A 72,089-nucleotide genomic window follows, 5' to 3' on the forward strand; every position below is an offset into this window, starting at 1 on the left:
AATGCAGCATAAGATAAGAGAAGTCTTATGGCTTCCATTCGAACAATAGGGGCAAAGGATTCATCAAAGTCTATTCCTTCTTCTTGGTCATATCCTTGTGCCACTAGCCTTGCCTTGTTTCTTGCAATGCTACCATCTTCTCCCAACTTGTTTCGAAATATCCACTTGGTTCCGGTCACTTTATTTCCACTTGGCCTTGGGACTAAAGTCCACACTTGGTTCTTTTCAAACTCAAGAAGCTCATCCTCCAAAGCTTTAACCCAAGAAGGGTCACTAAGGGCTTCCTTGACATTTTGAGGCTCTATTTGTGAAAGAAGGGCAATGTTAGATCCTTCTTTTGCCTTTCTAGTGGAAGACCGAGTTTGCACTCCATGAGAGACATCCCCAATGACAAATTCCTCAGGATAATTCTTTAAGAATCTCTATTCACGAGGTTTGGTAGATTTGGAGGCAGAATCAAGGGATTCTGGGTGCTGCTGGCTTCAGGATTTCCTTCAGATTCATGAGACAAAATGGAATTGTCTCTTGAATTTTCAGCAGTTGCAGTTTCTGGTTCAGTTTGACCAGAATTTCCTTTTTCATTATTTTGAGTGGCTTCATCTTCCTTTTGAGCTTGATTTCCTGCATCACAATCTTCCAAAATGCTTTGCACCAAATTAGTATCACAAAATGTAACATGTATAAATTTCTCAATAATCCTAGCATCTTGATGATAAACCCTATAGGCTTTACTAGTTGTGGAATATCCTACAAACAAACACTCATATGCCTTTGGATCAAACTTACCCAAATTTTCTTTGTTATTTAGAACAAAATATTTGCATCCAAAGATGTGTAAGTAATCTAAGTTTGGTGGGTAGCCTTTCCAAAGTTCATAAGGGTTTTCTTCAAAAATTTCCTTATGATTGTTCTATTCAAAATGTGGCAAGCCGTGTTAACCGCTTCAGCCCAAAGGAATTTAGGAACATTACTCTCACAAAGCATAGCTCTTGTCATCTCTTGTATGCTTCTATTTCTTCTTTCCACAACACCATTTTGTTGTGGTGTTCTTGGACAAGAGAAGTTGTGAGATATTCCAAATTCCTCACAAAAGGATTCAAATAAATTATTTTCAAATTCAGTTCTATGATCACTTCTTATAGAAGAGATTTTCAAATCCTTTTCGTTTTGAATTTTCTTGCAAAAAGGTTCAAAGGCCGAAAAGGCTTCATTTTTATGTGCAAGAAATAAAACCCAACCAAATCTAGTATAGTCATCCACAATTACTAAACCATAGTGTTTACCACCTAGCCTTTGAGTTCTTGTTGGACCAAATAAATCAATGTGTAGCAACTCAAGTGGTCTTTTAGTAGAGATGTCTTCCTTTGGTTTAAAAGAACTTTTTGTTTGTTTTCCCATTTGGCAAGCATCACAAGTGATGTCTTTGTCAAACTTTATCAAAGGAAGACCTCTTACTAATTCTTTCTTTACAAGTTTGTTTATTTGAAACATACTTGCATGGCCCAATCTCTTGTGCCATAACCACTTTTCAGATTCTTTAGAGTGAAGACAAGCTACATTTTGATCCTTTAGTTCATCAAGAGTAAGTCCATACATATTATTAAAATGCTTGGCAACAAACATCACTTCATTTGTCTTTTCATTAACAACACAGCATTCAAGTCTTTTGAAAATTACCAAATATCCTAAGTCACACAGCTGACTTATACTCAAAAGATTGTGCTTCAAACCACATACCAAAAGTACATCATCAATGAAAGTAGATTGTTCATTACCTACTTTTCCAACAGCAATGATTTTACCTTTACCATCATCTCCAAAGGTTACAAAACCTCCATCATACTTATTTAGTTTGATGAAGTAAGTTGACCTTCCAGTCATGTGCCTTGAACATCTACTATCCATGTACCACATGTCCCTTTTGTTCTTGGATGCTAGGCAAATCTGCATGAAGAGTTTCAAGTAGCCTTAGGTATCCAAATTAATTTGGATCCTTTGAAGTTAATCCATCTTGGTTGCCCAAGTGCATTGAAATCACAAACAACATTGTAAACTTTGTTTCCTACAACCCTCTTTTCAATGAAACATTGTGCATATGAGTGGTCAAATTTCTTGCAATTGACACAATGATTTTCTAATGTGTGTTGCTGAGATTGAGGTGAGTTATATTGCTTGAAATGATTAAAGTGTTGAAATTTTCTGGTTTTTGGAGGAGATGCATTTCTTTTGACAAACTGATTTTTATCAAAGTTATTCCTCTTTGCAAAAGCATTTTCACCAGAATTTTTTTGAACATTTTTACCTTTCGAAAATGAGGTTTTGTTGTAAAATGGTGGTTTCTTGAAAACAGCCTCATTTTTCGAAATGTAACCCAAACCTGGCCGGTTTGAACTTAGATCAGTTCTTGGTGAAGGCTCAGTTTCACTTGTGTATACTTCATCAAATTTTTCTTCAAAAGTTGAAACATATCCAATACCCGATTTGTTTGGTATGGATTTGGTATTTGATAAAGAAGACACAAATTTTATAGAGGATGTGTTGGAAATTGCATCTTCCTTGGCTATGTAGCCTAAACCAGATTTTTCAAACAATGGTCTTTGACTTGCAAGTAATTTGTCTAAGTTACTAGAACCTTGAGCAAATTTTGCTAAGTCACCATCAGTCTTTTAATAATATCATTTAATCTTTTATTTTTAGCAATTAACTCATGAGAAGGATCCACAATGTGCTTTCCTTTTAATTTTTCAAGTTCAGATTTTAGAAATCTATTTTCTTCAATGATGTCCAAAGCACATTCAGTTTCCTTCACTTTTTCTTTTAAAAAATCATTTTCAGCTCTTAACACATCTCTTTCAGATCTGCATTCATTGTACTTGTCAAGCAGTTTTGAGGTGTTTAAAGTGAGATCATCAATAATAGCATGTAGACCATCCATAGACAAATTAAAGTAATTTACGTCATCAAAATTTTTGTTTCCAGCCATGAAACAGTCTTTGTCTTCACCTTCAGACTCTTCTTCCTCATTGGAGTCGTTCTCGAGATCCTCCCAAGCTGCCATGAGCATTCTCTTCTTTTCCTTCTTTCCTTTGTCCTCCTTTTTGAGCTTTGGACAGTTTAGCTTGAAATGTCCAGCCTCATTTCAATGATGACACGTCACCTTGCTCAAGTCCATCTTGTGATCCTTTGAGCTTGAACCCTTGTATTTGCCATTGTTCCTCATCATCCTTTTAAATCTCCTAGCAAAAAACAAAAGTTCATCATCTGAAATACCATCATTAGACTCACTCTCTTTTGGTTCTATTTGTGACTTGAGGGCTATTCCCTTTTTCTTTGAGTCTGTGTTTGTGTGTGTGGCTTCATAGGCAAGAAGTTTTCCTCTCAACTCATCATAGGTTATGGGACTTATGTTGTTACTCTCGGTCAGGACAGTGGCAGTGTTTTCCCATTCTTTTGAAAACTTATTAAAAAACTTATTAAAAATTCTACCATATCTTACCTATGGGTTGACAATTTCTTAACTCTAACCCTACCCGCACCCAAAAATTATAAATCCTATTCTATCCGAATGGGTTGGTCCGGATTGAATAGCCGCGAGTAAGGTATAGATTACCAACCCTAAGAGGTACAGACAAATTCTAATGAGACAGTAGTGCAAAAAAAAAAAAAGAAAAATTATATGTGATGCATATGATATTTGTGATGCATATATTTTCATACTTAAAATAGTGTCAAATTTTGTTTTTTTGATAAATTTAAATTCTTTTTTTACTCATATAACTCTCAAAAATAATATATGTTATTATAGTGTCATGTAATATTTAAATCTGTTTAGTTTATTAATGTTGTTTATCCTTTTCTATAGTAGGCCTTTGTACCCGGTTGAATCATACATATGGATGTTCAAATCCTAAAAATGTTATAAGTAATGACAAAAAATATATAAAAACAAAAATTAACTCTAAACTAATTTTAAATTATTAGTAAATTAAGTAACAGATAAAAAATATCTTACTTTACACATATTAAAGTAATAATTGATAACTATTTTCAGTTTAATTTCAACAAATTTAAATATTTTTAAGCTGTATATATTATTTAAATAAGTATTTAATTATTTATTATTTTATATTTATTTACAAAATTGTACTTGCTACATAAATTTTTTATTTAAAATATGTAAATAATTTATTTTTGAAAATTTTGTAGGTGTCCCTCTAAGTATTATTTCGTTTATTAAAAATAAGCATTTATTAAGATTTTTATTTTTTATAGACAATGAAATTTATTTTTTTATTACTTAAAAAAAGTTTGTTGAGCCCTATTTGTCACTCACATTTTTTATCTTCGCTCGAAATAAAAAAATTACAATGTGTCTTCCCTCCCCCTAAATTTATCACTAACTTTTGTTGTTAGTAAATAGGCACAAGCATGAAATTTTAAAACGCAGGGCATGAAAGAAACTCTTGCTATTCCCATAATAGGGGTCAACATAGAGAATAACTACATGGCTTTTCTGAAGACTACACAAAGGTTGGAGATGACCATCAGTCCAATTTTTTTACCATGTCAAACCTATTAATTTTGGCAGGAAAGGATGCATTTTCTTGAAAAGGTGCAGCTGTTGCAATTCAATAATGATGCTGCTATTGTCAGTCTAGGTATAGTGCAGTATAGATGAAGAAAGTCTACAAAACTTGTATCCTCCCATTCAGAATGCCAAAAGGTTTTCTAACAGGGATCAGCGACCAAATCTTTTAGCTTGATTTGGTTAATCCTATGCTCTGTAGTGTTTAATCATTTCTTCTTGAAAACACTCCAAATCAAGTTTTAGCAACGGTAGGATTGAAAAATAAAGTAAGTGCGCAGAAAATAAGTTATCATTGTTTTATTTATTTTTATTTTCGACAATATATCCTACATTAATTTTTTTATATATTTTTTATTCTGTTATTCTATTTGTTTATTTGGATGAAACTAGCTAAACTAAGCAACACACTTTATATTTTGTTTTTATTTTTGTTTTATATACACATAATATTCATCAAATTATTTTACAAAAAAGATGTTTTTTAAAATAATTTTTTTAAAATTTTTTTTACAAAAATAAAAATAATTTTATTTTTTGAAATCTCATGTAAAAATATTATTTTACTCTTTCAAATAATATTTGAATAAAAAGAGATAAGAGTACTTTTTTTAATTTATTATCATGTTTGTTAATATTTTTTTTAGAAAATTTTTTTTTGAAAATAATGTTAATTGTAGTTTTTTAAAAATGATGTTTTTTTTATTTTAGTCTTACTTCTATTTTTATTATTAGAAAATTCTTAAATACAGTAAAAAAATCATTTTCATTTAAAAAAATAATTTTTATCAATTTCATAGCACCCAAATAATCACGTTATCTTTAATGGCTTATTAGTTCTTACTTCTCTAGATTTTATTGTACTTTATGTATATGTTTCCATGCATGACATATGTTTTCCTGTCTAACATACATTGTGATACAATAAGAAGAAATAACAAGTAAATCGAAATGACAATTTTATATGTCTGTACTCCTAAAATGTTATGTATTTATTTCGGTGATCATTTTTGATTATGCATGTAAGATTTACATTAATGTAATCTAAGTCAGTCAAGTTCTTTTTGATGGGTAAATTAGTAAAATTAGTTACTATCATTTAATTAAAATATATATTTTATTGAGATATATCTAAACCTAGTATAACATTTCTGTAAACATTAGATATGTCACATTAATATATATCATCAGATTTTATTAAATGAAATTTAGAAGTTGATATAAAAAAAAAATTGAGGTATTTTAATAAGTATAGAAATTTTTAGTACATAAATACCCCCTTTTTGATATATAATACTTTAGATGATAGTTTAATTTTTTATTTTTAATTAAAAATATAAGATATATTAATAGTTTTATATAGAAGAATTTTATTCGTCAAGATTAATAATTATGCAATAAAATTGATATAATATTAAAAAATTATATTAAAACGATGTTCTAAACACCGTCTAATATAAAATAAAAAATTCTTTAAATTAAAAAATTTTATTCATTCTATGTTAATTGAATAATAATTAAGTTATTATAGAAAATATTAATATCCATTTATTTTATGATAGTTGCTAAACCCACCATTTTAAACAACTCTAATCTTAAGTCGGTTCTATTTCTCACCGTTATGTTAAATTAAAAAAGCTTGATGTCGATTGAATAACCCAACAATTGTGGGCCATGACCTTTGAGCAATAGAAGGCATGGAGTAAGCAACTGTGGTTTCCTTGAAGGAACCATCCTTGCCTTATAAATAGGGCATTTCAGGCATGGTCTTATGCACCAGTCTACATCTTTCTCCCTCCTTTACTTTCAGTCTTAATATTTGTTGTGTTCTGAAGTTGTGACCATGGAAGAATATCGGTCACTTTCTGCGGATGACTCACAGGAGCCTCAGACGGATGATGCGTAAGTGCCACAACAATGCCTTAAGTTTTTTGTTAATGCCTTTTTGTTATAAGTTGTAGTGCATTTTTCGGATCACACGTCCAACCACACTAGTCTTTGTTATGTTTTTTGGCTTAAGCATACTACATTACTGTTTGTACTGTAGGGTTGTTCCAGCACTGAGCCCCACGTCTGTCCTGGAGGGTTGTTCCAGCACTTAAAGCAAACTGCATTGGTCGACAGGAGTCCCGAAAGTCGGTATCTCCCGAACTGTGGCTAGGAGTTCACCTGTCATAAGATCCACAGAGATGGTACATGTTCCGTTAAAAAGTTGTTGTCTCTTTCTTTATTTTTCAGATTCTCCCCAATCAATATTTTATACTATTTAGTTTGCTGTAAATGATGTAAGGTTTTGATGAACTAGATAATGCATTCTATCATGCAACTTCCGAGCCTAACCCACATGGATTGCAACACCCAGGTTGGTGAGTTGTTTTCAGGTTCACCTTGTAGGACTAGACCAACAAAACTACCCAAGATGGAGCCTGTAGACAATGATAGTGTTCCTCATTCAGCTGAAATTTCACCCTAAATACCAATTCTTTCGACGAGAGGGTGTGTGAACAATCAAGTCCCCCTCATAACCCAAATTGGTCCACCCACAAGTGTCCTGCCGCTTCCACTATTAAACAGCTACGATTCCCCTGTTTTTCTAATTCCACAGGCAAGTACATAAGAGTATTTTATAGTAATAAATAACCCGACTCAAGAAAGAAAGAGTTGATGCATTTCTTTTGTTGCTATTATGTGCAGACCTACGACATGGAGTTCAGGCCGACCCCGGAGATGGACCTTATGTATGATGAAGTCTGATTTGCTGCTTATATATTTCGAAAGACTAATGAGACTAATGACTACGGGTACTTTCTTTTGCACCAGTTTGCCAATATGGTTTGATTTAGTTTTTTTACTTTTTTTTATGCCATTATTTAACAAATGTACTCACTTGTGCCATTCATGCACAGGGAAATTTTGTTCAAATTCACTCAACTTGAGGTTTCTAGAGGGCAGTTATTTTCTCTATGTCCACGTTATGTGCCCCATTCTGATGTGAGTTAATTCATTTCGGTATTAGAAATAATATTGACACGGGAAGGCACGGAGAATACATTGACGTATGGGTGTTTATTTTAAAAAAATTTGCAGATTGTTAATATTACTGTAATGATGGCTTCCATGAAAGCCTCAAGAGTATTACCACCTCGTAAATGGTTTGTTCCTTCTACCATGGCAAATGATATTCTCCTTCTAAAATCTTTGGAGGTCATCATCAAACGGTACCTTGAGCGATGGATGCCTGAAACAACCCAACTAGAACATGTAATATTTATCATCGAAATCTTATTATAATTGAGTATTTGTGAAATTAATTTACAAATAAAGTTTTAGTTCATAATTATCTTTCAAATGATGAGTTGTAGGTGTTTGTGCCAATTTGCGAAGCAAGTCATTCATGGTATCTGATGGTCATAGATGTATCAAATGCAAGGGTGTACTCTCTTGACGTGACCAAGGCACCAGATACAATAGAACGGCGAGAACGCAACATGCGAACCATAGTGAGTTTTAAAAATTTGTTTTATATTCATAAACTACTCATGTAACACCTAATTTCCTGGTGAGATAAGATGGTAATTTCAGCTATTTATTAATTAAATTTTATTTTACCTTTCAGATGATTGCGCTATCACAAATTTTTAGGCTAGACCGCAATGCTGGAAGCTTCCAGCTTGTGTCCCCTGACCCTACTACACGGGGACCTATTCAATATCCACAAGGAGTTCCTTCTCTGGATGACAAGTATGAGAAAATCAAGCTCGTGAATGATTATTTACAAAAGAATGATACCATTGTGAACGTGAAGTAATTTATGGTGAAAACAAATGGCAGCTTTCAGTCGGCAACATGGATGTTATATTGGCTTCAACTGGCTGGCAAATTCAACCTCACTAACATAGGAAACATGGTAAGATATACAAGATTTGTTTTAAAATTGGGACAGAAGTTGCCTTCCTCGACCGATGTTTCACTTCGTTACCTAAATTTTGTGTGGATTTCATGAATAGACAATGCCGGATAGGGTGCGGATGAGGACAGCTATAAACATCGTCCGCTTTCCAATCAACGAGGTTCTAAAGAAGGTTGACTTGAATAGTGCAGCGGCATGGAACACCATTCTGCACAGCATTCAGTAGCAAACATGGACTATGCCTATTTATCTTAGAATTGCAAAATGTTAATGAATTATTTAGGTCTGTCATGATATTAAGATGTAATGCTCTACTTGTTTAGTTATTTTGGTGTGGAGAATAGTGATCTAGGGTACCCGTCATAGCACACAATCCACATTTCCAAGCTTAGGTATACTCTTTTCGAGTTACCTCTTTTGAACCATGGTGAAATATTAGTCTTTAGGCTTCACTGGTGTTAAAACTATCTATGCATATGTATTTTGAATCTGAATCATGAAGATCACTAATATTGATGGTATGTGATATTAATCTGCTTAATTATGGGAATTGTCTATACTTTGCAAAAATGGACTCTTCAATTATGTTTAAAGTAAAAGTGAGTTATCTTTCTTAACTATTACTGACTGCTATTTTAAGAGACATTTTTAATATAATAATGATAGTAATAATCTTTTGGTTTCAGTATTTTATTAGTTCTTATCTTTACCATTTTTTAAATTAAGTTTTTATACTCCAACATTTAAAATAAATTCATTGTATTAGACAAAAAAAAGTAATTAGATCGTTAGTAGTTGTCATCTTTTAAAGAAGAGAGACTAACTATAAAATATTTTGTTTTTAACATATTGTATAAGTCATCCTAGTTTAAATATAAAACAATTGATAACAAAAAAATTAAAAAGAACCAACTTAAAATTTTTTATCTAATATACAAACTTAACATAAAGACAAAATTTTTAATTGTGAGTACGTAAATAAAAATTTTGCGGAAGCTATAAAATCTAATAGAGTATTTAAATCTAATTTGTATAAAGTTTCTAAATTATGTAACTACAATCATTTTAGAATTTATCTCCCTTACGATCAGCAGACCGACTCTTCTTAATATTGAAAACTTATATAATTATTTTTTACTGTTTCAGATGATACGACAAAATTAAAGCTAATTTTAAAAAGTAAAAACAACTATGGACACACAATATTCTATCAAATCTCAACCAATTTCTAATAAGAAATACATTTTTTTAATTAACTCCAAGAATTGATCATGAAAATGCATGTCTAAAAGGAAACTCTCATGACTATCAAGAACACATGATTGAGGTAAAAAATTTCAGCAATGACAAATGAATGAATTTAATAGGGATAAATAGTTATTATTGTTATATACTGCTCCAGAAATTTCATTAATGGTTGTGTTGGCATTTTGCTCCCACACTCTATTTCATAGATTCGTCCCTACATACAAGTATAGTTTAAAAGTCTCCACTGACATGTGTTAGTGACAAATCTGGTAATTGTTACGAATTGGAACATTAAAAAAAAAGTCTTTCGAACCATGACAAAATATGGTGATACAGCTTAAATCCATTTGAAAACGAATATTTCACAATTTATACCTCAAATAATTATTCAAAAGCATCAAAGGTGATGCAAGTACTCTCATCTGCATTGGAATGTCACCTGCTTAGTTTAATAACTTCCACCAATACATATAGAAGCAAACGGATTACATGACTCAATCTAATGCAACAAATAAACCCTTCATTATGGTACAAGTACTTATCCAATTTAAATAGAGGTAAACGCAAATTATCCAAAATATAACTTTGTCAAGTATCACAGCCAAATTTAACCCTAAGGGTCACACCTCTAGCAACTAACTACATTCACCAATACATGTGGTAGAGTCAGAGAAAATCGGTTGGTGGACAATAGAAAGATCACAACCAATCTTCCGCTTCCTGGTCCGAACTGGTTTTTCGCCACCCTGCGTGGTTAAACAGTGTTGTCAACAGAGACCTTCTTAGTTAAAGTTCGGTAGTGCAACAAAAGAATAAAACATAATCACTTTGTTTAAAATAGTTTTGTATGATTCAACAGGATTGGTATTCGATTAATGATTTACGAAAACAAATGATAGTATGCATACTCCAAGGTAAGCCTGAATTTTATAAGATATTCTAAAAACTAAAACTAATTCAAATGGTTGAGAATGATCACATGAAACCAAACTTTGAAAGATGACAATGGTAGTAAAAATTAAAAGATGTAAGAACTTATGCCACAAGTTACTTCAATCTTGCCTAATATTCTTTCATGTTAATGTTACTTTTTTTTTCTAATAGTCTTCCATGATCCCATCCTCATTTAAGGTAACTCATTTAAGATACAATAGCCTTTCTTATTAGTTTAATAGCTCATTTCATAAGATTGGACATATGCACTCAAGTGTTACTAGTGCCTGTCCTGACATTATATTACCACCTAATTTTTAGATTGACTTCAAATTTTTATAGCCTTACCACCTAATCAATTCTTTTACAATTTAAATATCACCAACATTAAAAAAATTCACTAGTCAAGAGTCACTAATTAAAATATGAGAATAATAAAGTTGAGTGTCAATAACTATGAACTAAAACTAATCAAGTACCATCTTTAATGTATCTTAATATTTTAGTTTCATAGCAAATTAGGTTTCAAAATTTAATTCATTAAGAACAACGTTATATTTACCTTAACTTCTTGAGTCATCCTATTAAGCACAAAGTCGTCTCTTGGCCGTAAGGAAGCCTGGCTCGGTGCATTGGGACATCGCGTCCTTCGATGTCCAAGTCGGTCACATGTGCTACACTTTCGTCGCTTCTTCCCAACTGACGGAGCGGCCTGGGAACGTCGTCCGGTGCCCTTTGTTCTAACACGGACCGGGTCCTTTATCCCTTGACGGACTAACCCGCTTGTCACCATAGGTTCAGTGGGTCTCAACCCGTACTTAATTTCCAACACAACTGCATCACTTAGAAGCTTCTTAGAGTATTGCTTGAAGTCCTCATCACTCATGCATGCGACCCGTCCTAACCTCTTGCATATCTGAGAAAAGGCACCCAACCTGCTTCTATAAGTTGCTGCGTGGTCCGTTGTTTCTTCACCTGATCCAATCGTTAACTTTGCTGTTTTAGCCCACCTGCGCATAAATCCAACCTAATACATACAGAAAGGATATGCACACATGGTAGTCCGAAGGACTCCATCCGCATGCATGTGCACCTGAAATTATTTGTGACAGGTTCCCACACAACAATCCACCTCATATCCGGTCGCCAGTACTTTTCAATCCTGTAAATGTGGCACTGATCTGTAACCTTGCTTTCAAATATCCTAACCCGAACACATCGTCTGAGGGACTCACGAAATCTCCAAAACATCTCGTGTAAATTTACTCCATCCGGATTTTTCCAGCTCCACAAACTCTGTTTGCAACACGGGAGTACCATAGCATGACTTAAATTCGAGCTCATCCTCATTATCACGAAGAAAATCTACACATCTTTGAAAGTTAGTGACAAACTCCAATACTCCATACCTACTCTCAACAAACCTCCCAAGCTTAGCATGTAACGACTCACAACGAGACGTGGTTCTTATACCGGCAAAGAACCTCCCTCGTATGTAGGCGGTCGCCCAGGAATTCTTTTTCCTATACAAGTCTTTCACCCACTCTACATCAACAACGCCACACTCGTCGACCATTGACTGCCAGTGCATTTCGAATTCTTCAGTCTCCATATTTGCCAACATACAATGTCTTAGCAATTGCGTGAAACGCGGATCACATATATTTTGTGTTGCATTTCTCAAAAGATGCCATGCGCAGAGCCTGTGATAAGCTTGGGGAAAAACAGATTGTATGGCTATTCGCATGGCAGGATCACCGTCTGTAATCACTGAAATTGGTGATTTTCCTTGCATGCAATTGAGAAATTGTTGCAAAACCCAAATATATGACTCTTGAGACTCACATGAAACCATTACCGTGGCAAACACACAGGTTTGGTTGTGATGATTAACTCCTGAGAACACCACCACCGGTAGGTTGTACTTATTACGTCCATAAGTTGCATCAAAAGCAAGCACATCCCCAAAAACAGCATAATCATCCTGACTACGACCATCACTCCAAAAAAGATCGTGTAAGTGCTCTTCCGATCCCACCTTATACCGCCAAAACATTCTACCATCTACACGAGCAACCCCTCCAAAAACCTAATAGCAGCATTCACATCTCCACCTTGCAATTCTCTTTGCCTCCTAACCTCGTTATACATATCTTGTTTCGTGAAAGGAACCTTATTAAAACCTCCAAGCTGTGCTGCAAAGGATTCATATATCTTTGGAATACTAATCCCAATTCCCTCATACTAGTCAGCTGAGCAATCTCAACCTCCGATATCTTCCTATGTGATCTTAGATAATTTACAAACTTTCCAGATACCATCTCGTGGTTATGTTCATCAATGAACCGCGACACGTACCAATTCCCGGTTCCATCTTTTTTCTTAATCCTCATCTCAGCGAGACACCCACAACGAGTGACTACCTTATGCTCCATTTTCCTATCCATTTTTTCCAACCATTTCTTCTCTCGAAAACCCTGCCTGTTACATACAAATGTATATCTAACAATCTGCCCTATGCTATTTCTTATTTTCTTCCCTTGCCTTGATGCAAAACCTTTCAGTCGACTATAGTTGTTGTAGAAACCACTTGCTTCTTCGGGAGTGCTAAATTCCATTTGAAGAACATCATCTACAGTAACACCTTCCAGATTTATCAACTGGTCTGGGATCAAGAGCTTCATCTGCCTCAACTCCCATATCATACATTCCATCCTACATTATAACACAAAACAGATTAGTAAAATTAACTCAACCATTTTACTATCAAATGGATAATGTATAAACACTACCCATATAAATATTTTCAGTAATCACATTTCTTTGATCTCACCCCAGCTAAGCAAAATAAAAGAGTTTCATAATTTAAAAAATAAAAAAAATAATAAATATTCCATTATGCTTTCATTGAATGTCTTTAATTTATCCTAAATAATAATTTTTTAGGGTGATCATATTTAATATCTTGCAAGTGAAGTTTGAAGTATTAAACTATTAATGTTGTTTTATTTGATGAAGTGAAATGCAAAATAACGCACAAATTAAGTCTCAAAGTAAAGAAGTTGATCAAATATAGGTAAATTTGACCTTTTTTTTTAAGTTATTTTTCGTTCGAGTCTAAAAAACAAAAAAAAATATGAATCTTAAATGGGACATTTAAGAAAATAAGTTGCTTTTGTCAAATAAGAAAATAAGTTGCCTTTTTCTGAATCCTACACTATTCATTATTGAATCTCATGCACTATATTTGAGATAATAAAAAAATTTCTTAGATTTTGAATGTTGATAATATATATATACTTATTCTCTACTGCTCTTATTTAAGATCTATAATTCATTTTATAACAAACATTAGTGAGTCAATTTAGTGTATAACAAAAAATAATGCAAATAAGATTTTTTTTTTGAAAAATTTGCCAATCATTTCAAATAATAAATCAATACTTCAAATTTTGAGTCTACACAGTAACATTCTTAACTTTTGAAATAATTACTCCAATAAATCATTACCGACGTATAGGCAGCATTTGTTTTTAATATATATAATCATCAAAATATAAACACAGGAGTACATGGGAGTACATATATAATATTTGTTTATTTAGACAAAAAATGATTAAACACCCATTCATTTTATGTATCTCTTGTAGAAAATAGTTTTTTCGATATTAATTTTTTTTATAAAATATATTTGTTCTTAGTTCTCTAATTAAGAATTACGTATTTTACAATAATTTATATACATGAATACATAATTATATCAACAAGAGATAGCTAAATAAAAAAATAATTTAAGGTTATATGTGTATTGTTAAAAAAAAAATTAGACATCCCTAAAAATCTTATCCAGTGACTTTATCTAAACTTTTTTTCTCCAATAATTTTATTTTATTTATTAATTTTTATCCAAACATGTAACATGTTCTTGAGCTGTGACATTGATTCCGAAAAGATACTTTGTTATTTGAACTAAACTAAAATGTCAAAGAACGAGACATAAAAAGCTATGAAAATTATAAGCATATAATATCTAGTAAAATTTGGCCTGTATATTACTATAAAAATTTAACTTCTGATAAATTGTCTAAACTAATTAACTAACCAAGCTGATAAAAATGTGATTGTAACACAAAAAACTGTAACAGTGAATCAAATTTTTTTATGCAATAATAGTTCAATACATCCACATAAATCAGTTCAGTACATCCACATAAATAGTTTTGTAGTAGATCACATATGCACAGTAACATACGGGAATGGTATCACAGTGTTAAAAGTCACACATACCTGCATGTCATCATCAGCAACATCGCCTTCTTCCGTCAATAAAATTTTTCTTGAACCACTCCATAACCATGCGTCCTGGACAACACTGCTGCTGGCTTCCATTTTTTTCAGATACAACCGAGTGAAGTTCACAACAAACAAAATTGAGAAAACAATAACTACAGTGATGATTTTGAAAACTTCATCTTCTCATACAAACACACAATGTGTTTCATCCCAAATCACAAATGGTCGCCGCTTAGGTATTATTACTAGACCCTAATTTTTTTGTAACAAGACCTTTTTCTTTTTGGCTTGGGCTAAGCCCAAAACCTTATCTAAACCCATAACCCGACCCATTCAAACCCCAATCTGATCTTCTCTCCCAAAGCATCGAATTCTACCACCAAGACTCAAGCTCCCATGGCCTACACGACATGAACATGTTTAATTCCACTTACCGATTCATCCTCAACTTTGGAATCAAGGCGTGATCTGATTCATGAAATCTGCATCAGGTCTCTCTGTTAGCTTCATCTTGGCAAGAAGCTTGTTCGTCTTTGCTCCCTTTGCTTTAGTGTCCCGATTTTTGGTATTGATTGAAGCTCCGCCTACCCTTCTTTTTCTGCAACTGCTGCTACCTTGTAACAATACCCTTCAATACATTGAAGGAACAAAGGCTTCTTCCTACACCATAGACTTTCCCCAGCTAAGAAATCTACATGTGTTCCACTGAAAAAAAGAGTTGGGTTTGGGTAAAAGAAAAATCAATAATGACCCAATGCCATTCAACCCATCGGCTTAGAGCCGTTTATAGCCAACTACAACTATGCATATCGGCTTCCTTACTATCCTTTTTGTAATTTGCCTTCTTAGCTCAGGGATAAGTTTGAAATTACACTATATACAACAGGACAAATAAATTACCTGCAATCGTTTTGTCTCTGGTATAGCTTTGTTCCACTATAATACATTGGAACATGTGAAAACCTTCCTAAAGTATAGTAAGTTTACAAGTATAGATAAGGATACAACTACTCTGGCATTATCATCAGAGAAATCAATTCCTTCAGAAACCTGCAAGCAAGATAAAAGTATCAGTAAACAAATATAATCATATAATGGGGTTGTTAGCAGAAAAAAATATGTGAAAGGTAACAGGAAATTACAAATAGTGAAAATATCTTAATTTTTTGTTACAAAATATTTAGAGCTTTTGAGACAAATAGATATTTTGTTACAAAATATTTTAAATTTTTGCAACAATATAATCTTTTGTTACAAAACATTATAACATTTTGTAACAAAACAACAATTCGATACAAAAGCCAACATAATTTGTAACAAAAGAAATTACGTTGTTACAAAATATTGAAATATTTTGTAACAAATTTTTTTATTGTTACAAAATATTCTTATATTGTAACAATAACTAATTATTGTTACGAAAAAATCATAATTTGTAACAATTTTAAATTTGATACAAATTTTTTGTTACAAATACACAATTTTTATTAGCTTTGTAAATGCTAATAGCTTTTATATTTAATTTATTTTACAATACGATAAAATTCATTGTTCAATCAAGTCAAAGACAATTCTTTTTAATAGCTTTGTAAATGCTAATAGCTTTTATATTTAATTTGTTTTGCAATACGATAAAATTCATTGTTCAATCAAGAACTATTTGACAAAAATATTTGAGAATAAATTGGTAGAAAGGAAAGTCTATGTCTTCTCAAATTTTAAGATCGAGAAATCAAGCAGAATATATCTTCTGACTGTACACACGTGCAAAATATCTTTTAAGATGGAGTCAGGTATAGTACATTTGGTCGATGATCGTAAAATTCTAGATAATCATTTTAATTTGCTTGCTCATGCTAATATATTGAAACAAACAAATGAACGATTCTACTTATTTGGTACGTAATTAATTTATATTAACCCACACAAAATTATTTTCCTTTTGATTTTAACTTTTGCCAAAAAATTGTATAATAGCATCATTTTATCGATAACAGAAATTTTAACAGTTTATTTATGAAAATATTTGAAATTGTATTGTGAATTTTTTTTAAAGGTATATCCTTTTATTAATATACTATTGTTAGTTTTATCGTTTAATATAAAGTAAATCAGTAAATTCTTTTTATTTTATACACGTTCGAAGTTATAATTTCTTATATTATTCACTCATTTGTCTTTAATTTGGTACTTTTAATTCAATTTTTTTGTTCAATTAGATGTTATTAGATTATTGACTAGAAAAAAAAACTCATAATATGGTCAAAAATAGAGAGAAGTGATCAGTACATTGTAATTGATTTTCATGATTTGCAGTATGTAAAATTTTAATATGAATATTCCTTTAGGTTATAATTATGTGTTGTATAACAACCCGAATTTTTAAAATTAAATTTTATACTTTGAATTTAAAAAAAAATTTAATTTAATTATGACTTATTCTATTATTTTGAATTATCTATTAGAAATTATATTGATAATTACAGTCTAAATTTATTATTATTATTATTATTATTATTATTATTAAAAAAGTTTACTAGAAAAAAAAAAGAAAATTAGAAAGAATGGACGAAGCCATTAAATGGAATCAAAGAAAAAGGAAAGTTAAACTTGAATTGTTATATATATATATATATATATATATAATAGGAACACATGCACTTGAATCACTATATGAATCCCATTTCCTTTTCTTTCCTTCACCGAAACCAAGGGACAAAAGAAAAAGAAAGAAACATGCTTATATGTATATGTATAACCTAAGCATGACACCTAATCATTTCATTTAATAACTAATGACACTTAGACTTCTTCATATGTAACATTTTCTCCTACAATAGTGATTTAGCAATACCTATCATGCTTGCATGCTTTATTTTTCGGTAAGGCAGGAGAGAAAGAACCGAGAAAGAGAAAGGAGAAACCGTGAACTTTCTTAGAGTTTTCGAGTTCGATTTCTTGTAATTTGTAATCCCAATCAAAAATTTATTGTATCCTTCACCTCTACACGTTGGCATTATTTTTGTCCGGTAGAAATCGACGGTGACGTAGTTTTCCTGCCCCTTGAGTTCGGCCAACTGGAGTTCTAGGAGGCACAGATGATTTCTGACGCTTTCCTCTTCAGCAGCTCAGTCAGAAAGTTTTTCTGGAGCTTTCGTTGATTTCGATCTCATACGGAGGTAGGAGATTTATTTTTAAAGACAAACGTTTTTAATTTAGAATGTCTACAAAATTAATTGAATAATTGCAAATATATATATATATATATATATAATAGTAATGTTATTGAGTATGGATTATTGATGTGAATGTGACTGTTTTCTGATTATTAAGAATTTTGCTGATTTGAGAATTGTTGAGGAATAGGGAACCCGTAAGGGTGGTTTAGACCGAATTTTAGAGAAAATGCCGCCGAAATTTTATAAAAACTGAGGTTTTATTTGAAAAGTTATTTTAAAAGATTTGGTTTTGAAAAATTAAATTATTTAAAATATATTTAGTTAAGAAAAGATTTACTCTATTTTAAAGTTTGATTTATTAAGAAAAATATAATGTTTTAAATCCAATCTTTTAAGAAGAAATTTTGTTCTAGATAAAGATTTGAGTTCGGTTTATTAAGAAAAGGAATCTCTGCCACAGGAGAGCAGAGAACAAGGATTTAAAGAATATATTAATTAATGAAGTGTCTGCCATAGGAGAGCAGATGTGACATTGTTTGGGCCTTAGTGCCAAATGTAAAGTGGGGATGCCCACACACTGAGAACTGTTTTCCAGATGTACGCTTATTGATTTGAAAAGTCACACTGATGCGGCCTAGCCGTACGACTTATAAGCACACTGATGCATCTGAAAAACCATATCTGGGACTTGTGCCCGGGTAATGTCGGGAGCGGGTAGGCAACCGACACATGAGCTCATGGCCTGCGTTAGGGATAGACATGCATCATGTTGTTTGCACATTTGCATTTGATTGCGCTTGCTTGTCTTATTATTTTGTGATTGTATTGTTTGTCTTGTTGTGACTTGCTTGTACATTGAATTGAATCTCTTGCTTGCACTACTTGTTTGTGAGTGTATTAAAGTAATTACGAGTTGACATTTGACTGAGGATTAATATGTGGCTGAGAGACAGAAAATGTGACTAATTTATATTTAAGTTTTGTTTTGAGTTAAGAGTATTTTCAAAGGGTTTGATAAAAATATATTTTTTTATTGAGTAAAGTTAATTATTTGCATTTTATTCCATTACTTTTACGGCATTCTCATTCCCTACTGAGAACGTGTGGTTTGTTCTCACCCAAAATCTTTCACCCTTTCAGTGACACAGGTTCGGAGATTCAGTAAGAAGCTGCAGACGATTCGTAGATTTACTTGTGATTCCTGTTGTTTTTATAGAGTTCCCTCGTCCTTGTTGCTTTAGGGTTTTTATTTTATCCACAGGGATAGGTATTGTATTTGAGTTTTACACTGAATTTAATCGTATAGTATCTATTATTATTAGTAATTATGTGATTATTATTATTTGAAGATCTTTTGTTATGTGATTTTAATTACTAAAATCTTTTTCTGAAATTTTCTTAAAAACTGAAACGCGATATCGACGTAAAGGCTCAATAGTAAATTTATAATAAAGGAAATCAGGTCCGTAACACCTTATTTTTGGTACGATCATGACGTGCTAAAAGTTAGGGTGTTACATTATGGTATCAGAGCAGTTCGTCCCTGTTAGGGCCTTGGGAATGGACTGATTATGCTTCACTGCATACTCTAAGTGTCTGTCGTGCAATAGGACTTGTCCTAATGACAAGAGTTTGAGTTTTAAGATGCATGACTGTCTGTTGATTAATGCTGTTAGCTTACCATTGCATACCTCATGGTAATAAGTCTGGCCAACTTAATACTAATGATTTATGTATATGAGAGTACTAACGGGTTATCATAGACGCAATAGAAGTAATAAGTAACGTAAATTACGGGGTTTGGAAACGTTAGAAGTTAAGTTTAGGGGTTAGTTCCGGTTCAACGTATAATCCTTATTCTTGCTAATGTGAAATTTTTTCCTTGGTTGCTTGTCGTAAGACTCTTTGTTTCAAACTTCTTTTATGAGATATGGTTTCTTTCACATTTGCAAAACTGAACATGCCACACCTCTCTATTTCTTTTCTTCGATATTTTTGAAAATGGAGTTGATATGAATCTTTTTCATCTTATATCAATTTTCGAGGACAAAAATTTTTATAAGGTGGATAGAATATAACAACTCGAATTTTTAAAATTAAATTTTATATTTTGAATTTAAAAAAAATTATTTAATTATGATTTATTCTATTATTTTAAATTATCTATTAGAAACTATATTGATAGTTACTGTCTAAATTTATTATTATTATTATTATTATTATTATTATTATTATTATTATTATTATTAAAGTTTACTAGAAAAAGAAAGAAAATTAGAAAGAATGGACGAAGCCATTAAATGGAATCAAAGAAAAAGGAAAGTTAAACTTGAATTGTTATATATATATATATATATATAATAGGAACACATGCACTTGAATCACTATATGAATCCCATTTCCTTTTCTTTCCTTCACCGAAACCAAGGGACAAAAGAAAAAGAAAGATACATGCTTATATGTATATGTATAACCTAAGTAGAACACCTAATCATTTCATTTAATAACTAATGACACCTAAACTTCTTCATATGTAACATGTTCTCCTAAAATAGTGATTTAGCAATACCTATCATCCTTGCATGCTTTATTTTTCGGTAAGGCAGGAGAGAAAGAACCGAGAAAGAGAAAGGAGAAACCCTGAACTTTTTTAGAGTTTTCGAGTTCGATTTCTTGTAATTTGTAATCCCAATCAAAAATCTAATCTGATAAAAGTGTTCGTATTCTTTATCTCTACATGTTGGCGTTACTTTTGTCCGGTAGAAGTCGACGGTGACGTAGCTCTCCTACCCCTTGAGTTCGGCCAACTGGAGTTCTAGGAGGCACAGATGATTTCTGACGCTTTCCTCTTCAGCAGCTCAGTCAGAAAATTTTTCTGGAGCTTTCGTTGATTTCGATCTCATACGGAGGTAGAGGATTTATTTTTAAAGATAAATGTTTTTAATTTAGAATACCTACAAAATTAATTGAATAATTGCAAATATATATATATATATATATATATTAATAAAAGTAATGTTATTGAGTATGGATTATTGCTGTGAATGTGACTGTTTTCTGATTATTAAGAATTTTGCTGATTTGAGAATTGTTGAGGAATAGGGAACCCGTAAGGGTGGTTTAGACCGAATTTTAGAGAAAATGCCGCCAAAATTTTATAAAAACTGAGGTTTTATTTGAAAAGTTATTTTAAAAGATTTGGTTTTGAAAAATTAAATTATTTAAAATATATTTAGTTAAGAAAAGATTTACTCTATTTTAAAGTTTGATTTATTAAGAAAAATATAATGTTTTAAATCCAATCTTTTAAGAAGAGATTTTGTTATAAGTAAAGATTTGAGTTCGGTTTATTAAGAAAAGGAATCTCTGCCACAGGAGAGCAGAGAACGAGGATTTAAAGAATATATTAATTAATGAAGTGTCTGCCACAGGAGAGCAGATGTGACATTGTTTGGGCCTTAGTGCCAAATGTAAAGTGGGGATGCCCACACACTGAGAACTGTTTTCCAGATGTACGCTTATTGATTTGGAAAGTCACACTGATGCGGCCTAGCCGTACGACTTATAAGCACACTGATGCATCTGGAAAGCCATATCTAGGACTTGTGCCCGGGTAATGTCGGGAGCGGGTAGGCAACCGATACATGAGCTCATGGCCTGCGTTAGGGATAGACATGCATCATGTTGTTTGCACATTTGCATTTGATTGCGCTTGCTTGTCTTATTATTTTGTGATTGTATTGTTTGTCTTGTTGTGACTTGCTTGTACATTGAATTGAATCTCTTGCTTGCACTACTTGTTTGTGAGTGTATTAAAGTAATTACGAGTTGATATTTGACTGAGAATTAATATGTGGCTGAGAGACAGAAAATGTGACTAATTTATATTTAAGTTTTGTTTTGAGTTAAGAGTATTTTCAAAGGGTTTGATAAAAATATATTTTTTTATTGAGTAAAGTTAATTATTTGCATTTTATTCCATTACTTTTACGGCATTCTCATTCCCTACTGAGAACGTGTGGTTTGTTCTCACCCCAAATCTTCCACCCTTTCAGTGACACAGGTTCGGAGATTCAGTAAGAAGCTGCAGACGATTCGTAGATTTACTTGTGATTCCTGTTGTTTTTATAGAGTTCCATCGTCCTTGTTGCTTTAGGGTTTTTATTTTATCCAGAGGGATAGGTATTGTATTTGAGTTTTACACTGAATTTAATCGTATAGCATCTATTATTATTAGTAATTATGTGATTATTATTATTTGAAGATCTTTTGTTATGTGATTTTAATTACTAAAATCTTTTTCTGAAATTTTCTTAAAAACTGAAACGCGATATCGACGTAAAGGTTCAATAGTAAATTTATAATAAAGGAAATCAGGTCCGTAACACCTTATTTTTGGTACGATCATGACGTACTAAAATTTAGGGTGTTACATGTTGTGGTGCAATTTTTTTTTTTATATATTACTACTTACTCCCTTAATTCTCGCTTTCATTCAAAAATGAGAAAAAAAATAAGATGTACACTATGAGATCAATTTACAATCCAATTACTTGATCATCTATGTGATCACCAAGCAACCGAATACATAATTTATTCTTTAATTTATAAAATTTAACAAAGACATTGGTAAACATATTGGTTTCGCATTTATTTATATATTTTATTTATTTATGTTATATTTGTAATTATATTATATCTATTTTTATCAATATATTTTTTTAAAAAATATTGTTAGTGTTAGCACATTGTCTATTAAATAAATTAAATGATAGAAACACGTAACTATTTTCTTTTTCAGTCAAGATTAAGTAAAATACTGTAATTTAGACTTGCAATATCAACATATTAATAGTAAAATAAAGAAAAAAATGTAATATTATATCAAATTTTTTTTTAAATCATAATTGTAATTTATGATTGAAATCATAATTTAAATCTTTTAAACGGGATAATTTCATTTAGAAAATTCATAATTCAAACATAATTTTTATACACTTAATAGCTACATTTGAGTTAATATATTTAATACTATATTTAAAAAAACACGAACAATGCATATCATATTATTTATTTATTAATTAACTTATTACAATTCAAATTAATTTTAATAGAATAAATTAAAATTATAATTTCAGTTTTATCACGTGCATGGTACGGGTTATTACACTTGTTACTTTAAATAAATAAAATAAATAATATATTTAAAAACTAAAAAAAAAAGGATTAGCGGTAATTATGTTTAAAATATTTTATGTTTTTTCTCATTCTTTTTTACTTGTCATTTCTACACGTAATATTAGATAAAAAAAATTCTAAATTGAAAATATAATAATTATGAATATGTTATATGACAGAAAAATAATGAGTTAAAAGGGGATATATATATATATATATATATATATATATATATATATATATATATATATATATAAAAGAGAGAGAATAGATACAAAAAGATGTATTATCATAGTAAAATATCACTCTATGAATAAATATATTTGTTAAGTAAATTTATTTATACACTATATCTATTATATTATTTTATGTAAAATTAAAATCTACTCTCCTAACTTATTAATATCATATAAATATTTGCTCCCGACGTTACCCGAAATTAAATTGGGATTATCTCTAAAGTCTTAACACTGTATACATGGTATAATTAATATCTAATATTTTAATAATTAAATACCTAAAATAAGTTAATAAATAACAATAATTAATACTTAAAATATCATATATATATATATATATTTATTTATTTATTTCCGGTATTGTCTAAAATTAAATTGATCTCATGTTCAAAGTCTTAATATCGCAATTAGAGTATAATTAATATCTAAAATTTTAATAATTAAATACCAAAAATAAGTTAATTAAATAACAATAATTAATACTTAAAATATTGAAAAGAAATTTTTAATAAATGTGAAAAATAAAAAAGATAATTAATAAATAATAATAGTGTTTAAATTAAAAAATTGATAAAGAATAATAATTATAGGTAAAAATAATGTATTTATTTTGGAGAAAAAAATATATGAGAAATTATTTAAAAGACCCAAATTCTACTCTTTTTATGAGAAATTTATTGCAATTTAGGTATTGTGAGTTTTTAGTGTTGGGGATTTATGTATTACATTTCATTTAAATAGTAATTTTTTCTAATATTTTTTCTTTTGGTGAGTGTTTAGAGACTGCAGCAAGTTATTGTGCTAAAGTGATGGTGGAAAATAGAGAGCAAGTATTTCTTAAAGAATTGAAAAGATGATAATTTTTTGCATTTTTGGTAATTCAAAGTTTTCTGTGATGATGTGATGAAGAGTATTGCTTGAAAATGTAGGAAAAGGATAAGTGAATGAATCTCAATTTTTTTTTTTTTACCAAAGATAGGAAACTCGAACCCACAACCTCTTAATTGAGTATGAAGAGACTATGCCATTTGAGTTATAACTCATTGGCGAATGAATCTCAATTAATTGTGAGATAATAAAAAAGATGTCATTAAGATAACATTTATTTTTCTATTGTATTGTTTGTGATAGAATGTTGCTATACTAGATGAAAATTTTCTCTATATTAACATATAGAGGGATGTTTATATAGGAGTTTCTTTTGTACTTATTTGAGATTGATTACTTTATAAATGAAATTTAAATTTATTTTATCTGCAAATAATATTTTTTCTTTAGTTCCTTTTTATTTTAATATTTCGTTTTATCTTTTCATATATTCAAATATTGCATATAAAACATTTTTGTTTGGTTAAATAATATCTTAAGAAATATAAAAACTGTAAGCGGCAATTATCATTTTATTGCCAAAATATTCATTTATTTTCTCTCATGTCTATTTTTCATGTAGATCATATCTAATAGTTTAGGGGTGCACAGATCCGGTCCGGTCCGAAGGTCCGGCCCGGTCCCAAACACATTAAAGACTAATTTGGTGTGATTTCATCGGGTTTAGGGTCGGGTACGGGTCTCAAAAATAGACCCGTTCATTATTTCGGGTTGGGTCCGGGCCATAGCTCGGGTCACCCGAAGTCGGCCCGGTGGCCCGGTCATCATACACAATTAATATTTTGTGTTATTAGTGATGGATCATGACTATTCTTATGTGGAATTTAAGTATTGTAAACCTTAATATTTTGTGTTAGGAAAAGTATGAGTAACCAATGTTATTATTATACAATGCATACAATGGGGTTTAATTGAAATTAAAATTAAATTTTGGGTACCGGGGGTTTAATTGAAATTAATACTGAATTATAATCATTAATTATGAAGATTTGTTAGTTTGAATGGTTCAAAAAATTAGGATTCAGTAAAACCAAAACACAAACCATGACCTATTCTCTATGAACGGCGTCGCCGACACAACCAACAACGCAACCCCTCTCACCGACGTTACTATCTCTTTTTCTCACTGGCTCGTGTTCACCGGAAGTCGCTCCCGGAGACGTTGAGGTCCTCATTGGTGAACGCCCTTCTCCCAGCGTGTGGCTCCTTCCAGCGACACCGCATCATAAGGTGAGAATGGTTCCATTGAAACCACTGGAAGAAGCTCCCGAACATTTTGTTGCCGACGGTCAGCAGCCTAATAAGGTGAGAATGGTTTGATGAATTGTTCACCATGGATGCTTATTTATATAAGAGTTAGATGTTTATAAATTGCTACTTGCAAACTTAAAGTGAACATCCAAAATACTATTAAAGTGACCATCCAACATACTGTTAAAGTAACCATCCAACAAATATCAACCCATTTTTAACAATGGTCAGCTAGGATACGTCACGTTTCATACACATGTTCTTTGAGGTTCCGGTGATCTGTACGTTGACGAGCAGGTGGGGGTTTCTTCCGATGGTAGGAGATGAAAGCGCCCACGCGAGAAGAAGTCGGCTGCTGCACGTTTCGTGGGTGACGGCTCCTTGAGGGTTTTCCCGATGGCCGGCGTCACGCCCAGCTGCTCCGTTGAAGAGACGGCGGGATGATCAGGACTTAGACGGCGCCGTTATTGATACCAATTGTGAGGATTGATGGGTTGATGGGTGACCTTCCTTTGTTGCAACAGGGATTGATCAAGGATTGAGAGGGTTTGGGTTTTGTCACGTTACTGCAATGTTCAGAAATAGCAAGGGTTTGGGTGTGGGGGGAGGGAAAACGGCAAAACAAAGGGGTTGATTGATTTGGGGAAAAACTGTGAATATAAGAAATTAGGTGGTATGTTAAAATAAACAGCTAAATATATGATTAGGGTTATTAATTGATTAATTCTTTCTATTAATATTAATTGGGCCTAATAAACAGCCCATTGTATACATTGTATACATATCTCATTGTCTCCCTAGCGGTGCTCTTTGTGTTATTAGTCATTATAAGATTATAAATTAATGTTTTATATTTAGAATGCATAAGACTTTAGACTAATACATAAGATTGTGTTATTTGTATTGATTTAAATATTTGGTATTATTAGACAATATCAGTATTGATTGTGGTTATGCTTTAGTATTGATTGTGGTTATGCTTTAATTTTAAAGAAGGGTTGGTTCTTGTTATATTTTTCTAAGTGAATTTTACTATGTTAACTAATGGTTGGAGTCTTGGAAATTTGGATATTTTTACATGCTAGCTTACAAGAAGGTATCAACGTAATGTAATGTTAACGGCCCGGTTTTTACCGGTTTTCACTCGGTATAATTGTGGCCCGAAAGTGTATTGGTTTCATCGGGTCTAGGGCCGGGTTCGGGTCTAATAAATAGACCCGATGTATATTTCGGGCCGAGTTTGGGTCACATCAAACCCGACTTCACCCGACCCATGTGCACCCCTATAATAGTTTGTGTTTTCATGTTCTTATTATACAAATAATTTTTTTTTAATATTTATCTTTAGATAACATCTCATCTTTTTTTTTAATGATACTTGATTAATGGTTAAACCAATTTTTTTTCACAAGAGTTGTAAAAAACTTAATTTTTCATAGCATTTTAATTTATTTATTTTGTTAATTAAAAAATTTATTTAAACTGCATAAATTAATAATGGGCCAATACACCCAATAAGAAATAATACATATAATTCATGTATGTAATCATATAATAGAATCATGGAAAATTATTATTGTATATGATCGATTATATTCATTGTTATACAGACTGAAAATTTATACAGACTGAAAATTTATTTTCAGTATGTTCATAAAAAAATTATTAACTTAAGTTTCGCGTGCATGGCACGAGTTATTACCTAGTTAGAGTAGAAAAGGAGGAAAGAAAAATAGTGGTAGAAGGGCATTTTGGTAAAGTACGAGGGGTGAGTGAAGCTCCGATTCCGAATAAGGTGAAATGGGTTTTAATTATCCCATAAAAAGGAGGCGCTCCTCCTCTCTGGAATGGCTTTATGCCGAATAGCTCACCCATCCCCAGTAGTTTTCCGTTTTCCGAAATACCCTTCGAAGCTGCTTAAATTCTCATCGCTGCCACTCTCCTTTCGTTGCTCATCATCATCGTCAATGGAAGCTGCTCCCGAAGGTTACCGCAGGAACGTTGGCATCTGCCTCATCAACAATGACAAAAAGGCACCAACTCTCTCTCTCTCTCTCTCTCTCTCTCTCAGTAACTGTCTTTTAATTAGGGTTTCTCTGTTTTCAGATCTTTGCGGCTTCGAGGTTGGACATACCCAATGCTTGGCAAATGCCGCAGGTCATTCATTTTTATTTTTTATTTTGCAATCATTATTATTGCCAATGAGGAATAACTCAAATAGCATAGTCTCTTCATACTCAATTAAGAGGTTGCGGGTTCAAATCTCCTATCTTTGGTTAGAAAAAAAAAATCACTGTATGAGTTTTCAGCTACTTTTAATAAATTCAAATTAGGTATATTTTCTGCCCTAATTTATTTAGTGTAATACTTAATTGGCAATTTAGTCCTCAATCTTTTAGAATATTAGAAAAAAAAAATCTGCTTTCAACTATATTAAAATGTTATTGTAAAAGTATAGGAAAGATTTCAAGTGCACCGGGGAGTACCGGTGCACTAGTTGTTTTAACCGTTGATTTCAATTAATATATATTATATATATTTTTTATAATTCAGATCAACGGTTAAAACAATTGGAGCACCAGTACTCCCGGTGCATCTGAAATGTTTCCAAAAGTATAAACTATTTACTTGTGGGTTGATGTTTTGGATGGGAAGAGAAGAAAGGGAGGCTTCAAGGAGTAACTAACTATAAATCCATTCTTGGCTCACAAACCCACCCTTGAGAACAATTGTTTTTTTAGGTGCAAGTGTATAATTATTCTTGATAACTAAACTTAGAGTCCCTTTATGATTATGTTATTTGAAAGTAAAAGTATTTAGTATCTGACTAGAAATTTGCATAGGCTGAACCAACATGGGAGTTCTAAATAGTGTTGCTAATGAGTAAATAGACAGAGAAAGAAGTCCAAAGACAGAGAGTTATGCTGCTTATATCGTTCTTGCAATGTATTATTTGTTGAAAGGAATGATATATAACTGTATTAAGTCTGTAATGAACTTAATGTGGTATTTTTTAGGGTGGTATTGATGAAGGTGAGGATCCAAGAAATGCAGCTATCAGAGAATTAAGGGAAGAGACAGGAGTTAGTTCCGCAGAAGTGATTTCTGAGGTGCAAATTATAAAGTCCTTTTCTTGCCTTCTACAAAGGTTTTCGGACAAGTTACATAGTTCTTCCATCTAGGTTCTCTTATAAGTTATAACCACCCAATCATGTTTTGCCATTCAAATGTCTCATTGATTAAATATGGTTATATACTTATATTGTTCCATATCATTAAACTAATTAGGCATTGCATATGTTACTATATGATATATATGAAACCATGTTATATGGCAAGCTTCTAATACTTATTCCTACTAAGGTACTAAGGTTGAGTCTTACAAGGGAACTTACCAATCTATTTTCCTCTCTCTCTCTCTCTCTCTCTCTCTCTCTCTGTGTGTGTGTGTGTGTGTGTGGAAGAACCTCTACATACTCATCGTGCTCTCTCTCTCTCTCCCTCTCTCTGTGGAAGAACCTCTACATACTCATCGTGTTGGATTTTTTCTTGCAGGCACCTCATTGGTTGACATATGACTTCCCACCACAAGTCAGGGAGAAATTGAATATTCAGTGGGGATCTGATTGGAAGGGTCAAGCACAAAAATGGTAAACAATTGGATCTCCTCAGTCCATATCAAATTATGTTGCTAACAACCCCATACTAGTCAGATAACATTTTGTAACCGATGGATGCTTCTAACAACTTTTTAACCCCATATTCAATGAGTTTATAGAGAGTTATAGATATACTTTAAAGCTGTGTGTATTAGTTTGGGGAAGAAGTGATATCTTGGTTTTGGCAATACTATTCTTGATCCCTTGATATTCATAGGTTTCTTTTTAAGTTCACTGGTCAAGATCAAGAAATCAATCTTTTGGGTGATGGTACAGAGAAAGCTGAGTTCGGTGAATGGTCATGGCTGCCACCAGAGAAAGTAATTGAGCTTGTGAGTAATGGTGACTGTGATAAACATTTCTTCACCCCAATTTAGAATGTGTGATGCTCTAAGCGAAATTGACTTGGCTTATATCTTCTATTTGCATTTTTCAGGCAGTGGATTTCAAGAAGCCTGTGTACAAGGAAGTCCTAGCAGCATTTGCTCCACATCTCCAATAAGTTTTGCTGAAATTGTTATGGCAATGACAGTTGCCTTTGAGAGTTGTGTGGGCTGCGTAGAAAATAATGTATTACAAACTGTGTCTCTTGGCCATAACTTGTATTGTGTTTTCAATTGGGGAGGGCCATGAACTGTATTTATAGGCATCTGTCCAAATTTTGTTTCATGAATGAAATATCTGATACCTCATTGGTATTTGTCTTTGATACCTATCTAGAGTATGTGCAAAAATAACCCGATACAAATAAATTGTACTGGAAAATTCACACTTATGTCTTGGAAGAAAAGGAAAAACTAAAGGATGTTCAACAATGTCTGTGTCTTCAAATAAGGGACCCTGATACTTGTCACCATATAGGGATACCAGATTCCCAATGGACATGAAAGTAATTCACTAGTAATATATTTCTATTTTAGTATCATTCATTTTCTAAAAGTAAATAATTTGCGCATCAATAATTCTTTTCTGTACACTGGATAATTTGTACAAACAAACAGTAGTGTTACCCTCTCTCTTTTCCCCTACTAAAACAGCAGCAAAATATTGCCCAAAAGTTGATGGAGCCTTTTCAATGAAAAAACATTAGTGTTCCTTCACATAAATTTCCAAGAAAGAAAAAGTATACACATTGAAGAAACTACTTTTCATTCCTTAAGATTCAGTGTCTAAATCAAATTCCTGAGAACTCTGTAATATCTTCACTTAGAACATCAATCACCCTGCGAGTTAAGCATTGCACAGATTCTAACAGCTGTGAAGAGAATAGACAAGACCAGGAACAATAATCTCATTGCCTTAGAATGTTTTCTATCTGTTCTGTCACAATGTCAGCCACAATCTCAGGTGAGAACCTTCTTATCATGTCCTCCCTCGCCTTTCTTCCTTTGGCCGTAGCTGCATTGCGATGATCCATCACCCGCCTCATAAGATTCTGAAGTTCATCCACGCAAGGTTCAGCCCAAAGATGCCCCATGAATGGCCCTTCCATCACTTCACTCATTCCATCCACAGGTAGTGGATAGCTATTATCATCTGTCAAATACTCAGTTGGCCCTGACCAATTCGTTGCAATCACCGGCAGCGACATTGCCATGGCTTCCACAAGAGGTCTCCCCCATCCCTCTCCTCTCGAAGGAAGAACAAACGCATCAGCCGCTTTGTAAACTCTCGGCAACTCACTTTGCGCTATGTGGGAATTGATTACATATACAGGAGCGAAACCCCCAACCGGTTCTGCAAGATCGGAACTCTCCACAAAATCCATTATTTTGTTCCCAAAATCTGTGTCAGTGTGATATGGATTTGTTAACAAGAACAAAGCAACGTTATCATCCTTTGAGAATTCCTTCAAGTATGCTTTCAACAAGACATCCCAACCTTTCCTATACTCCCACTTGAAGATACTCAAAAACACAAAATTCTTCTTCGCGCTAGAAGAGCCTAAAATGCATTGCCCTCTTGATGCGAGATCCAATGGCTTGTACTTGGCAGGATCAAAGAACTTAACATCAATAGGTTGAACAATCTTCACCACCTTGGAAGGATCAACACCACTTCCCACAAATGTGGATTTGTGAAAATCAGTGGGAACCCAAACATAATCCATTTTGTTACATCTCTCTACATGTTCACCATTAACTCTATCAGTCTCAAACATAGTCCTACCAATCACAGACTTGAAATCACTGTAAAAAGGTGATGGAGGGCATGGAAAAGTTTGAAACAATGGGGGGTACCAAGCACCAGGTTCACTATGGCACACCACAATGGTCTCATTCATTCTACACTCTGTTCGGTATAGCTCATAAGCCAAATTCTTCATTTCTTGTGGCAAACCCTCCCAAAATTCCAATGATTCTTGATCTCCATGGTGCTCAATTGTCAACCTAAATGAATGCATTTTGGTGTGGCTATGAAGGGACAGAACATAAGACCAAGCCTCTGAGCTATACCCACCGCCTGAGAGAAAAGGAGCCATCCATAGCACACATTGGGAGGGCACAAAAACTGATTTTGAGGGTGAAAACAGAGACCCAATTGCTTGAATTAGGGTTTGTGATGTGAGTGAGTGTCTCAAGTAGTGAACTTTATAGTAGTTTGTTCTTGTGAAACCTAATGTGACTGCTAAAATAAGAAGCAATAAGGGCAGTGTGTAAAATGCAAAAAAATTGAATTTTGATTTGATGGGGTGGGTTGTTATTGGGGGTGAATTGGGATTAACATGTTGGTTTGATTCAAAAGAATTCATGAGAACATGTATTGTTGGAATTATACCAAGGTTCTAGAGAGAGAAGTGAGAGTGACGAACCTGCAGAGGGAACCCAACGAAATACAGCCTCTAGAGACCTAATTACTCGCTCTCTCTTGATCTTTTTAAAGAAAATCTTCAAGTTAAAATTGGGATTTTGGGTTTTCCTTGCTAATAGGAAAATGTATTGGAATTTTCTTTTTCTTTTTTATATTTTTTATTATTTGTCTGAAGTGTTAATGTTAATTATTGATATTTTAGAGAATTTAAATTCTTTTAGATAACTTTTATTTTCACAGTTCAATTTTTATTCAATAATTATACTATAAGTTTTTACTACTATCATCCCTTTTTTTTTGACGACTAGTTTTTTCAACTATTATCATCTAATTAAATTCATATTTTATCACCATTCAAACGATAATACAATGAAATTTTTATTATTTTTGTAATTATGTATAATTGATTTTTATGTTATCATCCAATTATTTCTTTATCCAAATTCTATTTTATTCTAATAATATTTAAATCTATGAGAATATTCAGAATTTTTTATATTAATAAATAAATTAAATATAATAATTATCGAAATAAATAATTTAAAAAATATTTACTGAAATAAATATTCTTTTCTTATCTCGTTTACACTGTAAAAGAATAATTTTGCATATATCTCGTTTACAATCATATATCTCGTTTACAATGTAAATGAGATATAGGTAATTTTTCAATTTTCGTATATCTCGTTTACAATATATGTATTTATAAATAATTAAATATAATTTTTGAAAATAATAAAAAATATTAAGGCTTTTAATTTGACGACGGGGAATGCTAGGGGGACAATGATTTTGTTGAACAATATGAACAACTACCAATCAAATAAAAACACACTACATCTCCAATTTAACCCCCTAAATTTTAATATTAAAATAACCATCCGTACACTAGTAAAATGAACATTCGATATATCTATTGTTTACATTGTTTAATATTTTCATTGTTTATCTATACTTTTCCTTTGACCAAATCCTTAAAATGAAATATTTCAAATAATAAAAAAGATAAACCGTCCATTTTAAATAAAGAGAGAAGATGGACGGTCCATTTAAAATAAGCATGTTAACACGTTCATAAGTGCACTGTTAAACTGCCCACGGTTAACATGGTTATCGTGGATTGACTTTTAATAGAATCATCCAACCAATCAATCCATCTCCATTGAGTTTTTTATGGAATAAGGTTATTTAAATTATATTTCAAAATTTTATTTATTTTCATGCAATAAATGAAATTTTTATGTACTCCCATACCACAAATAAAATTTCGTAAATTTAAAATTTAAAATTTTAAAATTTATTTTTAATTATTTCTTTTAAAAATTTGAAATTTCGTTTGCTTTCTGAGTACATAAAAATTTAAAATATAATTTAAATAACCTTATCCTAGACATAACTCAATGGAGATGAATTGATTGGTTGAATGATTTCTATTAAGAGTCAATCTAAGGTAACCGTGTTAATAGCATGGTTCTGAAAATCGAACCGGACTGGCCGATTCAACCGGAATAACCAAAAACCGGTCACTTAGTCGGTTCGGATAATGTTAAAAACTATCTGCCAAAAAATCGGTGAAAAAATCGGCAGTTAACCGGTGAACCGGGAGAATCGTCCGATTTTTTAGCAATTTTTGGTTTGAAAGTTGAGATTATGGTTCTGAAAATCGAATCGGACCGATTTTTTTACTTTTATTTGGTTTCTGATTTCTGATTCTGAGTTTGCTAATTTCTGCTTAGCTTGAGTTTATGAATTTCTGAGTTTGTAAGCAGATCCCTACCCTGCTTCAATTTTCATTTTTGGGAGTTAATTGCTGTTTTTTGGATTTGATTATGTTGATTGTTGTTTGTTTGTCTGGGTTCATTATTGTTTTTTCATTGCCGTCTTTTGCATTTGATTTCTGTTGAGCGCTGCTGTCTTCTGCTTTTTATTTTTTTTTTCCTCCAAATGCACTCGATACCCTAACAATTTTTGGATCCTTCAACCTTAGCCATTGTGACGATGATGATGAAAAAGCCTTCGCTGCGGTTGATGATGCCTTGTCTTATGCTTTTTAGCTTTTTTTATTTTTATTTTATTAATTAAATGAATTAATCAGGTTTTTGTGATTCTGTTTTTATAAGTTTTAAATTATGTTTTTGTTCTGTTTTTAATTTGTTACTGTAATTTGATTTCATATGTTTTTGTAATTTTGTTTGTTTGTTCCAAATTATGATTATGTTTATTCCAAATTTAAATTATGATTATGTTTACATATTTAATGGTTAGTGGTTATTAGTATTACTGATTTGTTTGTTATTTTTTATTATTAGGTTATAAATTAAAATTTTAAATTTTAAATTTTAAATTTTAAATTTTATGAAGTTAAATTTTATTGAAATTTAAATATTTAAAATTATATATTAAATTTTTAATAATTTTATTTAATATTTAATTAAACTGCTCGAACCCCGGTTGAATTCCGGTCGAATCATTGAACCAGTGAACCAGTCACCTCACCAGTTTATTGACCGGTCCGGTTCTTGCAACCTTGGTTAATAGTGGACAATTTAACAGTGCACTTATGTGCTTTTAAAATAAACGTGTTAACGTGATAAATTAACAATCCATATTTCTTATTATTTAAAATGAACTGTTTATCTTTTCTATTATTTGAAACATTCCATTTGCAAGAGTTTGGTCAAATTAAAAATATTAATATTTTTTATTATTTTTAAAAATTATATTTATTTATTTATAAATGCATATATCTCGTTTACAGTGTAAACGAGATAACATCTATCATACGAAAATTGAAAAATTACATATATCTTATTTACACAATAAACGAGATAAGAGAAAGATATTTATTTCGATAATTATTATATTTAATTTATTTATTAAAATAAAAAATCCGAATATTCATGGATTTGATTAAAGACATAAAAGCATTGAGAAAAACAAACTTTTAAAGGAAAAATTATCCATCAATCTAAGCAAAACATATATAAATATCCATATTTTATTATAATATCATCGAATATAATTATGTCTTTTAAAAAAGATAATTTCATACATTGTTAGTATTAATGAAATTTGTACAAATAACTGGTTGTGTATAACCATATTAGCACATATTAACACAAATAATTAATTTTAAAATTAAAGTTACAATTATGTGATTTGCACATTATATTAACCATTTATATAAAATATAAGTTAAAATATAAAATATAAATTCAAAATAAGTTAAACTATTAAACAATACATATAGTAAACTACAACTTGATTAAAAAGAATGAAGAAGAAAAAAAAAAGGGAAAAGAAAGTAAGAAACATTAGAAAATCATAGGATTAGAATTTAGAAGCAGCAAGAAAAGACACCCTGGAACAAGAAAGAGTCGAGCAAAAGGCAAAACCGGTTCCTCCGAATCCAAACTTGCAGTGTGTGTTTGTGGGTCCATTTCACAACAACTGCTGCCACCATTCAAATACAAAATCTCCACCCACCACCACCGCCGCCGCCTTCTCTTCTCTTCTCTTTCTTTCTGATCTATTTTTCCTCCTTCTTCTTCTTCAACAATTGCAACACCATGGGAATTGCAGTGGGAGGAGCTGATTTGCTGAGTGAGAAAGCATCCATGATGAGGGAGTCTCTGCAAAAGAGCCAGACCATCACTGACAACGTTGTTACCATCCTAGGTTCCTTTGACCACCGCCTCTCCGCCCTTGAAACCGCCATGCGCCCCACTCAGGTCACCCCCTGCCCTTTTTGAAACCTTAACTATTTTGGGATGCTTTTGGCAAATTGGGAGCTTGAATTTGCGTTCAAATTTTGATTTTTGGGAACTGGGTCTTGTTGGATTGACTTGACTTGTCTTTGACTTGAGTCGCCATTCTATTTTGTGATTTTTGGAGCAACCTTTCTGGGGATCTGGAAAGTGGGTGGATTTGGGGGGATGTTGTGTGGTTATTGAATGTTTGGATCTTTTCGATTTGGTGTCTGCAGATTAGGACTCATTCTATTAGGAAAGCTCATGAGAATATTGATAAGACTTTGAAGGCTGCTGAAGGGATTTTGGCTCACTTTGATCAATACCGCCAGGTTGATTCTCTAGTTTATTTTCTTGATTTTCATTTTGGCATTCTTTCCATAATGTTTTAGCATGTTCATCTTTTGATCGATTGCAAATGTGAAGGCCTGACCATTCTCCCATTCTAGATGTTATTTTAGAATTTTGGTATGGATAGCTAAAATGTCTTCTTATCTCAATGGAATGTAAATTCAAAGGAAAAACCTGCATAGTCCATACCAATTAGTTAACTTCATATATAGAAGATTGAAAGCACAAAACAGATCAAAGTACTCCACAAATTTCCTACAAACCTTTTCATTTGCTGAGGCTCTGTGTAGGAGTCACATTTACCAAGAGATGTCAAAGAGCTTGAAGGGTATTTTTAATGCTGTGCAAATGTGATCTGTTAGAAGATAATGCCATTTTTTTTAAAAATTTTTTATAATAAAGTTGCCCTGTTTTCGGCTTTGAACATTAGTGCTTTGAGTAATTTTCATATCCACATAACAGAAAAAAAAAAATGTTTCATTGGAATAAAACTTCAGGACTTTACTTCTATTTGTATGATTTTTTTTCCCCTGGTGTTCATTTCTATATAACTTTGTTTTCCATCCTCAACAATTCAATATGCAGGCAGAGGCAAAAATACTTAAGGGGCCACATGAAGATTTGGAAAACTATCTTGATGCAATTGAAAAACTGAGAAGCAACATCCAGTTTTTTGGCAGTAAAAAGGGTTTTAAGAGTAGTGATGGTATTATCTTCCACGCCAGTAATTTGCTAGCTAAAGCCATTTCTAAGCTTGAAGATGAGTTTAAGCAGCTATTGTCATCATACAGGTTTGTATATATTTCTTTTCTTAACATGTGGCATATTCAGCCAAGAGCTCATTTTGTATAATTTTCTCTTAATATGGATAATCTTTCAGCATGTTCAACCAAAAAGCTCATTGCCTGCATTGTACTATCTAAATCAACAGCCATTGGTGTTTACGGTTAGGAAAATGACATTTCATATTATAAATCATTTTTTAATTCAATGGCAAGATAGCAAACTGTGTCTCCTTACACTTCACATTGCATTTTGAAGTGCGTCACTGTTGTCTTTATCAATTTATGCTCCATTTATTTCTTTAATACTTCATTTTGTTCCTTTTTTTTTCTAATAAGTTTTGTACTTTTATGACCACATAGGTTTCATAATGTTTTCTGATTACTCGTGGATTGCGAGTTGAATCATGCTTTCCTTGATGATATTTATTTTAACAATATCTTCTAAGATCATAACATTTAAGGAGATGAGTTTTGTGGGTAAAGAATGGTGGTTTCCTTTAGTCATATTTTGGCATTATGCCTGTACTGCATCATTTCAGTTATCTAGCAAACATGTTTTTTGCTTGCACTTTGAGAAAGTTCCCATTATTTTGAGGGGTTAAAATTTTCATGTATGTTATTTATCTGTGATTATAGCAAACCTGTGGAACCTGAGCGCCTCTTCGATTGCCTTCCAAACTCTATGAGACCGTCATCAGGATCACCTAGCCAGGAGGGTGATCCTACGGGAAAGAATCCGTCTTCTAATCATCATTCCGAGTCGCACAACAACAATAATGCTGATGCTGTTGTATACACACCTCCTGCTCTTATACCACCAAGAATTTTGCCACTTCTACATGAATTAGCGCAGCAAATGATTGAAGCTGGACACCGGCAACAGTTGCTCAAAATATACAGGTAATGCTCTTTGTTCGATTGGTTGGTATAATACATACAGAAGGGAAAGGTAGCATTGCTTTCCTGTAAATCTGAGAAGCTGTAAAATTCACTGAGCATAAAAATGATTTCGATCCATTAATTGGAATCAACCCTATGAAAGTAGGAAGAAAAATGGGGTAAAATCCAACACAAAAATTTGACAATAAATGATAAGAGAAGCAGTTCAGGCTCACAGGTGAATCCTCATAGCAGCTTTGTCTTTACAAAAAGGATTTAATGAATAACTTAATGCATCTAAAGTATACTATTAACGATCAAGGATAAGATCTCTGTGACTTAGAGAGTGAAGATGAAATCATTGATCAATTATCGTTACACTCCAGAAAAGTTTTAATTCATTTTTCAAATGTCACGTGGCTGTTAAAAGGATAGGAAACTGTTCCTTAGATATTGTAGATCAGGAAAATGTTAACCCTAACTCCAAGGGTTGATATTAAGTACTTAAACACCTATAAATACAAGTTTCCAACAATAATTACTATTATTATTATTACTGCTGCTATTTAACTATACTTGTTAGCATTTTTTGTTATGCAGAGATTCCCGTTCTAATGTGTTGGAAGAAAGCCTCCAAAAGCTTGGGGTTGAGAAACTTAACAAAGATGACGTTCAAAAGCTGCAATGGGAGATTTTGGAAGCCAAAATTGGAAACTGGATCCATTTCATGCGTATAGCAGTAAGAAGATTGTGTAATTGTTCTTTTCTTTTGCTCCTTTTCATTTTGGTTCAAATACTTAACCATACATGGACAGGTCAAATTGTTGTTTGCCGGCGAGAGGAAGGTTTGTGATCAGATATTTGAAGGCTTTGATTCACTTAGTGAACAGTGTTTTGCTGAAGTGACTACAAACAGTGTCACTATGCTACTTAGTTTTGGAGAAGCGATTGCCAAAAGCAAAAGATCCCCAGAAAAGTTATTTGTTCTTTTGGACATGTATGAAATTATGCAAGAGCTTCATTCAGAGGTATCGCTTTTGAAATCTTACAAGTCTTGCTCCTGCCACTCTGTTACATTGTTCCATAAATCTCAAGGGTCTATCTGTAAATTTTCATGTTATATTCAACTGCCAATGAAGATTTTCCTTGTTGTAACATTGTTGTTATTGGCTATATTTCATGATGCAGAGTAGCTTTGGTATCTGTTTCAATTTTGTTATAATCTTTTTATTAACAATTTCACTTCTCAATTTGCAGATTGAAACACTTTTCAAAGGCAAAGCTTGCACTGAAATAAGAGAGGCTGCAATGAGTTTGACGAAACGACTTGCACAAACAGCCCAAGAGACATTTGGAGATTTTGAAGAAGCTGTTGAGAAAGATGCTACAAAGACTGCAGTGACAGATGGAACTGTTCATCCTTTGACAAGCTATGTAATCAACTACGTCAAGTTTTTATTTGAGTATGTTCCTCCCTTCTATCTTCTGATCCCAACCATATTATCAGATTATTGCTAGGATTCTGTCATGTTTCTCACTAATCACTAAGCTGTTTGCCACTATTTATTATTTTTTCTTCATACTTATAATTTTTTAAGATGTTTCTTTATTCTTCAAACTTGTTCTTCCATTTATTTGCCCGAATCTCTTTAACCGTTGCATTCTAGCAGATGCCGAAAAACAAGTACTAACCTGAGTAGTTAATTTTGCTTAGAAATTATGCATCTTCACTAAGATACATATATTGGGGTATCTCAGATTCTCTTTTATGTTGGATAATGTGGGAAATGTGCAACTAGTGCAATCGATACTTTGTTTGTGTGTCTTTGCTGGTTTTCATGGGATCTTTATTATTGATCTTAACATATTTGACCTGATCAGTATTCTATAAACTTTTCCAGCTACCGATCCACCTTGAAGCAACTTTTCCAAGAATTTGAAGGGGGAGATGACTCTTCGCAATTAGCATCTGTAACAATGCGAATAATGCAAGCTTTGCAAACTAATTTAGATGGGAAATCAAAGCAGTACAGGGATCCTGCATTGACACATCTTTTTCTCATGAACAATATTCATTATATTGTCAGATCGGTTCGTAGGTATGTGATTGGGCATGTAATATTGGTTACATTTTTTTTTTTTGAAGTAAAAAATTCATAGTTTTATTGCATGCTCTACTGGCTCAGATATTTTTCACCTAATTAATCCTCTTCGATTTTAGGTCCGAAGCTAAGGATTTGCTGGGAGATGATTGGGTACAACGACATAGGAGGATTGTTCAGCAGCATGCAAATCAATACAAAAGAAATGCTTGGGCAAAGGTATTGTTTCATTTACCCAGCTGACCGTAACATGTCTTGTAACTTTCTAAGATGTTACTCGGGTATTTGCTTACGTTATATTTTCTGTTTATTGATTTTAATTTTTGATGGGCAAAAGGCCCTCCGTAATTATGCCAAAATCAATTGAATTCATTCATTTTTTAAACAAATCATCTCATTCCTGGCCGATTAAGGGCAAACTATGCTGGGCGTTTTCACCTCTTATTGACGCCTCATCCTGTATCCGCATCTCAGAAAGCTAAGAAATTTGTTAAGAGTTTTCCATCTATGGGTTGGAATTACTGAGAGAAAGATCGTTTCGCTAGCTTAGACTTTTCGTTGCAAGGCTGAGAGAGAGTCATTTTTTTTTTAAATTTTAAAAATGTCTTCTTTTCCATATTATTTTTATTTAAATCTTTGTGCAATCATCTGGCCAAGGTCTCAGAATGTACTGTGTGAATGCTGAATTTTGATTCTTCCGGATTGCAGATTCTCCAATGCCTATCTATTCAGGGCCTTACCTCATCAGGAGGCGGAAGTGGTACTGCCGGTGGTGATGGTGCAGCCGGAAGTAGTAGTGGTGCTTCAAGGGCACTCGTTAAGGACAGGTAGCCTTTCAGTTGCTTCTTTATGAAATTCCATTCTAGGGGAAACTGTTATCTGTCACTGTTCCAAACATTTTTATGTGTTATGCGTTATCAGGTTCAAGACGTTTAACGTTATGTTCGAGGAACTCCATCAGAAACAATCTCAATGGACAGTTCCTGACACCGAGTTGCGCGAGTCTCTTAGGCTTGCAGTTGCCGAAGTCTTGTTACCCGCCTATAGATCATTTGTGAAACGATTCGGGTGTGTTACCGATGCACTCTTAACCAACTCTTTGGTTTTATGTTCTTGAATATGATACCTTGTTGTTTCACCATAATGCATAACTTGGAACTTACTTGCATTACAGGCCTCTAGTGGAAAGTGGAAAAACTCCTCAGAAGTACATCAAATACACGGCCGAAGATCTAGACCGAATGTTGGGCGAATTTTTCGAAGGGAAGAACATGAACGAAACGAAGCGGTAAACAAGCTGCGGATTAAGGTGAGATGATTTATGTACAGAGGTTGACACCTTTGTTGCAGCTTAGTTCTCGTTTCTTTTTATTTATTTATTTATTTTTCCTTTTTTCCTTTTCTTGTTCAATGGTAGTTCCCCAGTTTGTGTATGGTGGCTGAATGTATTTTACCTTTTATTATGGAGGATTAAGGGAAAATGAAAAGTTCTCATTTGTATCAATTAGACTTTTATATTTTTGGCAAGGAGTTTAAGAACCCTGAGGGGGGATTTTCTTTCTACTATTCCTTAGTTTTGCTGTATAGTATGTTTTTACTGGATCATTGTATACACATACTCTCCAATCAAGTTCAAAATGTTTGATAATTCTTCACTTCTTTTGTTTTTTTTTTAATACAAGTTATATACTTTTTTTTTTATACATTTCATTTTATAAAATGCTCACACCTTTGAGATTTATCAAAATAGTGAAAATACTAACACATCTTTTTATGTGTGCTTGTCACATGTATTGTTTAATTTTATTTTATTCAATAGAAAGTTTTGGTAATTATTTTTCTATTTCTACAAGTTCTCTATCTATAGGGATTTTAGGGTTAAAAGCAATTATTAATCAGCTATTTGCGTATAAAAATATGTATTTTGTATTCCATAATATTTTTAGAATAAATTACTTCGTCAATTTTTATAATTTTATCAAATTTGTAATTAAATTCTTATAGTTTAAAAGTTTCTTATAAATTCTTACACTGTTTTAAATTTTGGAATTAGGTTTTTGATGTGTTAAAAATATTAGAGTTAATAAAATATTTTTTTTAAAATGAAGATATCCACATTCAAGGGCTAAATTTCTAAATTTGATTTTTTATTTGTATAATATTTTGATAATTTTAATATTTTTTTACACAGTAAAAATTTAATTATAAAATTTAAAAAAATATAAAAATGTAATTAAAATTTTTAAACTATAAAGATTTAATTATAAATTTAGTAAAATTATAAAGGCTGATAGATTATTTTAAATTTTTTATTATATTGTCAATAAATTTGATTATTTGTTAATTATAAATTTAATTATTTTATTATGATATATTTTATTATATTGATGATAAATTATTTATTTCACAAAAGCATGTGAATCAATATATATAAATATACACAAATATATACTAATTAGTTTAATAGTTAAATATATGGAGCAATATTCGGTTAAAATTATCTTGTATCTTAAGTTAAATTTAACAGCATGACAAAAGAGACCAGTGTATATTTGTAAAATAGAAACAGAAGGTGACAAATGATTCGATGGTTTCAGAACGTTTAGATCATTAAATGGTTCTAAAATAAAACATATTTTTTTTAAGTATTTTTAATAATTGCTAAATAGTCTTTTTCTAATTTTAATTATAAATTAATCCTATATATTTTATTTAATCATAAAAATTATTTTTTATTTTATAAATTATTATTTTATTATTAATCTATTATGTTTATTAAAAACAAAAGTAATAACGAATTAAATCTTCCATTGATCGTAATATACTTTTTGGCTATTCCAATCGATTAAAAAATTATATTTGATCTGTGACGTTCGTCCAGGACGGTGAAATCGTGTTTCTTTGAAAATCAATCAATTGGATTATCAAAACAATAGATTGAATTTCAAGTTTCCCACAACTCAATCGATTGGAGTACAGGTTGTTATCACAAAACAATCGATTGAAAATTGCAAGACAGCATGGTTTTCGCAAAAATCAATTGATTGGTCATATTACCCAATCGATTGCACGATGACTAAAATGTGGGTTTTTAATAATTCAATCGATTGCTTATACTACCCAATTGATTGAATGCTTCAAAACAACCTGAGGTCTCACAATTCAATCGATTGGTTGTGTTACCCAATCGATTGAAGTCATCAAAACAATATGGATTTGCCGAATTCAATCGATTGGTTGTGCTATCCAGTAAATGGTACATATGGTACATAAAAGACATATAAAATTGATTAACCATCACTTACAATTCCTAGGCATAAAAGTCACAAGTCTATTCAAAGACGTAGAATATATTATCATTTATCCAAAAGAGAGAATGCATAACCAATTACCCTAAAGAAGATTGAAAGTTTGGAGTCCCATTCATTTATGCAGTCAATCACATTTACATGCTCAAGTGAATAATCTCAAGAAGACAATGTTATAAGAATGCAAAATTGACATCACAGTTCTAAGATCTGAATATGGCTAAAACTAAAAGACGAACGGGACGCAATTCTTAGTAGATTAGGATCAGCCTCAATTCTTTCCATTAATAGCAAGTTCTAGATATGCAATTGTAAGATCTAGAACTATGATTTGCGTAAATTACAATTTGAAGAAATGAGATTTCTTCAAATGAATATGAAAGAGTATCTAAATCAAAATAAAACCTTAAAAATTGAAGATAAAATTTTAAAGATAAGATAGATGAATAATAAGATAATAATTTATAAAAATGATAACAAAATTGAAATAGGCGTAGTACACACTTCAATTGATTGGATAACACAACCAATAGATTGAATTTGGCAAATCCATATTGTTTTGATGAATTCAATCGATTGGTTAACACAACCAATCGATTGAATTGTGAGACCTCGAGTTATTTTAAAGCATTCAATGGATTGGGTAGTATAAACAATCGATTGAATTATAAAAAACCCACATTTTAGTCATCGTTCAATCGATTGGCTAATATGACCAATCGATTGATTTTTGCGAAAACCATGTTGCCTTGTAATTTTCAATCGATTGTTTTGTGATAACAACCTGTAGTCCAATCGATTGAGTTATGGGAAACCTGAAATTCAATCGATTGTTTTGATAATCCAATCGATTAATTTTCAAAGGAACACGATTTCACAGTCCTAGACGAACGTCATGGATCAAATATAATCTTTTAATCGATTGGAATAGCCAAAAAGTTTATTACGATCAATGGAAGACCTAATTCGTTATTGTTTTTGTTTTTGATTGTTAATAAATATAATAGATTAATAATAAAATAATAATTTATAAAATAAAAAATAATTTTTATGATTAAATAAAATATATAAATTAATTTATAATTAAAATTAAAAAAAAGACTATTTAACATTGATTAAAAAAATTTGAAAAACATATTTTGTTTTAGGACCATTTAATGGTCCAAACGTTCTGAGATTATCGAATCCGGTGCCAAAAATGATTGTGCTTGTAAGTTTAATCAATCTAAGGGGAGTGTGCGCGTAATAGTTAATAAACGACGCAAAATACATCAAATTTTGGTCTATATAGAAATTAATTTTTGCCAAATATATGTACAAGACGAGAGTTTTTGACCTTCGCAATCTGCACCTAATTTTGTGCCGTCTTATTTTAGTTAAAAATATTTATTATTTTTTAAAATTAATTTTTTGTTAAATTAATTTTTTAGTCCTTATAATTTTATTAAATTTGTCATTATATTCTTATACTTTAAAATTTTTTAATATAGATTCAATTTTTATACTCATTTTAAAATTGTAATTACATCTATATCATTTTAAAAATATCTAAGTTAGCAAAATATGATGAGATGTATTTGATAACAATACAAGATGAATAAAATATAAATCCATAATTAAAGACAAAATTTCTAAACTTCAACTTCCTCTCATATTTAAAAGGTTTAATTATTCTGCAGGTTCCTATACTTTTTTTCTTTTTAATTGAGTTTTTATACGTGAATTTTTTCTTTTCAATTAAATCCCTGTTAACGTTTAACGTTAAAAAAAAACGTCAGTGAGTTGTGAAATGACTTATTTACCCTTCTTCTCCCTATAAACAGATATGTGTTTGAGTTATCTGAGGTTTCTCTTCTTCTTTGTTTTTCATTTTCAATTTTCATTTTCCCCAAATTTATGGCTCAAAGTCAAGGAACCTCATTCATTCTCTCTTCGGGAAGCTGTGTTTTCAGGAGCTCCAACCCGAAAGAAAGAAGACACATGTGTTTCTGTGGAGAGGTAGTAACCATCCGCTGTTCCTCAGCCGTTTCTGACCATGGTAGGAGGTATGTTACTTGTGGGAAGATACCAAAATGCAACTTTTTTGAGTGGATTGATAATTTTGAGCGGATTGAGGTTGATGACGGTGCAAAGAATGGGTGGCCAAAGGAAAAGAAAAGGCGGGTTCACTGTTTTTGTGGTAACCATCTGCCGTTCCTCAGCCGTTTCTGACTATGGTAGGAGGTATGTTACTTGTGGGAAGATAACAAAATACAACTTTTTTGAGTGGATTGAGGTTGATGACGGTGCAAAGAATGGGTGGCCAAAGGAAAAGGAAAGGCGGGTTCACTGTTTTTGTGGTGACACTCTGAGTCTTCAAATTTTAGGAACAACAAAAAATTCTAATAGAAGGTTTATTTCTTGCCCTAACAAAAGATGCAAATTTTTTGAGTGGGTTGATGAAGTTGGTGCAAGAAGTAACGTGTCTACTGCTGCTGTTGGAGTTGTTGGAACACAAAATTCTGCTAAGTTGGAGGGTGAAATGTGGAAATTGGATGCACAAGAAAGAAAGATAGAGAGACTAAACGTAGAGATGGAGAGATTAATTGTTGAAGTCAGAGAAATAGATGCTTGTGTGGGTAGATTATGTAATGAGTTTAATATTCTCCAAGAACAAGGAGGGAGATTGGATGACAATATGAAAATTCAATGTAAAATGCAATATATGCTATATATTTATGTTTTTGCTAGTCTTAATAATTGGAATGTGGTTTGTAAGATTTTAGAGTTACCTGTGTTATGAAATTCTATGTAAGAGGCTCTATGGCTTCAATTCAATTAAAGCTAATTATGTTTGGTTTGAATGAATTTTGCATTTTGATGTATTTTGTGTGTGTATAACAATAAAATGATAGTTGAAAAGAAACTTTATCAATGTGAATATTTAAAGTTTCACAATTGACAACAACTTACAGAAAAAAGTGGCCAGATAATATGCCACATATATTTTCATTAAATAAGTGTTCCTATACCCCTTACTTACACAAAATATCATAGCATAAGTGGTCATATAATATGCCACATACCTAGTCCAAAATAAAAGTACAAGAAGTGCAACAATTAAAAGTGGTCCAACCTAATTCTAAAATATCAAAATAGTGGTCATATCCACATAATAAACAGTGACCACAGACACAATTGAAAAAAAAATATACTATATAATAGCAACCCCAATAACCCTAACTATAAATTTAATCATACTTCAGTCATTACTTTGGTCTATATGTAGAGTAGGTGTCCCTTTTTTCTTCCTCACTCCTAACTTTAGCCGCCCACTTTTCCTCACACCAAACACCTTTGTCTTGTGTAAAGGTTGAGAAGATGCTCTAGGTGGTTGCTGAGAATTTGCACTTGCCACAGCTAGGGGAGGCTGGAAGGCTGGCTCTTCAAGAGTTAAGGCTTGTTGTGAGGTGGCTATGGTTAGAGCCATTGCACCGATGGCTGTGGTTGGAGCCTGAGAAGCTGAAGTTGCAAGTATGGGAGATGGTTGAGTAGAGGCAGCAACAACAGGTGTGGCGGGTAGCTGTTATGAAGATGCAGGTGTGGTGGGGAGTGGTTGTGAAGATACAGCTCTACCCCTTCCTCTACCCCTTCCCATGCCCCTTCCTCTACCCCTGCCTACCCCTGTTTGCCTTATTCTCTCAAATCTACGGATATTCACACCGGATCTATTGTCGGCAGTAGGATCAAAGTCAACAGCAGTCGCAGGATCAGCAGCAGCCGCAGCAGTAGCCACAGTGTCAGCACCAGCCGGATCTTCTCCGTTGGCGGCGGCAGCAACAACATCAGGCTCTGAAATCAGGTAAAACACAACCAGTTGCAACATGAATATTCAACTCTTTTTCAATCAATTTATAATCCTGTTATAATCTATTTATAAGGCAGCATAATCTGTTTGCAATCCACATTGATAAAACAACAATTTTGTAACAGAGCATAATTAATAATCTATTTTCACACACCATATGTTATACTATCACAACCTAATCCACTAAACACATCAAACACCCTATAATTTTGAAAAGAAAACAATAAAACAGCAGTTTGTATATTCAAATTTGCAAAATACCTGACACAAATGGATTGGGACAATGCCTTTTATTATGTCCATATTATCCGCAGTTACTACATGTAATATATGTACCCGTCCTCCTAAGCTTTGTCTGAGAACGGTTCTCATCAGGTTCTCTGACCCTCACCATCCGTGGTCTTCCTGGCTTCACTCTAAAGATGGGAGGTATGATGGTATCACACTCAACTTTCGGCCACATATTTTTTTCGTTGATTAGAGAAACTAACTTACCATAGGTTGCCACATAGGCTGGTGGGCTATAGAAGTTGCTGCAATAGTCTTCTGGATTGTCCCCTTTCTCGAATATGGCACAACAAGCATGCGCGCAGGGCATTCCACACAACCCCCAAAATCTTCAGCTACACGTTCCAGCGAACAAGTCAACCACAAACCTCTCTACAATCATCCGGTTCTTATGAGAAACTTCATATGCCAGTCCTCCAGCCCATCTTGCTTGCCACTCCATAGCTTGCGTAGCAATGACATCAAGCCTCTTTTTGGGTTTAGGCATGATTGTACCCTCATATTTTTTGGCCTTCTTCTGTTGACCATGATCACCCTTCAAGTGGCAGCCATCTACTCTTATGATAGACCTGCAACCAGCCAAGAAGCCTTGCTTAATAGAATATAGACACATGTACATCCTCATAAACCTTGGCTGGTGTGTAATTGAAGGCATGTCAACGAAAATCTGAGAAGTAGACCTGGAATTTGTTCTCATAATCTCTGCACAGTAATCTCTCAGCTTGCCATATTGCAGAATAGCCCTGCCATGTACTTCTTCCTCGCCTTTCTCCTCGCCTAATAAGCCTTTGTGATTGAAATATTAGCCATGTATTTATCCTGAATGGTCTGAATTACTGTTGCAATCTTCATCTCTTCTCCTCTACTAATATTGGTAACAATCTTCTGAGACACCCAACTACTTGATGCAAGCCTATCGCTGTAATTTCGTCTACAAGTGTGCTTTCCATTAGGGGTCTTCAGCCGAAAGCAATCAGAACCACCAACTTTGGATGCAAATGTCATCCACCTACACTTCCCTTTCTTTCATCGGCAGCCCACTCTACATCTAACCTTATCATTCTTGATATACCTAATGTTCCTTCCATTCAACAAAGCATGCTCTCTAATAGCATCCTTAAACTGACCAAGTGACTTGAACTCCAACCCTACCTTAAACTCATATTCCCTACTCATCTCAGCCTCATTGTATTTAGGATATCTTCTCTTCTTAATCATATCATCCGAATCTCCCTCATAGCTATCAATATCTTCGGTTTCATAACCCTCAGAAATTTTTCCAACTTCAACATCATCCCTAACAGCGGCATCATTCACAGTATCATCAACACCAGCAGCTTGAGCATTGTCATGTTCATTTAATGGCCATCAAACCCCCCAAAAGCATTTGCAAATCCACCATCATTTCCATCTTCAATATCAAACCCAAAATGATCATTGTGATCTCCATCGTCAGCACTATCATCAAATCTATCCTCCTCACTAGATGCCTCTGATTCACCTTCAACTTCTACTTCTATGAAACCACTGCCACTGTACTCAGCTTCAGTTGGCACATAATCTTTATCATTCGAACATATCTAACACCATTACCTTCCCTGCACCCATCAACAACATACACCGAGCAATGCTTAACAGTCTGCGACACTAATAACCTACCCATTCTCATGGCATCTCCATCACTCATCAACTCTCTGAGACCCGAGCTCAATTGACAGCCTGGTTCACAGTACCTTCTAGCATACCCTTTGTACCCTAACTTTTGCAACTCACTAACTATTTCTTGTAAACTCCATTCATCGAGCTCAAAATGCATATCTTCCAACACCCTTCCCCCCAAATATTTCAGCCCATTCCCTATATCGTGAAACTTGTCACCGTGATGTATGTCTATGGTAAAATCTGAGTCCCCCATCACTACATTAATAAAAACAGAAACAGAATCTATTTAAAATAGCATCATCACAGCAACAACAATCAATATTCAAGAATAAACAAAATTCATCATCCAATGCCATATTTTTAAAAATTGCTGTGCGCAAGATTCCCATGCTCTGACCTATTAATGCACCCTAAGCCTATGCTTGCTTTTCTTTTATATGTTATTTTTCAACCATAGTAGCTACATTCAAGCACATAACTAGAAAAATTTTATCAGAAGCAGAAGTCATCCCAATTCAGCATACATCCAGAACATGGAAAAGAAGCAAGGCAATGATTGTGAAACCATCAACACAATTTATTATTTGAACATGGAAACTATCATAACATAAATTCCTAGCTCAAATCTTGCGATACATCTTCCTATCTTGCTTAATTCCATAACCCAAAACATGAAAAAAGAACCATCGAATTATGCATCTTCCAGAGCAATTTGCAAACTTGAGAGTAACGCTCCAAATCAATTAAGGCTGTTCAGAGAAACAAAACTAAACTATTACAAACCATTAAATCAAAACAATCCCTATACATAAATATTGATATGGTAAACCCTAAATAAACCATTAAATCAAAACAATCCAGAAATCAATTCAACAAATACATAATCAACCAATTCCATAATTAAAAAAAAATAAAATTAGCATAAACATCAAATTTTAAAACTGAAAAAAGAGGCTTTTTTTGTTACCTGTTTGCAGACAATTTGAGTGCAGGGAGATGGAGCAGAGGCACAACGCGAGGACGGGAGGCTAGGTGCTACCAGGCTCGGTACGTTGCGACGAGGCGACGCCAGGCGAGGGTCTTCACCACGAGGGACGGCGACGCCTTGGACGGACAAGCAGCGGAAAAGACCTCCGAACAGAACAACGCAGAGCAGACCGGCGCAGAGGGAAGGACGCGACGGACAGCACGCCTCCAAGCATCCGTTGCAGTTGATGCCAGACACGGACGCCGCCGACGGACCGACGCAGGAGACGCAGGAGATGAGAGTAACTTAGGGTTTTCTTTTTCCTTTAGGATGAAATGTGAGGGGTACTTTTGGTATTTGGGAAAAATTCATATTAATTCAGCTAGCCACTCCAGCTAAATGAGAGGAATATTCTTTTTTTACTAAGAATATTCTGTTATGTTAAACGTTATACTGACGGCAGGGACTTAATTGAAAAAAAAAATTAAGGTACAAGGACCCAATTGAACAAAAAAAGTATAGAGACCTAATTAAAAATTTGGTGAAACTATAGGGACCTGCAAATTAATTAAACCTATTTAAAAAGACGAAATACTCTTCTCTCCTTTCTTCTCTTCTTTAACATCATGCTAGACGTGTGAAGAATAAAGATGTATTTACAAAAACAACGATTTTTTTTTTGTTTGGCTTGGACACATCTTCTTCATTATTAATCCATTCAAAAAAATTATATTTTGGCACTCTACAACAAATAACATATCTCTTACCAAAATTTACCTACTGCAAAAGATGATAGCACCACCATTACCTTCCTACAAGAATATAGGTGTCTTCTCATATTAATACTCTTTGATCTCGAACTTTATAAAAAAGATAATTTGAATTCATACAATTGAATAATCACATTTATTTTTGGATTATTATTATATGATAAATATAAAAAAAATTATTGACATATTAATACGTAATTAGATTGATGTGTAAAAAACATTCTTTTATAAAAAAAATTGAATTCTCACTTTGTTATGAAAAATTAAAATTTTTTGACTGAGCTATCTTATTTGATGAGTATTCAGGTATGAATCCATAAATAATTTAGTAGAGGAGGGGTCAAAAATTAAAATCTTATGTAATCAAATATAATACTATATATAAATTTTATAAAAAAATTTTTATTTTAGATCAAATAAAATATAAAAATTATCTATTTTTGGACCCTTTTATTAATTGATTTACTTTATTAAATATTAAAGTGATAGAAAACTATATTTTTATGTTTTTGTTACGATGAGTAACCGGAGATTATTGGGCTGGACTCGCTGAGTTGGCCCAATCGTCTATGGAGGGAAGCCTTCGGACAGATTCGCATCTTCAGGGCCTCTGTCCGACTTGTGAATACGAGTGAATGGGGGTGGTACCTACAAAGACACTCCGATGCCTAAGTCAGCAAGGGCGTAAGCAGGTCTAGAGAGTATTGGGACTTAGAGATACCTGAGGGGTGTCAATGTATTTATAGTGGTGAGCCAATAACCACCGTTGAAGTAGTTCCACCTTTTAAGGTGGATAACCGTCCCTTTATCTTAGGGAAGTTGGGATATGACTCTTGGAAGTGGGTTGAGAGATCTTAGGGGCAGTTACTCATTTGAGTGAGTGTTTATCTGCCAGCTAATCTTCGTCCCCGACTTCTTTAGAGCAAGTCGTGGTGAGAATCGACTTCTTTAGGGGAAGGTCGGTGTGGGGTGAGGCTCAATCCTTTGGACTGGGTCTTTTTGTTTGGACCTGGGCCTTAATGTTGGGCCAGGGTATGAACAGTGCCCCTACTCGAGCCCAATTTATTTTTAAGACTTGGGTTCAAGTATTCTACTCGGGATCATAGCCGACTTGTGAGGGAACCGACGTGATTATTCGGAGCCGACGTGACTTTTGTGACTTTTGATTTTCACAGTCGCGTCTAATCAAATGTTGCGTCCGTTAGAGGTTCGTGTAGGGATTAATTACCTTGGTAACGGTGCGCTCATTAATGACCGCTTTCCGTTTTTACCATTATGCCCCTAACGTGTCTATAAATACTTTCCCTCTCTTTCATTGTTTCGTTTCTGCGATTTTTCAAAATTTCCTTCTCATCTGTTCGTGGGGAATTCTTCATTTGAAGGCTTTCATCTTCCTCTACCTTTTTCTCAGGTAAGGGTTAATTTTTTCTCCTCTTTTATGCAGTGCTTCTGTTTGCATGCTTTTACTTTTTTGGAGAGAGGAGTTGGTTTGTAGGTTTCTGTTTGATTCCATGCCCCTTAGGGACCCTGTTCTTGATCTTTTTCTTTTCCCTTTGTAGGTTTTCGTCAACCTTTAGGAAACAATGTCTTCTATAGAAATTCTTGCCTAGTGGGTTGACGTCACGGTCCTAGGGGAGGAACCTATGGTCGACACCGATTTTATCACCAACCTCTGTACTCATCATAGACTTTGTACCTCTGATGAGGATGAGCCGAAGTATGAATTGGTGGTCCCGGGTCCGAAAGACCGGGTTTGTTTCGGGAGGGCTTCTGAAGTAGCCCCTCATTTCTTTTATATGTATGAGAGTATGATCACCCGCCTGGGCGTTTTTCTCCCCTTTTCTGATTTTGAGGTTGCCGTTCTACGCCACTGCCGAGTTGCTCCCACCCAGCTTCACCCCAACTCCTGGGGTTTTCTGAAAATCTACCAGTTCATTAGCCATGCTTTAGACTTTCCGACGTCCCTGAGGATTTTCTTTTTTCTCTTTCACATGACCAAGCCCTTCAGTGGGCAAAATAATAAGCAACAGTGGGTGTCTTTCCGAGCTATACAAGGTCGGAGAATCTTCACCCTTTTTGATGAATCCTTCCATGACTTCAAAAATTATTTTTTCAAAGTTCAAGCTGTAGAGGGTCACCACCCCTTCTTCTTAGACGAGAGTTCTTCCCCTCGCGTTCCTCTGTACTGGCTGGAGGCCTCCCCCTGTGAGAAATATGGTTTGGATGATCTGGATGAGGTGGAGGCTGCCATTGTGGGGTTCCTCCGAGAAGTGTGGGGGAGGGCCCCATATCTGGATACCAAAAAATTTCTCCAGGGGTCGCCGACCTTTGTCCAGACACAACTAGGTAGCTTTTATTTATCCACTTTGTTTCCGACTTGTTTTTACCGACTTGTTTTGCTGACTCTTTGGCTACTGATTATTTTTTACAGAGATGGCGAAGAAGAATTCCAGGGAGTCTTACCAGAGAGTCCAGGAGGCCAAGGCAAGGTCCCGTGCCAGGGTTGGTGGCGCCAGGGTAACTATCGCTCCTCTTCCTTCTCCTCCCCCTCTTGCTCACAATTTGGGGACCCCGAACCGACCTATTGTCATTTCTTCTTCAACCTCCTCTCAGCCGTCCCCTCTTCCCTGATCCTCCCCTGAGCCAGAAAAGAAGAAGCACAAGACCTTGGAGTCTAGCTCTTCTTTTGAAGGTGAGGTTAAGGTGGATGAACCTCAATTTGTCCGGAAATACATCTATCCCCATACCCGCATAGGTATGGATGATGTTTCTATTCGGAATCACCTCACTATTCTGGCTCAGGAGAGTATCAGGGCGGTGGGGGTATGCACAAAGTTCCTTGATATGTTTGAGAAGACTCCTCTTAGCTCTCTGGGTTCGACCTCGAGGGTTGAAGAGTTGGAGGAGAGGCTTCTCATATATCAGGAGCATGAGAGGGCGCTGAAGGAGGAGGTCGCCAAATTGAAGGAGGAAAGGGATGGCCTTCAGGAGAGTGAGTGGAAGTTGCAAGCTCGGTGCAACATGGAGGAGGGCCTGAGGCTGAAGGCGCAGAAGAGTTATGCGAGCTTGTTTGAGGACCTCGTGGTGGTGAAGAAGGATTTGCTGAAAGCTCGGAGTGACTATACCGAGTTGGAGGACTCTATTGCTGACAGGGCCGAGGAAGCATGGAGGATCTTTAAGGAACAGGTCCGAGTCCTTGCTCCCGACCTGGATCTCTCAGCTTTGGATCCGGACAAGGTCGTCATTGACGAGGCTATAGTCTCTCCTCCCTCTCCCCAATATGTCACCAAGTCAGATTTGAAGACTCGGGGGCAGAGGGTAATAGAGTCCCCTCCTCGTTCCAAGGATGCTTCGAGTTCCTCGAAGGCTCACAGAACCTCCTCTCCGGCTCCTATGGATACTTCTCTCCCTAGACCTGATGGCGCTCCGACTACTCTCCCTGATTGTGGTGGTGATCCGACTACTCCCTTCGGCTCTGGTGGTGATACTCTTTAAAAATATTTGTGGTTATATGGGGGCCCGGCCTGTGGGTCCTCTCTTTTTTTAAACTCTTTATGTTGTGGTGGTCCGCTGACATTTCTTGGCCTTTTAAGGCCGTAAACAGAATATTTGTAGAAATACCCTTTTTTTGGATAAGGGTTTAGGTTGACGAAAAATACCCCTTTTTTGGATAAGGATTTAGGTTACCTTTCTTTGTCTTGTTGTGTGCATGCTTTTCTAATTTTGGTTTTTGAAAAATCCCCTTGATCTTTTTGAAAACCTTTTTCTTGGCTATTTGTCTTTTTGAGCCTTTTAACTTTAAGGACTCAGGACAGTCTTTTGGCTCTTTGATAGGTTTTTCGATATCTTTTTAGTATTCCTTATACTCAATTTTTTGATTCATTGAGTTCCTATGACTTAGGTTATTTTTGCGATACGTTTTCTTTGCTTCTCGGGTTTTCATTTCGACTTATGAGTCGGAGTATTTCCGAGTTTTTCACGATCAACTTTTATAACCTCTTTACACCGACTTGTACCTCGTCGTTTTATCCTGACGACCATCTAGGTCGGTTTATGGGATTTTCACGCTTTGTCGAGCTTAAGTCGGCGCGTTTCGTAGAAAGAAAAACAAACGAGAAGGAATTTATAAGAGATATTGTAAAAGATCTTTATTTATTTGGGAAGGTACTTTCGCTGCTACTAAGGGTTTTTGATAGTCCGTTCTCCTTTAATCTCTACTGTGATGCCTCGTTAAAAACCCTTCTTCAGAAAAAACCCTTTGATTTTTGGGAAAAAATCGTGAAGTTAGGAAAAGAGTACATCACGGAGTAGTGTTGGGGTGAAACTTCTTCGAATGACTTTTTTGTTGTACCTGGTAGTCATCCTTTGTTTCAATGCTGCTTTTCTTGTCTGGGCTTGTTCTCGGACTTCGGGGAGCAATTCAAGCTCCTCTTTGTGCCCCTGTACATTTCCGACCTCATTATGGAGGATCACCCTTGGGCTTTGTTCATTGATTTCTACTGGTATCATGGATTCTACGCCATGGACAAGTCGGAAGAATGTTTCTCCTGTGGCGGATTGTGGCATCGTCCGGTAGGCCCATAGCACTTGTGGGAGCTCATCAGCCTAAGCTCCTTTTGCATCTTGTAGTCTTTTCTTTAGCCCCGCCAGTATGATTTTGTTAGCTGCCTCCGCTTGTCCATTTGCTTGTGGATGCTCCACCGAGGTGAACTAGTGTTTTATTTTCATACTGGCTACTAGGCTTCTGAAGGTAGAGTCGGTGAATTGGGTTCCATTATCTGTGGTAATGGAATGAGGTATCCCATACCTTGTGATGATATTTTTGTAGAGGAACCTCCGACTTCTCTGGGCAGTGATGGTGGCCAATGGTTCTGCTTTTATCCACTTTGTGAAGTAGTCTATTCCCACAATTAAGTATTTGACTTATCCTGGGGCCTGGGGAAAAGGTCCTAACAGGTCCATCCCCCATTTTGCAAAGGGCCATGGAGAAGTTATACTGATTAGCTCCTCGGGGGGAGCCACGTGGAAATTTGCGTGCATCTGGCATGGTTGGCATCTTTTCACAAATTCTGTGGCATCCTTCTGCAAAGTTGGCCAATAGAACTCAGCTCGGATTACTTTTCTTGCTAGCGACCTGGCTCCGAGGTGGTTTCCGCAGATCCCATTATGAACCTCTTCTAGTACTTCAGTTGTCCTTGAGGTCGGTACGCACTTTAGCAATGGTGTTGATATTCCTCTTTTATAGAGGGTATTTTTCACCAAAGTGTAGTATTGTGCTTCCCTCCGGATTTTCTTGGCCACTTTTTCCTCTTTGGGGAGGATGTCGAATTTTAGGTATTCGACCAAGGGGTTCATCCATCTGAGGTTTAACCCGGTTACTTCAAGGACTTCCTGCTTGTCCTCTGTTTTCATCACAGAGGGTTCTTGGAGAGTTTCCTAGATCAAGCTTCTATTATTCCCTCCTGGTTTGGTACTGGCTAACTTGGAGAGGGCGTCTGCTCTGCTATTCAGGTCCCAAGTTATGTGTCTAATCTCGATTTCTGCAAAGCACCCGAGATGCTCCAGAGTTTTTTCCAAGTATCTTTTCATATTCGGGTCTTTAACCTGATACTCTCCATTTATTTGGGAGGTCACTACTTGGGAATCGCTAAATATCAGTACCTGGGTTGCACCGACCTCTTCTGCTAGCTTTAATCCTACAATCAGGGCTTCATATTCTGCCTGATTGTTGGAAGCTGGAAATTCAAATTTGAGGGAAACTTCTATCTGTGTTCCTCCTTCATTGGCTAGTATTACGCCTCCACCGCTTCCTGTTTTGTTTGAGGATCCATCTACGTATAGTTCCCATGTAGTCGGCTTCTCCTCTTGATCTCCTGCATATTCCGCTACAAAGTCGGTGAGGCATTGGGCTTTTACCGCTGTCCGAGTTTCGTACTTTAAGTCGAACTCGGAGAGCTCTATCGCCCATTGAACCATTCTCCCTGCAACATCCGCCTTTTGGAGGATTTGCTTCATGGGTTGGTTCTTCGGACTCTTATTGTGTGGGCTTGGAAGTAGGGCCTTAACCTCCGCGAGGCTATTACTAAGGAGTACGCAAACTTCTCTAGCTTGCGGTACCTTAGCTCGGAACCCTGTAGAACTTTGCTGGTGAAATATACTGGATGCTGTCCAACCTCATCCTCTCGTATTAGGGCCGATGCGACAGCTTTGTCGGCTACAGACAAATATAGGATAAGCTCTTCCCCCACTAGAGGTCGGGTGAGGATTGGAGGTTGGCTCAAGAACTTTTTGAACTCTTGGAATGCTTCTTCGCATTCTGGAGTCCACTCGAACTGGCATCCTTTTCTCAGCAGAGAGAATAGTGGAAGGGACCTTAATGCTGACCCTACCAAGAACCTGGAAAGGGCTGCAAGTCGGCCATTTAATTGTTGGACTTCTCTCAAGCAAGTCGAGCTTTTCATTTCTAGGATAACTTTGCACTTGTCAGGATTTGCCTCGATCCCTCTTTGGGTTAGCATAAATCCTAGGAATTTTCCAGCCTCCACCGTGAAGGTGCATTTTGTGGGATTTAGTCTCATCCCATGCGCCCTTATGGTGTTGAAAACTTGCGTGAGGTCCGTAAAAAGGTCGGCCTCTTCCCGGGTTTTTACCAGCATGTCGTCTATGTAGACCTCCATTAAGTGCCCGAGGTGGGGAGCGAACACCTTGTTCATTAGCCTTTGGTACGTGGCCCCTGCGTTTTTTAATCCAAAAGGCATGACCACGTAGCAATAATTTGCTCTAGGTGTGATGAACGATGTCTTTTCCTGGTCTGGCTTATACATCAGGATCTGATTGTATCCCGAGTAGGCATCCATAAACGACAAGTATTGATACCCTGAGCTGGAGTCCACTAGAGTATCAATGCTTGGGAGCGGATATGGGTCCTTGGGACATGCCTTATTCAGGTCGGTGTAGTCGACACACATCCTCCACTTGCCGTTTTGTTTCTTGACTAGCACCACATTTGCTAGCCATGTTGGATACTTGACTTCTCTGATGAAGCCGGCCTCTAGGAGTGCTTGTACCTGCTCTTCCACCGCTTGAGCTCGTTCTGGGCCGAGCTTACGCCTTCACTGCTGTATAGGTCGAGACCCTGGGTGTACAGAGAGCCTGTGGGACATGAGCTCGGGGTCTATCCCTGGCATGTCGGAAGCTTTCCAGGGGAAGAGGTCAGAATTTTCTTTTAGGAGCTTTGTCAACTTTTGTTTTAAGCTTTCTTCCAGGTTGGCTCCTATGTTGGTATTTTTTCCTTCCTCTTCATCGACCTGTATTTCTTCAGTTTTTCCTCCTGGTTGGGGGCGTAGCTCTTCTTTGGTTCTTGTGCCACCGAGCTCTATGGTGTGGACTTCCTTGCCTTTCCCTCTCAGGTTCAGGCTTTCATTGTAGTATTTTCTTGCCAGCTTCTGATCTCGCACCGTTGCTATCCCCGCAAATGTCGGGAATTTCATGCAAAGGTGAGGGGTAGACACCACCGCTCCGAGTCGATTTAGGGTAGCTCTGCCAATCAAGGCATTATATGCTGACCCCACGTCGAGGACTATGAAATCTATGCTCAGAGTTTTGGACTTTTCTCCCTTTCCGAAGGTCGTGTGGAGGGGTAAAAATTCCAGTGGTTTTATCGGCGTGTCGCTTAATCCATATAAGGTGTCGGGGTAGGCTCTTAACTCCTTTTCATCTAGCCCTAGCTTGTCAAACACGGGCTTGAAAAGGATATCTGCCGAACTCCCTTGGTCTACTAGAGTTCTGTGGAGGTGGGCGTTGGCTAGGATCAGGGTTATTACCACTGGATCATCATGTCCATGGATTATTCCTTGCCCATCCTTCTTTGTGAACGAGATTGTGGGGAGGTCGGGTGATTCACTCCCGACCTGGTAAACCCGCTTGAGGTGTCTCTTGCGAGAGGACTTGGTGAGTCCTCCACCCGCGAATCCTCCCGAGATCATATGTATATGTCTCTCGGGAGTTTGTGGTGGTGGGTCTCTCCTGTCCCCGTCCTCTCGCTTTCTCTTCCCATGATTGTCCGACCTTTCCATGAGATATCTATCAAGCCGACCTTCTCTGGTCAGCTTTTCTATCACATTTTTGAGGTCGTAGCAATCATTTGTTGAATGACCATAGATCTTATGGTACTCACAGTAATCGCCGCGACTTCCTCCCTTTTTATTTTTAATGGGCCTGGGAGGTGGCAGCCTTTCAGTGTTGCAGATTTCTCTGTATACATCCACCATGAAAACCTTTAGAGGAGTATAAGAGTGATATTTCCTTGGCCTGTCGAGGTCGAGTTCTTCTTTCTTCTTGGGCTCTTTTTCCTTCTCTTTTGCAGAGTGGGAATGCCCAGGTCGCCAACTCGGCTCTCGTAGTCTGGCATTTTCCTCCATGTTGATGTACTTTTCTGCTCTTTCATGTACATCGCTCAGGGAGGTGGGGTGCCTTTTTGATATGGACTGTGAGAAGGGACCTTCTCTAAGTCCATTCACTAACCCCATGATGACAGCTTCGGTGGGCAGGTCCTGAATCTCTAAACATGCTTTATTGAACCTTTCTATATAGTCCCGCAAAGGTTCTCCGACCTCCTGCTTTATTCCCAGGAGGCTCGGCGCATGTTTTACTTTATCCTTTTGGATGGAGAACCTCATCAAGAATTTTCTCGAGAGGTCTTCAAAGCTGGTGACTGACCTCGGCGGGAGGCTGTCGAACCACTTCATCGCCGCTTTTGACAAGGTAGTCGGAAAGGCTTTGCAGTGAGTTGCATCAGAAGCATCAGCCAGATACATCCGACTTTTGAAATTGCTTAAGTGATGCTTCAGATCTGTGGTTCCGTCATAGAGGTTCATATCAGGGCTTTTGAAGTTTCTTGGAACTTTTGCCCTTATGATGTCCTCACTAAACGGATCTTCTCCTCCCAGGGGCGAATCTTCTCGATCGCCACGGGAGTTCCGACTTCTCAGAGAAGATTCTAGTCTTAAGAGTTTTTTCTCTAACTCTTTTCGTCGCTCTATCTCTTCCCTGAGATTTCGCTCCGCCTCTCGTTGTCGTTCTAACTCCTGTTCTAACTGTTCCAAACGACCTTGGTGGCCATGGACCAGCCCTATTAGCTCGGTTGCGTGGGGTAGCCCTTCCTTTCCTGACTCTCGTCCATCCGAAGAGTTTACCTTTGGATTTTTAAACCCAGAGGTGCCTTCTCGATGTCGATCGCTGGCCTTCGGGTGAGGAGTTGGGTTCGCGTCGTTGTTTCCGGTGTCCAAGTTTTCGTGTTCGGAATCAGACGCCGTATGACCATCTTCCGGTGATTTGTCCGCCATAACTGGTTGATCTCTCGGGTCCCCGGCAACGACGCCAATGTTACGATGGGTAACCGGAGATTATTGGGCTGGACTCGCTGGGTTGGCCCAATCGTCTATGGAGGGAAGCCTTCGGACAGATTCGCATCTTCAGGGCCTCTGTCCGACTTGTGAATACGAGTGAATGGGGGTGGTACCTACAAAGACACTCCGATGCCTAAGTCAGCAAGGGCGTAAGCAGGTCTAGAGAGTATTGGGACTTAGAGATACCTGAGGGGTGTCAATGTATTTATAGTGGTGAGCCAATAACCACCGTTGAAGTAGTTCCACCTTTTAAGGTGGATAACCGTCCCTTTATCTTAGGGAAGTTGGGATATGACTCTTGGAAGTGGGTTGAGAGATCTTAGGGGCAGTTACTCATTTGAGTGAGTGTTTATCTGCCAGCTAATCTTCGTCCCCGACTTCTTTAGAGCAAGTCGTGGTGAGAATCGACTTCTTTAGGGGAAGGTCGGTGTGGGGTGAGGCTCAATCCTTTGGACTGGGTCTTTTTGTTTGGACCTGGGCCTTAGTGTTAGGGTAGGGTATGAACAGTTTTATATCGTAAAAACCATGGGATAAATAATATGATCAATTTCTCTAATAATTTTATTATATGAATTTAAAATATATTCATGAATAAATATGTAAAATATACTCATTTAATAGATTCGTATTTTTTTATTTTAATATCATGAATTTTTTTTAAAAATAATTTACTTTTATGTACTATCATATATATAGATTTTTTAGTCACCAAAAAAAATATATATATAGATTTTTTAACATCTAATTAGATATTGATATTATTATAAATACTAAATTATTTTTATATAATAATAGATATAAAAATTAAGGAAAAAATAATAAAAAAAACAACCAAATAAAACAAAAAAACAATGTTATTAATTATTATAAACATTAAGGTATTTTTTATATGATAATAGGTGTAAAAATTAATTAAAAAATAAAAAAAAAAGAAACTCTAAACAAAATAAAAAATAAATAAATAATGCAAATGCATGAATATAGATTTGAATCCTATTATATTAATATACTAAGTCCCTTTAATATCACTACACTCTAAGCTTCACTTATACATCACATTCATTATTACACGATTTTACAATTTGTGGAGGGCAAGACCATTACTTGCCTCCTTAAATCCATCTTGTGAGTATCTATAACCAAATAGAAAATTAATCTAAAAATATTAAATGATTAATATTTTTTATAAATTTTTTTATTAAAAAATGTTAGTCCCTGATAGGGGTAACTTTTGAGAATTTTATTATTATTGGATCCAAATCCAATGTGGTGTTAGACTAAAAAATGATCCATCAGGCCAATGACATTTTGCTCTGTATGTGTGACACATGTATACTCTCTCTCCCACCCAAAATTAACCTGAAAGGCTGAAACCATTCTCATCTATTCTCATTTTATCTTCTTCTTCAGTTCTCTTTCTATCACTTTCAAAATCTCAACCACTTACCCCACAAGGCCACAACTACAAACTCGCTCAACAAAACGTCAGGGGAGGCTAAATCACTAACTCAACCACTAAATACACACAAATAAGTATTTTATTTATTGTTTATTGACTTATTGTTATTAGTAGTTGGTTATTGTAATTATTTAATTTTTTAAAGCTGAAATTAATAAAAAAGATAATTTAAAATGTATTAATATTGTTTTATTGTTAATTAATACTAAATAAAATAGTTGTTAGTTGATTAGGACTAATTAAAGAATATGATTTCTTGTGGTAGCTTTAGTAATAATACTAGTGTTAGTGTTAAAGAATATGATTTCTTGTTATTTATTTAATAGATGTTAGTATATATTTTTTAGTGATTTAGCTTTTGTATTAAAAATATATTAAAATATATTAGCTTTGATTACTATTAATGATTAGTATTTATTTTTAGATTTTTTTATTTTACATGAAATATTAGAAATTTCAATTATTATTAATTTATATTTTTAGTTATTTTAGTTTTATTTGAAATATTTAATAATAAAACTGAATTATTATGAATCGTTAGTACATATTTTTAGGATTTTGTCTTGTATTTTAATTATTTATTAAAAAAACCAGAATTATTATTAATAATTTTTAGCATATATTTTTACTAATTTTAATTATATTTAGAATATTTATTAATAAAAAGATAAATAGAATTATTATTATTATTATTATTATTATTATTATTATTATTATTATTATTATTATTTCTTAAGATATATTTTTAGTATATTATCTTTTAAAATAAATATTTAATTAAAAAACAACAGTATTATTAATTATTAGTATATGTTGTTAACTAAATTTAGTTTTACACTACAAAAAATACTGAAAACTGTTGGATTTATTAGTAGAATTCTTAAAAAAATTCAACAGTAATAATATTACCATTAATAAAAATCTGATAGTATAATTATAAACGTCGCCGGTAATTATTTATTGACAAAATTTAGGAATTTGACGTTATAATTAGTTACCGTCAAAATTCTTCCAATGTTAATTGCTTTTAGAGTGATCATTTTTATTTGCTAATTACCATCGAAATTTTTTTTTATAAAATTTTGATGAAAATATTATGTAATAAAATAATATTAAAAAATAAATTATTATATTATCGAATTTACCCTACGCAAAATCTGATGGTAATATTTTTTAATAAATTTTTTGATGACTTTAATCATACTCCTCACTTAGGTCTGGTCTTATTGTACTCATACATCTCGTTTTGTTGGAAAAATACCAATTTAAAAAAAATATATAGTATGAAAGATGATATGAATATAAAACACAACATATATAAAGTAGGGATTTTTTTTTATTTTTATAAATAAAATAAATATGATAATTACTAAAATAAATAATTTAAAAATTATTTACCATTTTAAATTCTAGGATCTTATCTCGTTTATAGTGTAAACGAGATGACATTGCATGTATCTCGTTTAAACTGTAAACGAGATAGGACACGTCAGTTGCCACGTGGGTATCTCGTTTACACTGTAAACGAGATACTATATATCGTTTACATTGTAAATGAGATAGATACAAGACAAATTGGCAGTAGTTATAAAAAGATGTGTAACCTTTGGTATTCTCTACAAACATTTCCTATCCTTTTTCTATCTGGTTTTTCTCACGAAAATAAGGCATTAATGGTCAGTAATAGTATATACATAATTGTGCTTGTTTATCCCAATTGTCGTATGAGAAATGGGGACAACGGGGTGACCTTTGAGTGTGAGGATCTGATATTGTTTTGCACTCAGCGTTTGAATACGTTGTCGGATTTGAAGAGTTTGATATTGAGCAAGCTCGGTGGTACATAAGTGAGAGAGATCGGAAGGGTAGCGTATAGGTTGCTAGCACCCATGGGTAACGGAGTCTTCCGATTTCGGCTATTCCGACTTCAAGGGGACGAGCATGTGCAACTGATGTTCAACATCAATGGGAGGATCATGGTGGAGCAGGTAATGGAGCTTTCTGCCGAGGTGGGACATAGTGGTGGCGGTGGTTCGATACACTCGACCTATGTACAGGACGACCGACCTCTTGCACCACCGCCGATTCATGTCGCCATTCCAGTGGATGAGGCAGAGGAGGGCGAGGAGGAGTCGGACGAGGATTACGTGGCGGATAGTGCGGATAGTGATTCGTCCGATGGTGGGGATGAGGATGAGTTTGTTCCGAAGACACCTGCCCAGACCGTGGTGCGCCATGTCCTGCCGCCACCTCACCCAATATCGGCGCTATTGGCAGTGCCAAGTCACTATCACAGTCTGGATCTGGACGCCATGCATGAGAGGACTCCGTTTTCTGACACGGGTGAAGAGGATTACAACCTAGACGGCGGTGTAGAGTTTAGGGTCGACCACAGGTTCAAAAGCCGAGAGGCAGTGCTTCAGGGTGTGAAGAACTACAGTATTCGCAGGAATACGGAGTACCGGGTGATCGAATCGGACCGGTTGAAGTACCATGTGCAGTGCCGTCAAGTTGAGAGTGGGTGTATGGTATATTAAGTAGGTTTGACATATGACTGAAGCAATATTGTGTTGTTGTGTTCAGGGAGGTTCGGAGGGTTGGTGGAGCACACAGTTGTCTAGTACCCACCATGTCTCAAGACCATCGTCAGTTAGACAGCAGTCTGATCTGTAGGGTCATATTGCTGTTGATTTAGTCCAACCCCTCTGTGAGTATTCCGGTTTTGCAAGGTGCGGTGTAGGCAAGTTATCACTTCAAACCATCCTACAGGAAGGTGTGGATGGCAAAGCATAAGGAAACTGCACAAATATATGGCGATTGGGAAGAGTCATACAACAAGGTGCCCAAGCTGCTTCAAGCACTTTAGAGCTGCTTTCCTGGAACCATCTGTGACCTACGCGTCAAACCGTTCTATGATGGACACCTCTTGGTACGCGATTGCAGCATGTTCGATAAGGTATTTTGGGCTTTCTCCTCATGTGTCGAGGCCTTCAAGTATTGCAAGTCGTTCGTATCTGTAGACGGCACACATCTGTACGGTAGGTACGACGGAGTGTTGCTCATTGCGGTGGCGCAAGACGGGAACAGTAACATCCTGCCTATTGCTTTTGCCATTGTTGAGTCCGAGAGCACCGAGTCATAGTCGTTCTTCCTTAGTAATCTGAGATGCCACGTCACCCCACAAGACGACCTGCTAGTTATCTCCAACAGATCTCAGGCCATCAAGGCCGCCTTAAGCTCTGATGATAGTGGTTAGCATCCCCCAAGGGCCTTCCATGCTTACTGCATCAGACACATGGCAGCGAATTTCATTACTCAATTCAAGTCAGCCGAGGGCAAGAGATACCTCATAAACATTGCTTACAGTCCAAGCAAGGCTAGGTATGAGTGGTACATAGATGCCTTGAGAGGAGTCTCGCCGGCGATGGCGGACTGGGCGGGTTGTTTCAAGAAGGAGATTTGGCTACAACATTGCGATAGCAGGCAGCGGTTTGGTCACATGGCCACCAATCTGTCCGAGTGCATCAATGCAGTTTTGAAGGGGACATGGTACTTGCCGATTTCAGCCATTGTACGCATCACGTACGAAAGACTGCAGAAGTTCTTTGTGACAAAGGGCAGAGAGGCGTAGTCACAGTTGGTGGCTAGAAACCGCTTCTTCCAGAGACTGTTGGACGTCGTTGAGAAGAATAGAGAAGGAATATCGAAGATGCGTGTCACTCATTGTGATAGGCGGGCCTCTGTGTTTGTTGTGGAGGAGCTAGAGCCGTTCGAGGGATGGTCGCAAGGTTCCTTCCGTGTTCGGCTATCCAACGGTACGTGTGATTGTGGCTTATTCCAGTCTCTCCACTATCTGTGCTGCCACGCACTTGCCGGATGTGCCGCCGCTAGCATTGAGTGGGCCCCATATGTGCATCCAGTCTATAGGTAGGAAGCTGTGTTCAAGGTTTATGAGATAGAGTTTCCACTTATCCTTGATGAGTCGCTATGCGTGGAGTGGCATGGGACGATGCTGCGTCCTAACCCAGGCATGCGTCAGAAGGCGATTGGGAGGCCCGTGTCCTCCATATTCCGGAATGATATGGATGAGGTCGAGTGACATGAGAAGCGGTGCGGACTCTGCAGGCAGGTCGATCATTCTAGAAGGGGATGTCCTAATCAACCCACGGGAGATGCCTAGGCCGTACCATGGTCTTAGGGTTGATGTAGTTTACATCTGTCGGGATTTTCTATTGAAAATGTAACTTGTTAGTTGTATTGACTTCGAACTATTTGTAGTACGATATTCTACGATTTAGTAAGTTTCTCGTGGAATAATTTAACTTCGAAGGTAATATTTTTATGTTTTAGTAACATTTTTTGTTATTCTTGTATTTTCCGTAACGGCTAAAAATAAGGTAAACGACAATATTCATTCAGAAAGACCACCATCATGAACAACAACATACATAATTTTGGCAACACCAAAATACTAGAACAACATACATAAATACATACAAAAGTACAAAAGTACATACATATCTACATACCAACCATGGTACAGAACAATAAAAATAAATACAATACAAAATCGTAAATATCATCGCTAGTGGAGATCCTGGTAGTGGCGCCTATGTCCAATGCCACAAGGCGGAGGCTGAGCCTGGCACTGAGGTCGAGAAGGTCGAGGGTCTCCAATCGGCATCGTCGGACAGGGGGGCTCCTGCTGAGGCTGGGCCTGGTATGGCTGGAACCTTATCATCGGTGGACCTGTGGCGTACTGATGTAAATGGAGCTGAGGCTGAGAAGGTGGAGCAGACGGTGGGGTCATCTGATTTGAGGTTGGGATGAGGTCAGGTACATACCATAGTCATGGGAGGGCTGGGTTACATACTGGCTACCTGCCCGAAGACCCACCCCGTATGACGAGCCTGATGCCGGTGATATCTGGGGCATCCAAGAGGAGGTCTGCGCGAGAGCTGATGGGTGATGGTACTCCCTGATACCAACCTCCCTGCCTGTGCGGAATGACTCGGCTATACAGTCCATGGCCCCAAGCGCGGCGGTGTGAAGCTGGAATGCGTCATCAATGAGGATCTCGTCAAGCATCTCCTCCTCCTCCTGGCGTGTCCCGGACGGACCTCCCTCATACCAACCTGGCGGTGATGTGTCCCAAGCTGCCGAGACTGCTGCCCACTAGATCCAGATGATATCCACGCTCCGTGCGCCAGAGGAGGCGGAGGAGGCACACCCAGAGGTGTAGCCCCTCTGTCCTGTGGGATGTCACCGTGATCCTCCTGATGATCGTACTCCGCCTCCTTGTCAAACGCGGCATCAACCCTAACCCGACGAGGCCTGACTCTCTCGCTCCTAACCGGCTCTGCTGGTTGATGCTCTCTATGTCTTCTGTCTCTCCTAGCAGGTCGTCGGGTATCCTACCTGACCTCCCTCGCACGTCTTCGCTGATCCGGAACACCCCTCGGAAGGGCGAGATTGTCCTTGGGCTGGCTGGCAGTGGGGTGTACATCAGGGGGGCAACTCTACGAGCCTCGGGTCCTCCAAAACCTCCTAGCCGGAAAGATGCCGAGCATGACAAGCTCCACGCCACCAATCATAGTACTCTCTGGTCGGCCTGGTGTCAAACGTATGATGCACGGTGATCCTGCGACCGGGATCGAACCTCTGTCTCCATCTATCGTACCACTGCTGAAGTCGCTCTGGCCACCAAACATCCTTACCACGGCCAGTGGTGGTCAGGTACCTTTCATGAAACACAGTAGGTGTATAAATAACTATCAGTATCATAATAACAAACAAATAAAGTCATATAAGAATAAAAAAGTACTACACCAGCCATACCTGTCAAGGTTCACCGGAGTGCCTGGCACCTATTGCTCTCCATTGAACTGCCGTTTCACTCGATCAACGTGGTGAAACCGTACAATAATGAAGCAAACCAGCGGGACGGCTGACAACCAGGTCCCCCACTCCTCCTCGTCACAGAACCAGGGCAGACACAAAGTCTGCAAAGAAAGATCATCGTAGACTCTCCATGCAAACTGAAAAAAATGTCAACGACATAATTAACAATATCATATCTGTCTAACTATCGAAGATAAAATATAAAACGACACATGCAAATACCTGATTTTATTTATTTCATGACTAACCTCATCGAATCGTAACCGATCGATCGAAACCCTCCAACGCAAGACCCTAGCCTCATGCTGATCCCTACTCTGCTATTGAAATCCAACCAACCTGAGACATCCTAAGAAAATATACGTGCATATCATAAGTAACATCCCATATGAGTTGACAACAATATTTAATGCAATTACATAAATAAACTTTTGTTACCTCTCAGCCAGCGGATACTGGTAGATCCTTCTATCGGGTGGGCACCACTGAGAAAATCTCTGATAGATCCAGCTCATCAAAAGCGGAGTGCAGCCGGTGATGTCCGTGATACCCCGCTGTGCCACCGAACAAAGTGACTCGTACGTCCAGGTCAGCACAGCCGAGCCCCAGGAAAGCGCCCTACACTGTCCGAAGTCCCGTAGAAGCAGTAGCCAACGTATGTGGACCAGGTTGTTGGACTTGTCAATCATCAGATACCCTCCGATAAGTAACAGAATATAGCATCTGGCGTACTGTCGCAGGGTCTCCAGGTCGTCTGTCGGGGGCATCTGGTGCACACAATCCCGCAGCCACACAAGCTTCAGCGTGAAGGACTCCATCCTCTACGCAGCCTGCTGTGCCACCACCGGAAGCCTGGCACCCAGCAGCTGCTCCACCATAGCCACGTCTCCATACCGTACCACCTACCGAAGTCACGGAGGCACCAACGGGGTTGCCATGTGCGCGTAGGCCTAGGTTGTACACCACGCCCTGCAGGGTGATGGTGACCTCACCCCAAGGGAGATGAAACGTGTGCGTCTCTGGACGCCATCGCTCCACAAGTGTGGAAATCAGGGAATTGTCAAAAGTGAAGTCGCTGAGGGGGCACCATGTCGCCGAATCCGGTCTCATCCAGATACGAGACGATGGCGTCGGGTGGAGGAAGGGTATGACTCACTCGTCGAGGTAGTAGAAGGCGAGGCCTCTGTAGAATTATAAAAAAAATTAGCCTTATAAAGGGATGATTATCAATTTTTATTCTCCTGAATTCTTACTTTTTTTTGTTTAGTAGTTTGATCAGCTTAACATGATACACAACACATTAGACGTTAAGCAAATATTCCTATATAACCTACAACTACTTCTACTTAACAACATACTTCCATGTTTCTATCGTACACATGTCTCTAAATTACATATTCCAGTAAACAAATCCTAAATTAAAGAGTTCCAAACCAATAATTAAGTCATAACATCTTTGCACAAGCAAATAGAGTTCTAAATTCCTCCTAGAGACCTATCCCTAAACCATTTAACTACGTACTTGTCACTACAGGACTACATGAACAATGGCACCATACTAAGATCAGACAAATAGAACACAACTAATCTCGAAGTCGGCCGCCCCGACGTAATACAACGTCTCGTTCAGCCTGTTGATGTCTCCGTCGTTCCCCGCCTGACGCGCCATCACCGGATTAGTCTAAAATAGGGTAGGAAATGGTTAAAAGAGGGGAGAAAGAGGTTGGCTAAGTCAAAATGGGACCCAGAACAATGCTATAAACAACTTATACTTATAGGCGCGGACAGGCCTTATCTCGTTTACAGTGTAAACGAGATAAGGGGTGTATCTCGTTTATAGTGTAAGCGAGATACCCACTGGCAGCTGACGTGTCCTATCTCGTTTACAGTGTACGTAAACGAAAATGAGATACATGCAATGCCATCTCATTTACACTGTAAACGAGATAAGACCCTGAAATTTAAAACGGTAAATAATTTTTAAATTATTTATTTTGGTAATTATCACATTTATTTTATTTATAAAAATAAAAAATCCTATAAAGTAGACCAATCAACATATGTAAAATTTTGTTTTTGATTTTTCCATGGTTGAGAGTGGTCATTGGTTCAATGCCTGCGTCATACAAAATGGCAACAAAGATGGTAACTGTTCACATTAAATACTCAGATATATCCATCATATTCTTAAAAGTATTATAAAACAGAATTTGTAATTAGAGAGAGAAATACTTTTAATGGCTTTTGAAACATGAAAAACTATGAAGTACTTTGAAAGAGAGTGAATATATGATAAAAACAATTATTCATGTTATTGAGCATCAACTGAAAAGCATGCGTTTTAAAATAATAAGCACTTTAGAATTTTTTTAATTTAGGCAAACAAATCATTATTCTTCAATATTATTAGTTCATATAAATATAAGCACAAAGAAATGAAAATAAATATTATTAATTCATTATTAGTTCATAATAAATAACTAATTCTAGGAATATAACTGAGTCACTGATCAAATACAAAAGGACAAACTACAATATGGATGATGATTACTAAAAACAAATCCAAAAGCTAAACATAGAAATAAGCCCTTTTTCAATTTATTAGTGCTTCAAAAGTGTTCAAATAAATGTTAACATAACAAGCATCTGCAAGTCATCCAACTCATCAAATGAGAATTTTGGGACCTCTATATGACCTCCAACCCAACTTCTTCTCTCCTCTCAAATTCAATTTTCCTATTTCAATAGAAATTCAAATTGACTTCTCGATGAACAACATTTTTATAGTATTTAACATACACCAAAAAATCAAGTAATACAAAGAATAAAATTTGAAGGAGCACCAAAAGAGATTTTATAATCCTCATGAATTCTCATGATCATTACTCAGCTCAAAGCACCTAAGTAATTGAGATTCCATAGAAAAAAACAGACAATAAATAAAGTACAATACACATTTGAATAAGAGCTTAATGTCTCAATATTAAGGTATACTAGGCAAATCTTAAACTGTATGATGATCAAGAGCAATTATAAAAGTAAACTTCTATGTTATTAACATATGAATCATGGCCTAAAACTTGCACAATCGTACCTCTATAAACTTCTATGATTCTTTGCAATAATTTATAGGCTACTTGATCTTACCTAAATTGAATAGCTTCTGGAAAATATAATGCATCCATAGAATCATCTATCATCAAGTACATCATTGGGGAATAGTAGTTAAGGTGTTGGTTCTGGGTGTCTTCTTTGCAATCTCGTTACAAAAAAGTTTCATCAATTTCCTTTTGATAATCACAAAAAAGTTTAGAAATAAAACCTTAACCATACATTTCATAAAAAAAAATAAAAGTTATAATAATACCTTAAATTAACAAAAAATTCTTTAAAAAAAAAGTTGAATAAAAATTTACCTCTAGTTATAGCAGCACGGTAGTAGTGGTGCAGTGGTGAATGGGATAAGGAGTAGAATTTGTTTCAGTGAAATAGAGTTTATGGTTAGAGATCAACTGATCAACTGATCACAGCACAAGCGGATTAGAGATCAAGTGCATCAACCAATTTGATAGTGCTTTTGGACCGATCGACCATAGAGAAAATGGAACAAGCTGTCATAATTTCGCAACCTAAAGCAGTGCCTACATTTGATTGACCAACTTAGGAAGAAAATGTATGTGAAATGTCATATAATGTTGCTATTTGGTACGACATTATTCAGTTACAAGTCTAGAATCATTGTACCCCTAGAAGTATTTACCATTGTTTCGTAGTTTTCTGAGATTAAGAATATTGTTATCAAACCCGGCTCGACTCAGCTGGTTTAATCGGAAACCCAGTCACCCGGTCTCCTAACCGGGCCAAGCCACTTGTCAAACCGGACAAGCATTGGACCCGGTGAAACCCAGTTTGGCCCAACCGGGTTTCAGTAAAGCCGGTAACCTGGCCGGTTATTTTAACCCGGTTCGGATATTTTTTTTCTTAATTTCCTGCAAAGTGAACACGGCATCGTTCACGTCTTCAGGGTGTCCCCCTCCCCCCTTTTTGTTGAATGAAAGCATGTAACCTTAATCTTAATCTGAATGAAACCCCCACCCAACCTCCAGCCTCGTCTCTCTTCTCTCTTGACAGTCCCTCACCTCGTCACTCTCTCGTCTCTCCCCTCACCTTGTCAGTTGTCACTCCCAGTCTCTCACGGCCTCACCTCGTCCCATCACCTCGGTCTTCATCGCGGTCTCGTACCCTTGCGTTCACGTCGGCGATGGCAGAAGTAGATGGAACCAGTCAAGTAGCATCTACTCCCTCGGGTGGTGGTCGTTTTCTTGTGTCGCGGTCTTGGAACCAGCCAACCAGGTATACTCCCTTCGAGTTTTTTGACCCTGTTCTTTCATCAGTTCAGCGTCAATTTCGGTGAAATTAGAATTGTTGTTGAATATGAAC

General features: G+C 35.4%; 3 protein-coding genes across 3 annotated transcripts; 2 read left to right on the forward strand and 1 right to left on the reverse strand.

The window, feature by feature from the left end:
- Positions 1-27,353: 27,353 nt before the first annotated feature.
- Positions 27,354-30,074, forward strand: LOC112775775 (nudix hydrolase 26, chloroplastic). The gene is made up of 6 exons (XM_025819615.2): positions 27,354-27,737; positions 27,811-27,861; positions 28,722-28,814; positions 29,260-29,354; positions 29,581-29,695; positions 29,800-30,074. Exons 1-6 carry the CDS (start codon positions 27,552-27,554, stop codon positions 29,863-29,865), a joined length of 606 nt encoding a protein of 201 aa, XP_025675400.1. The 5' UTR covers positions 27,354-27,551; the 3' UTR covers positions 29,866-30,074.
- Positions 30,075-30,292: 218 nt separating this feature from the next.
- On the reverse strand, positions 30,293-32,307 carry LOC112775774 (uncharacterized). Its single transcript, XM_025819613.3, has one exon. The coding sequence runs from the start codon at positions 32,113-32,115 to the stop codon at positions 30,655-30,657; it is 1,461 nt and encodes a 486-aa protein (XP_025675398.1). The 5' UTR covers positions 32,116-32,307; the 3' UTR covers positions 30,293-30,654.
- A 3,130-nt stretch (positions 32,308-35,437) lies between these two features.
- On the forward strand, positions 35,438-41,688 carry LOC112775647 (exocyst complex component EXO70A1). The gene is made up of 12 exons (XM_025819429.3): positions 35,438-35,905; positions 36,160-36,255; positions 36,860-37,065; positions 37,696-37,959; positions 38,539-38,677; positions 38,754-38,966; positions 39,196-39,401; positions 39,840-40,037; positions 40,160-40,259; positions 40,749-40,867; positions 40,962-41,108; positions 41,215-41,688. Exons 1-12 carry the CDS (start codon positions 35,744-35,746, stop codon positions 41,330-41,332), a joined length of 1,968 nt encoding a protein of 655 aa, XP_025675214.1. The 5' UTR covers positions 35,438-35,743; the 3' UTR covers positions 41,333-41,688.
- The last annotated feature ends 30,401 nt before the right edge of the window (positions 41,689-72,089 follow it).

This window comes from Arachis hypogaea, chromosome 19, assembly GCF_003086295.3.
Source record: "Arachis hypogaea cultivar Tifrunner chromosome 19, arahy.Tifrunner.gnm2.J5K5, whole genome shotgun sequence".
Lineage (NCBI taxonomy): Eukaryota > Viridiplantae > Streptophyta > Magnoliopsida > Fabales > Fabaceae > Arachis > Arachis hypogaea.

Coding starts and splice junctions, on each gene's coding strand:
- LOC112775647 (XM_025819429.3), top strand. CDS start 35,744: ATGGGAATTGCAGTGGGAGGAGCTGATTTGCTGAGTGAGAAAGCATCC. Junction 40,038..40,159: donor ATTGTCAGATCGGTTCGTAG/GTATGTGATTGG, acceptor CTTCGATTTTAG/GTCCGAAGCTAAGGATTTGC. Junction 40,260..40,748: donor AAAGAAATGCTTGGGCAAAG/GTATTGTTTCAT, acceptor TCCGGATTGCAG/ATTCTCCAATGCCTATCTAT.
- LOC112775775 (XM_025819615.2), top strand. CDS start 27,552: ATGGCTTTATGCCGAATAGCTCACCCATCCCCAGTAGTTTTCCGTTTT. Junction 27,738..27,810: donor TCATCAACAATGACAAAAAG/GCACCAACTCTC, acceptor CTCTGTTTTCAG/ATCTTTGCGGCTTCGAGGTT. Junction 28,815..29,259: donor CCGCAGAAGTGATTTCTGAG/GTGCAAATTATA, acceptor TTTTTCTTGCAG/GCACCTCATTGGTTGACATA.
- LOC112775774 (XM_025819613.3), bottom strand. CDS start 32,115: ATGAATTCTTTTGAATCAAACCAACATGTTAATCCCAATTCACCCCCA.